This window comes from Eurypyga helias, unplaced genomic scaffold (assembly GCF_000690775.1).
Source record: "Eurypyga helias isolate BGI_N326 unplaced genomic scaffold, ASM69077v1 scaffold6440, whole genome shotgun sequence".
NCBI lineage: Eukaryota > Metazoa > Chordata > Aves > Eurypygiformes > Eurypygidae > Eurypyga > Eurypyga helias.
This window is the reverse complement of record NW_010226144.1, coordinates 1-63,239: the sequence shown is the minus strand read 5'-3', so window position 1 is coordinate 63,239 and position 63,239 is coordinate 1. Positions and strand designations below refer to the sequence as shown.

At 37.2% G+C, this 63,239-nt stretch overlaps 1 protein-coding gene across 1 annotated transcript; it reads right to left on the bottom strand.

Annotated features, from left to right (window-relative positions):
- Positions 1-15,609: 15,609 nt before the first annotated feature.
- TBC1D19 (TBC1 domain family, member 19) lies at positions 15,610-55,787 on the bottom strand (the record flags this gene model as incomplete). Its single annotated transcript, XM_010151759.1, has 21 exons — positions 15,610-15,986; positions 16,995-17,065; positions 18,046-18,161; positions 18,902-18,993; positions 20,239-20,348; positions 22,682-22,714; positions 23,927-23,971; positions 26,154-26,238; positions 30,116-30,178; positions 30,637-30,711; positions 38,647-38,759; positions 41,178-41,216; positions 42,043-42,115; positions 42,884-42,994; positions 45,001-45,047; positions 45,963-46,026; positions 47,027-47,101; positions 52,258-52,333; positions 54,240-54,285; positions 55,045-55,117; positions 55,704-55,787. Coding segments are annotated over 21 exons (1,566 nt in total), but the record flags the coding sequence as incomplete, so codon positions are not given.
- Positions 55,788-63,239: the final 7,452 nt, after the last annotated feature.

Genomic DNA, 63,239 nt, shown 5'->3' with positions numbered 1-63,239 from the left:
GCGGCCGGCGGCGGGAGGAGCGCGGGAGGGAGCGGGTCATGGTGGTGGTGGGACGCTGCCCTGGAGTGCTGGGGAAGGCTCGCTGGGCTGGGAGAGCTTGGAGGTTGTTAAGGTTTGTCCCGGTCACACCAACACTGCAGCAAACGCTGGCACCGGAGGAGAGCTTTCCAAAGGGAGGGAATGCATGGAAGCCGTGCATGCACGCACTGCAGCCCTTTCACACCAAACAAAACAGAACGGTACTTTAACTCTGATCCCATACCACTGAAATCGGGAAAACTGAGCCCCAGCAGTGATTAAACCCTGATTTCATTGTGTTTAGGGCCTCGACAAGAAAATCCCAAACCCAAAACACTTCTGCTTGAGATGTTTCCATCAAGCCACTGAACAGGAGTAAAACCTGTGTTGTGTTTTGTCCTGTCCAGCTCCGTGGGATTTTCAAACGGTCTGTTTTGAGACACTGAATGAGAACAACACAGCCTTGAAAGGCCAAATTCAACCAGAATTGTTGTATTGTACCAGATACACGATACACAAGAAAATAATGGATCAGGGATGACAAAAGCCACATAAACATTACATTCATTAACTATTGGAATTGCCTAAGAAATAGCAGAAGTGTTTTGAAAGGGTCTTGGGAAGAGCCTTTCCCTGCCTTGTAGACCCTACAAGAGACACAAGCGTAAAACGGGGTGGGATGAGCTGCTTCCACGGGTCAGCAGAATTGAGAAAGCTAACTCTGAAATTGTTACGGCACTGTTAAATGCAGCGGGAAATAATTTCTATACCAACATTGCTAACGTGCATACTCCATCCCAGCCCAAATGTACTTTTATGCAAAAAAAAAAATTCAAAAACCCAGAAAACTTTAAAGTCATCATATAGCATATGAAGATTTGGAAAATGTGTCTAAATCTAACCAATTCTGTTTGAGTTGTGAAGTGTGTGCATAACCTTATCATTTCTGTTGGCTGGATACCAACAGCTTTTAAAGACCAACAGTATCTGACCAGATCTTGTGCAAAGAGAACAATGAAATTCCTGCATCTTATGAAAGCTTGTTCAGTGTTGTTTAACTTCAGGGAGGGGAGCTGGAGCACAGTAAATTCCCCAGATGGAAACAAAGAAACCAGCTGTTAATTTAATTCATTAATTAATTTTAAAATACAAAGAGAGAGGTATTCATGAAGCGTTCATGAAAGAACCAAGTTCCCTGGATGGGTGTGAGCTCTTAACTGAGAGCCGCTGGAATCAAAGGATATGGACTGCATGAATCTTGTAGAGAAGTGCCATACATGAGGACAGCTGTGAGATGGGGACAGCAGCAGAGGGCACCTCAGTGAAAATGCTGTGGGCCTGAAGTAGAAAATGATCCTTGTTAAATATTCTCCTGCAAAGTCGGTTCATTTTCACCTCTTGCTTTCAAGTCCCCAAATCAGGAAGAATGGAATGGATGGTTTTCAAGCAATGTTCTGGGGGGAAGTCTTTGCTGGGCAGGGCACCTTAGGAGAAGATCTCACGGTGAGAAGCATATTAACTGGAAAGGCCACTTGATGCCCTGACACAGACTCAGCAGCATAAGCCCAGAACCAAGGAGGGTACAGACTCTGGGCCACAGCCTAACCTGTTAATTCACAGAAACCAAAGCGACTTGTGGTTTCATTATAAAGACACAAATACTCCTGAGTGTCTGCAAGGCTTGATCACAGAATAATTTATGACCTCTAGAAGTCATCTAGTCTACCCCCTGCTCAGCTTTGAGGACCACTACTCAGAAGCACATGCCAGGTTCAGTTTGGATGGTTGACCACTGCTTTTCGAGTAGAGTGATTCACACTCTTTTCCACCCACCTTGCCCACTTATGCAGTCCACACCTCCCCTACCAGACTACATCCTGCTGGATGCTGTGGCAAAAGCCTTGCTAAAATCAATGTGTGCTGCTCTTATCCCTACAGCCATAGAGCCAACCATCTCATCATAGAAGGCAGTCATGTTGGTAGAACTGTGCTGGGTTTCTCAAATGACCTTCTTGTCCTTCGTCATCCCAGAAATGGCTTGCAGAAAGATTTGCGTCATGATCTTCTTTGAGGCTGGGTAAGGATGACTCTTCCTGCACCTTGCTTTAATGACAGATGTGACATTTGGTTTTTTCCAGTAACTGGAAATCCCATCTGCTTGCCACAGCCTTTCAAAAGTGATAGGAATCAGCACAATGACAATAGCCAGCTTCCTCAGCACCTTCACAAGCACCTCTTGCCCAGCCCTAAGGACTTCTAAATATCTAAATTGCTAAAGTGGCCCTAATTCAACCTTCCTCTACAGTTGGTATTAACCACCTCCTCCAAACTTTGCCACTAGGCATAGTGATCTGTGTGGCCTGAGGGCTGACCTTGCCAGTAAATAACAAGGGAAGAGGGCTTTTTGTTCTACCTCTGGGTGTGGACAGCTGAAGAAAGGCTGGATTTGGTGTGAATAGAAAATAAATGGTGATGTCTGGGCGTGGGAGAAGTGAATGGAGCACACAGAAGCTGAAGGGCTCTCAGCATGGTATATGCTGATGGCACCCAAATTAGCAGGTCATCAAGACCCCAGCACATCTCTGTGCAGTTTCACAAGACACCCAGATTTGGAGAAAAAGAACAATGAAGGAATCCTGATGACTCACAGAGGTGGGACAGGATGGAGACACTGATCACTATCAGCCGCTCAAGGCTACAGAGAAGCATGTCCAAAATCTGTGCGTGGTTGCCAGCCTAAGAAGAACCCAGGAGAGATCCCAGTGGGACTTCACAGCTGGTGTCCCTTTGCCCCTGTGTCACCGCAATGGATGTCTGGATGTGGGCATCGCAGTGCTGGATGGGCAGCCTGATCACCACGGCCTTGGCACCCCATGGCTGTACAGACTTGCTGGACACACACACATCCTGGGGCTCCTGAGCATGACGACACGAGAGGGTGTGAGCAAGAGTTAGAGGTGTTTCATTCCAATTTCTGTTTTAAATAAAAACACCTTCCCCTGAGAAGGTCTGTCACTGGTATGTGCTACACTGTGGCTTAAAGTTAAAGCCATTTATGTTACTTTCAGTCATTAGTCCTGCTCTGCATTAATGGACTTGTACAGTCTTGGTCAAATTTTCTGAGTGTACTTTGCTGTAGGGATAACCTGAGATGCTTATTTTGAGTTCTGTCTTCCATCCTTTCATAGAAAGCTAATATTTTTTTATATCTATAATGTATATTTTACTGCTTGGGGTTACCATTTCTGTCAGCAATTACATCATCCACCTAGCCTTGTTGTGCACATTGATTTATCCAAACAGAAAAAGGGAGGGTAAATACTCAGTTGTTTCATACCCACAGTTCTTTCCAATACATACATTTATGCCAGTCCTAAACCTTTCTGGAAGCAGCTCTGAATGTAGCATGAGGGGAAAAAAAAACTTACTGCTATCTGGTGCAATTTACAGTCTCTCCAAACTACAAGGTGGGAATGGTAGATGTGAGAACTCAAGAGGAAAAATATTAACCAGTTACAGAAACAGGCTGATGGTAACACATGAGAAAGAAACCTGGTGGGCAAACCAGAAACAGAGCACAAAGTGAAAAAAAAATGCTGGAAGTTCACATAATGGAAGAGTTAACGTAAATTCAAATAAGCAATGACCACCAGATTATTGGTGCATTGTCCAAAAAGCATTTGATTCTACAAACGCTGTGAAAAGAAACAATCATTTTGAACAGGCTCGAGAATAAAATTCAAATATCTTGCCTTGATTCGGGTAGTTACTCATATCTGCACCCAAATTATTAAAAAATGTACTAATTCCAACCTTCTAGTTCTCTGATTTCATGTGTTGGTACAATCTCAAAGGAAGGTGGAATTTTACAGGCTTTATATTTGCCAGGGTGAGAGAATCAGTCTAGGAAACCTTTCTTGGTTGCTTCTGAGTTACTGAAGTTTCTGTTTTGAGGAGGGAAAGGCAGCTCAAGAGCTATGCTAAGTATTTTAAGTGGTCTTGTATTCCTAGTCCTTAATGGGCTAAGAAAGTATGGGCCATAGATGTTATCTGGGTCCAATAATGAAATTGGAACTGAAAGAATGGAAATGATTTAAACATTTTCCTTTTCTGATGAGATTACTAGCCCTTGTGATCTTCTTATCGATGACCAAGACTCTAGGTATCTCTCAAATGAGAAAATTGCCTGGTAATAGGCTAAAATGCTGCTAAAATGACAAAATCTCTTTCAAGCAGTGAAAAGGAGCAATGATTAACTGCAAACTAGGTATATAGATCTGCAAACAACTTTTTGATTATGTCTCTTAAGTTTAGATATTTTTTTCAATCAGTGTGGTCACTAGTATTGTAGATTTTTTTTCTGTAACACAAATGGTAAAGTACAAATACTAAAAAAGTCTTGAAAAATACAGAATGTTCAGCAAATGTTCATTGCAGCCAAGTCTGCCATTTGCATGGAAGCTTTGCTTATGCATTTTTCAATTTGTTGAGTTCTTTATGGGAACAAAGATGCCATTCCAGCTAGAAGATGTTGGCTAGGCAAACTGGTTGGACTGAGTTTATTTCAAAAATAAACAAAGACTCAATCTGTTTACACAAGATCTGGAGGCACATCCGGAGATACCAAATCTGAAGGAAAACAATGGCAGAGTGAGTGAATACAGTATTTCAGGCAGCACTTTGATTTCTGGAATCTGTAGTAGGAGCCAAACAGCTTGCCAGGACACAACCTTATGGTGGTGGAGGAGCGGGAGTCTTTGCTATCTGACTGAATATTATTTGCCACATCAGTTAGATTACAACAGTGATGGGTTGTTGTATGTTTTGACAGCTAAAGGACGTTCAAGAGTAACACAACAGCACTTGTGGAAATTAATACATTACAGACTATGGTCATCTTGGACATCATGATGCAACTGAGTCCCTCTCCTCATCCAATCTACTTAGAGCCTACCTCACTGTAATTTTTTTTTTTCCAAAATGGATTGCCAGACTGTAAAAGTTCAGATAATTTATTAAATTTTAAGAAGACTTTGATTGTGGCAATTGTGCATCCCCCAAAATGTCATATTCAGTTCATTTGTAGTTCAAACCATCTTTAAATGATCAATGTAACCATTCTTGATGTTGAATGAACAGCAGTATTACACAACCAATCCATACACTAAAAATAATTTGCTTGCCTCTTTCAGTTTTCATGCAATGTAAGAATTCAACCCATTTTAACACAGAAGTGGTAGCTATAGAGATGACTCACTGAAAAAACCTATCTCAGAGGGAAGGGAGTGCAGATATTTTCACTGCCATATGGAAAAAAAAAATAATCCCAATATGTACATAACCTTTCTTTCATCTTCTCTGAATCTCAGTAAATCTCTAATTCAACCCCTTACCTGGAGCAGAGACAGTCAGTGGTGTCTTATTTCCTCCCTTCCTGCTGGATGGCAAACAAGGAAAAAGCTTACAATCAGGAGGTGATGAGCGTGGCTACTGCATATGGCTATCCTTTATCTTGCAACAAGCATGCTGACCAACTGTGTGCAAGGAAAACAGAATAAAAGTCACATTAAAAAAAATCATTTGGACATAATTTAGCACATTCATGATCCCGGCAAGGGTTCAAGACTGCCTCCTGGGGCATGCTGGGGTATGATTACAGCGGGAGAAGAAGGTTCCTACTGTCATGGAACAGGAACTGTTCAGGATGTAGTCTGCCTGTCCAGGCTGCTAGAGGTGTCTGAGGGTTCAGCTCTGATCTTCTCAGTGGCTCCAAAGCAATTGTTGCACTAAAAATAATGTAAGTAGTAACTTGCAAGGTATATTGTTTTATGTCTAAATCAGGAGCTAAAGCCCTGGTCACTCCTAATGCTGCTCTTTACCTGAATGAGCATGGTCAGAAAAACGCTGTCAGATTAATTATTTATAATGGAAATAATTTTCCCCACAAGTAAATATTTGGGATAAGAACAAAGAATATTTATGACCTTATAAAGAAGCAAGAAGGAAGTTTCTAGAGCTTTTACTTTAGTGTGGTTCTGGTAGTTTTATCAGCTGTTGATTGAAAAGCGGAACAAGCACTCATTCAGAGGCCAGAGCTTAAGTGAGTGGCTATATTCTCATGATCTGTGACTAGCAGATAGTAATAAAAAGCCTAGTGACTGTGTGTATCATATGTAAATACAATTCTATTGTCAGATGGTTTGTGGTAGAGTGAAATGGCTGCTCTGAGGTCACAGCAAGCAGACTGTTTCCTGGAATTTCTGCAGGCGAGTTGCACATCCTGTAAACAGGAGCTCTCTAGATCCCTCGCAACTCTGTGGCATGTACTGCCAGGTACCATGAGTGACAAGACACCTAATAAATAAGATCATTCTGCAGAGGCAGAGACAGCTAGTTTCAAATCACGCAGAAAGTTGAAGGAAATATGGAAACTACTGCTCAGAAAATCAAATAACATGTATTTTGTCTTTGTATCCACTTTTATATGTTTTGGTTTGGGTGATTGATAGAAAAATAAGCATCATAGGCCTTATCCTCAACTACAAGGTCATTGGAAACAGACCATCTTCTTTCAAACACAGCCTTGGGCATTGCATTATGACTCACTACAAACAGCTGTATTGTTCGGGGCGGGGGCAAAAAAAAGTGAGAGCAAAATTTCATCTGTTGCTAACATATTCAGAAATAGTTTGTAAAGTTCATTTTTTTTCCTGCTTGCTGAGGAGAGGAGAGGAGAATCAACTAGAAAAAATCAAGTGATACTTTGTCTCTTATCCACTAGGGACCAAGCAGCAGGAAGTTGTCCTGATGTTTTCCCATATGCCAGGAACCTGAATAGCTCCTAGGCCTTACTGGAATGATACACCTAGAAAACATACATAACGGTGAATATTCAGAGCATGAAAGAGTTGGAACGCACATTCAGTAGCAACGAGTAAACTATTCCTAACGATTCAGAGAGTATCTTCAGAACCAATCTTGAAGAACTAAAGAGAGACTCAGAGAAGTATTTGTCTCCAAAGATGCATTCCCAGCGGGATTAGTTATGCTAACACCAGCGGTGTTCCCCTTCACCTGGAGCCAGGATTTATGATCCTAGAAAATGGAAAGTTTTTATATCACTCCAGGGCTGGTACCTGCTTCACAACCTTGCTATTTTTGTAATCTGAAAAAGAAAGACAGGCTCAAGAAACAGTTAGCTACAAGACCCAAAGTTAGCATGCTAATGCCTCCTGAATTACAGAGACTTGAGGTAGATGCGGTACCTGTCAATGCCTCCTGAATTACAGAGACTTGAGGTAGATGTGCACGGTTCCTGGAAAGAGATTGCAGCCGACCATGAACTATGGCAGTGAGTGTTGTTCCTTAAAGCAGGGTGGTTGCCTTGTCCTGGGAGTTTTATGCTGGAAAGAAGAGCATGGTGTACTACTTAAATTCTAACAACTCCCCCATTTTAGATCTAGCAGACGGCCTGTAAACTGAATTACAGAGACTTGAGGTAGATGTGCACGGTTCCTGGAAAGAGATTGCAGCCGACCATGAACTATGGCAGTGAGTGTTGTTCCTTAAAGCAGGGTGGTTGCCTTGTCCTGGGAGTTTTATGCTGGAAAGAAGAGCATGGTGTACTACTTAAATTCTAACAACTCCCCCATTTTAGATCTAGCAGACGGCCTGTAAACTCACACTGAAATAAGGGGGCTAGTGAAAATCTAAAATAAATGCTATGAAGGAAATAAAAAGCTGAAATGCCTAGCATTAATCCTCACTAAAATCTTAATACAGCATTGAGCCTTGAAAGAATGTCTGTCCCATAATAACCTGGCCTTTGAATGGCCCGGTCCCACCAAAAGCAGAGCGTGCAGCATCGACCTGTTTGCATTGGAACAATTTGCTGAGCAGTATCAGCAACCATCTCTCTGTTTAAATGTCTGGACCTAAGTCAGGAAAGAGAAATTTATCCTGCACTTGCCGTTTAATAATCTCACCGTGGTGTTTTCAAAAAAGGGGCAACATTTCAGTCTAGAGAAAACTGAAAAGCTGCCTTACATTTGCACTGAGAATGTACTCGTTTCAGTTGGGTTGTGTCCAGTTTTCTGAGAGATACACAGTAAATTGTACAAAAACAGAACAAAAAAAGGCCAGTTCAACTGCAAATATTCTTCATTAAACCATTCGGAACTTGTGAACAAAAAATCTGTATCCACAAAGGAATATTTCTTCTATAAGATAGAAAAAAAAGGGTGATCTTTTATAGAAGTACAGCAAACTGAACTGAGATTTTACAAAAATGTTTGGAATTTCTTGCCTATATTAGCCTTGAGATGAAAAAAATAAATGACTGTAAGAATTACAGTTCCTGCTCCTGAACTAGGAAAATACGAATATGTATTTATATAAATTCCTTTATTCAGTGGAAAAAATATCACATCTGAATAGGCAAAGGTGGACCTTATATGTCAGAAAGCACTTTAGTCTTTATATTAAAAAATAACCCTACAGTTTACTTATAAAAAACCAAGATTTTGATCAACCTCTAGGGAAGAATTTCACCATTTTGCAGAGATCAGGAAAGATCTGACAAACTAGAAAAAGTTGTAAAGCCCCTAACGTCACAAATTACTATTGCACATACCCCATAAGATGGTCTGTGTTTTTTTTCTTTGCCCAGAATTCACCATTCTCCATTTGTTCTCAGGAAACGATACTTTTATTTTTTCCTGTCCTTATGTTCTAGACTACTGTGTAAAGATCTAGTGTACGCAAAGCAAAGAATTTTATTTGTACAAACTACCACCTTGACTCCTCCCTCAACCAAAGTCTAGTGGTAGGGATGAGGTTTTTGTGTAGCATAGAATAACGGGAATATATTCCATTACCTGCTTGACAGTTAGCACAGATGCCACTGTGTGTGACTTCTTTCAAAGCCAAGGCACTCAATACAGTCTTAGAGAGTTTTTTTTCCAACTTTGAGTCAACACATAGGCTAATATCCAGCCCAAGAAAATTTGCGCTCATTATGGTGCCTTTAACTTCACTGCTTCTCTCTTATTATCTCCTTATAACTGAAATCCTGGGAGGATGCAGTGCACCCCTTCTCCACACAGTTTCTCCAGTGTTTGCATTCAGAACAGTGACGTAGGATGTTCAAGAAAACATCCTGGACATCAGTCCCCACTGTTTTGGGATGACTGCACTGATGGGAAGGTCTGTGATGGATTTGACTTTCTACTATTTCAAACCTCTATTTAGGTCTCAACCAACTTAGATTGTTGCAAAGCCCAAATATCTACTACTTCCATCTTTTAATTTGTGTGTTTTCAGGTCTGAATATTGACTACCTGCCTAAATAAATAATACCTGCTGTAAGCTGGTTCTCCACCATAATACTTACTCTCTATCCGTATCACCACCTAATGCAGGAAGGAACTGATACCACATCTTTAAACTTTTTCCAGGATTTCTTCGTAAGAGATTGGAAACATTATCTTTTTCAGGGAAAGATAAGGGCCCTAATCAGAAAGGCTTATATTTTCAGTAAGCTGTAAACTATAATTCACAAAGACAGGAAAACTAGATTACACAGAACTATGTAAGGATGTTGAACACTGCAAAAAGAGAAGAGAGCAGAAGATAAAGCTCTGGAACAGAAACATCTAGTGGCTAAAGTCTGAATTCCAAAATGTACACAAACATATCAAAAATACATTTTCTCTTTCATACAATTAACAAAACTCACTCAAGCTTTTAAAATAAAAAAATAATGAATTCAGAAACACCTTTTTACCTTTTAATTGACATACACGTCTTAATTGCTGAATAAAGATGCAATCTAAAGTCAGTATAAAAAAGCGTACTTTGTTAAATATCTAACCAGCAAATGATCCCTTTCTGCATTGCAGAGATCACAGTCTACAGAGTTTGAGCACATTATTCCCACAAGCTCCTTCTTTCACGAATCACTTTCCGCATAGCGGAAATGCATGTTGTGAGAGTGAGGCAGAGGGAGGAAACAGGCTCTCCTGCCTGCATGATAGTGGTGAGTGGTATTAATGCTGATAATACTGCTTTCCCATGTCTATCAGTTAACTGTAATGCCTTCAGAAACTCGTTATGGTTAGACTATCTCAAATGTATCACAAACTAAAATTAAATATCTAAATATGTCTTTGTGTTGGAAACTATGGAGAAAACTTCTTCACCACTAACACGAATGCTGAAAGCAACCCAAACTTCTTGACAAGCTGTAAAAATGCTAGTTTTCCACAGTCAGAACGTGATGCTAACATTAATGAACTGCGACTGGGCTTCAAAGCAATGCTTATGTTTTCGTAACCCAGAAGCATTTAAAAAAAAGAAAAAAAGGAGAAAAGGGAAAATGTTGTGTCACTAAACAGCAAATAAATTTAGATAATAAGTAATTCTGAAAAGATAGAAAATTAAATACATCACTTTTTACAACATCTATTTGTGCTGATTTACTATTTATAATTGGACTCATTAAGAGCATGACTATCCTAAATAGAACTTTTCAGAAAAACAAAATAATCACAGAATAAACCATTAATGGAACACACAGCTGTTGAATAAAATGAACTATCTAAACGTGCTATGTGGCTATAACATAATATTTTGCCTTTGACTATCAAATCCCAATTTGTCTCTTAGCAACATGATGCGGACCTTTTTGTTTAAAAGAAAGCACAGAAATTGATTGCATACTTTGCCTTGCACAAATTGTGAGCTTTAAGACCTTTGTTAAATATTCCATTTATTTTGGTCATAATCCCAAAAGAAACAATTTGTTCAAACTGTTCAGCCAAACACAATGTCATTTGGCACAGCACCACAGCTCTCCGTAAAGCCAATTCTCTGGAGATAATTGTTTGCACATCTCAGTAGTCCAACATCTAGAACACCACACTGATTTTGAAACATAGGCAAATTGAGGCCCTGCCTCATCCTCCTTCACAGACCCTGCAGTTCATCTTTGGCAACCAGCAATGTCTGAGAATACACAGAATCAGGTGAACCTCCTGGGGCTTAAAGGTATACTCAAACCCCATGGTTTGCCAAAAAGCAGTATTGCCACCCTGTAATTATTTTAAGGCTGATCCCCAGTCAGTATTTAGTGCAAGTACACCGCGTTACAATCGTTGATCTGTTGCAGTCTAACAAATCCTACTGAACCCGAGACAGCCTATTCTAACCGTGTGTTTGTTCGGTTCCCATGAAGATCTGCACTGTGCCTCCCGCAGAGAGACACTCAGAGTATCCTGAGGTGCTTCTCCAAAGGTAATCAGTCTGCGTGGCCACCATTTGGTAGCTAGACTATTAATTGCCTAATTAAAAAACATACTATGAGGAGACATTTGGACACTGTTTTAAAGCAGAGCACAACAGTTCCACTGGTGGATCAGAACAATCTTCCCTACATTACCAGTTTTGTTAAGGCATTGAAAAAGCAGAGCATGAAGTATGCAGGGAAAAAAATTCCTTTCTGTGATTTCAACTAGCAGCACAGCTTATTCAAGAGATTTGGGATTATTCTGTGATTATTTACTACAATACACGGTTCTCGTAGACGTGCTCACAGACATGCAGTTCCTCACAAAAAGTGTGGCCTTGGGCTAAAGGCCCAACACCTCCAGAAGGGATATGGCTTCCCTCCTGTCACAAAGCTGTAAAAAACCAAAAAAACCCCCCCCCCCCCCCCACCACAGTTGTCCTTCCGCACTTCTGAAACCCAGCATCCGTAACATGGCTGTCTGGAGGGGAAATTGCCCACAGGGTGGTTTACAGGAAGGCCTCGGCCTGGGCCCTGCCCTGGCGCACACCACGCAGGCCATGGGCCAGAGGCAGCCAGCCCTGGCTGGCTGTGGAAAACACAGCTCCGTTTTTCTCCAGCCAATGGCCCTTCCTGCAAGGGCTTCAGGGAGGAAAGCAGCTGGTGCAGCAGCATCTGCCAGCAGCCAGGCATGGACAGGAACAGGCCTCAGGAAAGGAGGGAAAAGGAAGCTCTCAGCAGCTCCCGCCACCCCTGATGCATCCTTCCCCTGCTTCCCCCGTTTCCTCACAAAAAATACCTGACAGAATATTTTACTGATTTTCTAAAATAGGTCAAAAGGCTCTTCCCCTTCCCTGCCGAAGATACAGCCCTGCAGTTCTGCAATGCATTTCAGTATCTTTTACATGAGTGCTTATTTAATGTTAATTAGTAGCTCCCTAAATTGCTTTTCCCTAACTGATCTTTATATAGCAATTTAATGAAGTTTAATGAAGTCATTCAGTCTTGTTGGGAGAATTTTATAAAATTCATTAGAAGACAGTAAGAAGCACGTGCTTGGGCATGTTTTCTTACTGGTTTCTGGTAACAAGTAGAACCGTGTCTTGAACTGGTGTCTCTTTCCAGCCTTTTCCCTTTGCTGGGATATCTGTTTTACAGTCTCCACACTCTCCATTTCTCATAATAAAATTTGTTACTATGACCAAAAAAAAAAATCCACTAAAAAGTAGAAACTGTTCTAGTTATTCGCTTGTTCCATTACCCAGCCATCAAGTTTCAATATATTTTTGGAAATACTGAACAAAGATAACTTGCATACAATTTTTAGACAAGCCTATTTACTTTGGCGTTTTTTAAACAGTCTATTTGACATTACAAGAAACTTCTGACAGACCACGGCCAGAATCCTAAGGTAAGCAGCAAAAAAATTGATCTTTATCATAAATATGGAGCCAATTGGTTCTTGTACTGAAATGTCTGTTTATAGTGATTTCATATAGGGAGGAACAGACCAAGAAAAATAATTTGCCTAAACTGAGACACTGAAGGTTCAGCCGAGCCTGTTTAAATCAATGTAATTATCATTTAGATATGATTCTACTATAAAAATCTGGCCATTACTTAAAAGAGCAAAAATGAAAAAGGAGTCTTAGGAATTTGGAAGTCAAATGATAGACTACAAATATCAGTAGGTTTGAACTGGTGCCGAAAGTTAATTAAGTAATTGATACTACCTACATATACAAGCAAAGTATCTAGATGTAAGATAGAAACCAGTCATTTTAACATTTAAAGAAAATATTCAAAATGAGTGTTACTTAAGAAAGGGAGATTAAAAATACAAATATCAGCCAGAATCTGAAAGACAATATTTTGTTGGAACTAAAATGAGAAGCTGAGGGGAACATGAAAACAATACCTCCTCAGTAAAAGCTAGTTTTTAAAACAGATTTAAAAGAAGATAACAGTATAGTTGACATCTAAGAAAAGGATCTGGTTCATTTTTCATGTCAATCTCATTTTTAAAGCAATTATACTCATTATTCCTGTATACATGTCTCTGTGTGCGTATGCATCTTTCTGTGTCTCAAAAAAGTCAACTTAAACATCTGACAAAAGGCAGCAGAGGTCCTCAAGAGGTTTGCTGCTACAGCTGGTCCGTACGGTACCTGACTGAAGAGCTGCATGAGCCCGTGAAGCCTGTGTCCAGCCCTGCGGTAAGAGGCAGAGCATCACCCCAGGAGCCTGGGCAATCAGCACGAGCCATCTAGCTGAAGATGTGTCGGCCCACACCAGCCACAGTATCAGGTCCCCTGTCCAGCCAACAGGAGAAACGCGGCTGGAGGTCAGGAAGAACAGTTTAAGTCCTCCAGTGGGGAAGGTGGAAGGGACACAAGGGAGATGGGAGGTTGTTAGGATACCAAGATAAGTCAGAAGACAACAGAGTATAATCTGTTAGTCACAGAACTGCTTGTTCCAACAAGAACACTACAGTCTCTATCTCTGCCTACTTCTAACATTTTTAAAACTATTTGAAATTAAAAAAAAAAAAGAGAAAAAAATACTGCTCAAAAATCCCAATATGGAATGGGTTAGGGTAACATTCATATTCTACACCATGTACTTGCACAGAGCCATGGGTCATCAGGCCTCTACGGAGTCTCCCTTGCTATTTAGTAAATGCTCTTAATTCCCTAAAAAGCTGTGGTAACCTTGTAATGACCTCACTGTGCCACAATCCTTATGACTGCTTTGTAACAATATAATTTCTAAACCGCTACCCAATTTTATGGATTTCAGAAACTGCAAAATGCTGCAGTTTTAGAGGCAGATGTGCATTATGTGGTGTTCTGAAGATGAAACAAGGTCTTGTGGCTAATACACAAACTGAGCATCCCAAAGTATAAACAGGAATTCAGGAGAGGAAAGACTGCTCACCCCTTTTAGGAATTTCTTCTGTAGTCTTTAGCAAACCACTTAACCTTTCTGTGCCTCCATTCCCCATATATAAAACAGGGTAATACTTGCTGTAAAGATAAAAGCTGTCACATATCGTCTTTTTAAGAACTAATGTCATAGGAAAGCCTCTAGTTAAACATTTAACACCATTTCTTGCAAATATTAAGGAAAACATCAAATTTCTTTGTTATCCAGAACAAAATTTCCCCAAATATTCTCATTCAACACATCCTATCTGTTAAGCAGTGTGGTTCTTTATATACGAAGTGATCATACTGAGTCCACAACTGTGCCTTTTTTAAAATTAGTCATAAATTTACTGGGAGACTGTAAAAGTTCAGTAAGTTTCTTCCTACACCACCCTGACAGAGACAAGAAGAATCACAGACAAAGCTCATAACCCTGTCTGAGGCTACAGCTTAGCTGACTTCTCAAACAACTTTTGAGCAAACTATGATGGATTCATGTTTCACTGTCATACATTCAGTGTGTATGACAAACGACAACTACTGTATGTAAATTAGGTGGAGATGGAAGTCCTGTGGCAAACGCAACATCTCCATTACCCATCCTGTTCTTTTGACTTTGACCCTTTTTCAGGTATTAAGATATGCTTAATCAAATCAGATTATTGATTCCAACTTTGGTTTTAAACAAATCAGTGGAAAAAGCCAGAAGACCTCACAAAAAGGTACGACCGCTCCCAGACGATGAGCCAGCCTGACAGTGTAGTGACAATCCGTCACACATCGATATGAGTTTGGATTCCGAACTGAAGCCTGAGCTGTTGAATCAGAGAGGCTGGAAAACTGGCAAAGGTGCAGCGCTGCTCTCCCAGAGAGGGTGTGGGGCACAGTGAAAGGACTCTTGGCATCGTTCACGGGGGAATATTTTGGCTCATGCGAGGACTGGCTCCAACAAGTTCTGAAGGAAGCTATGCTCAGGACTTCTCTGCAGGGGAACATATTTTACGACACGGGGCCTTTGATGGGACTCTGGGTGGGAGTTCAGAAGATGGCTGAGATAGCCGTACACCTAACTGAAGATGGATGGGGACTGCGTGACTACATCGCCCTATGGGAAAAGAATAAACAGAAGTAGCTGACATGAGAAAGAACATGGAGAAATTTCCATGAAGAGAATAAATAAGATTGAGATAACAGAACTGGTGTGCCATCCTATCTCTTCCCTAGAAAATGAGAAAAATTCTTGCAAGTTAAAGTATTTTTATTTTCTCAACTGACAGTATTTGAGATGATATCCTCTAAGCTCTAAGCTTGAAATAGTAATTTCATAGTAAAAGAGAGCTTTTACAACTCCGACATTAACATAACAAAATCCAGATCACAAATTACATTTACTTTATTTAACATTACATGCGTTTTAGACACTGATTCACATTGTTTATTTGCACAAGCAGTCATTCTCAATGCACACGTAATCATCTTTGCTGTTACGGAGAAATTCAGTAGCATGCACTGCACACACTCGTGTGCAAAGTTATTGTTTTCAGTTAGAAAATCGTAAGGTCATGATTTCTAAATGAATATTATACATACAGTTTAATTTTGGTTTTATGCAGACATTGCATAGTTGATGATGAGCTTTTCAAGAAAGACTGGAATCGTGGTACCAATATTGTTGAAGCAAATCAAGTGACAGTAGCAAACAAAAAGATTTGAAGAAGCGGCATAACTTTCAGGGTTGAAAGGTCAGCAAGTACAGCCTAGGATAAAAAACCAAAAAGGCTTGTTAAACTTGACATTTGAATCAAATTTCTTTAAAGCAAGTCAAGAAGTCGGAAAACAATTCAAATCCTGACTACAATACCAACAATAATTAGATTCTAACCTGGCTAGAAACAATTTACGCTGTTTTATGTTAGTGCTTTATTGTATTATTTTTCATTCTAACATTTCAAAGAAAAAGCATATGTTTACATATATAAACCAAGTAACTTTATTTTAGCCTTTAGCCTTACTTCAAATATACATGGCATCATGGGTGAATAAGGGGTCTAACATTTCAACTTGCTTCTAAAAATAATTGGGAATTAAGAATCCTTATCCTGTGGCTTGGCTAGTACTTGTGAAGTTAGTCCAATGTAATGACTCAAATAGTCAATGTCTTCTCATGAATGTATGGTAAAAAAAACAAGGAAGAAAGGGTCATCACAAGCTCTCAAAGTTTGCAAAAACTTATCACCAGATTTTTGGAAAAAAGTATATTTTAACAAATTACTGAAGATAAACAATAATCATCTTGATCTTAATGACCTGATTTTCTTCATTTCCCATGACAGTACTTGCAGTGAAATTTCAGATTCAATATTGACAAAAGAAATCTTGTAAAATCCTTCTAATATCAAAAAGCACAGAAGGGACTACATTAAAATGTATCCAGAAAAAAAGGTACAAACCTCTACAATATTTCAGAAACAATATATCCCACAAACACAGATTATATATTGAAATAGAAAAAAAAATCCCTAATAGTACAAAATAATCTGACAGCACTTCATTTTTGTAGCAAATATATTCTTTCATTTCCTTTTACTCCAGAAAAGCAGTATTATGTACTGCATGTTCACAGTTTCCTTAGTTTTTTATCTAAGGTAAGAATTCAGGCAGAAAGATTTGCACTATGTACCACGTGCCATGTGAAGCTTAAGTTACTCTTGTTGGCAAAGCATCAGAAACTATTTCAATCTCCCCTAACTGAAACTTATCCTTACTTCAGCTGCAGCCAGTGATGTCACCTCCATCAGGTTGACTGCTCGGAAAGCAAACACAGCAGCTGCCAGGACTGAAAGAAAATGCCCAACATTTGAGTTGCTGACCTGTCAATTAGTGGTTAGAATTAATCTTGATGTAAAATGGTGATTTTACAGAGAGTGTAATAATTTTGATTCTGAAGAATAACATACAACGGATGGTTGTGTTTGAGTTTCTTCAGCCACTCTTTACAACGGATAGGAAACACAACGTTCTTTCAGCAAAGTCTGAGTGAAAATGCTCGAGTTCAAGATGACTAGCTTTCAATTAAAAGGGACAAGGATTTACAATTAGCTAATTTCTCAGTCGATAATTTTGATTCATTCAAATAGTAACATTTCAGTTGTGAATATTATATAGCCTTAAAAAATGTTCATTATTTTGTACTATCTCATATAATTGTATCTCTCTACACAGTTGCTTTATACATACAAATGGAACCAAAACCAAACCAAACCAAAACCTTCTCTTCACCTACTTCATATTTAAAAACTGACCCAACTGAAGATATGTGTCTTCTTTAGAACCTCCATCTTAAACCGTGCAGAAATCTTAAGACATATTTCCTTTATAAAAAATAAGTACAAAACTTTCAAAGTCTTTTAAAAGATGTAACTTTGAAAGAAGAAATCCAGCAAAATCAGTTGCTGTAAGTACTGAAGAAGTACTTGCCATACATGAGCAACATGAATCTTGTGTTTTGTGAAAGACGATGAACTCCTTTATTGTTACCACTAAAGCTAGGAGAACATCCTATGTCCTGTTCAGAGAGTGCTTAGCATCTTTTGAGTGTTATCTTATTAAAAAAAAAAAATACCCTGCATATTTTTGTTAGACATGCAGTATTTATGCTATTCTGGTTTTCTAAAAGTCACACTCTTTGACATATATGTAATCTGCTTTCAGCAAAGAGCAACTACTTTCTCCTTGTCACAAAATACATTAAAGTTAACATATATTTGCCTTACATCCACCTGGACTTCACGTGTTTTGTAAGAATAATTCTATTACCAGCAAGAATTTCTAGGGAGTTGTATCCCAGGATTCTGTCCCACAGAAGCAAGAGCTGATCTGTAGCTAAATAACCGGAAAATGCTCGCACCATCCATTTAAATGAAATTCGTAGGCTACAAACAAATGATAAACAACAGTTAGTACGTTCCTGTCTCCTGTAATCATCACACAGATCCTCTATAAATTGAAAATTATCCAATTATACAATTAATTATTCTTCTGCCATTCTCTTCCAGGAAAAATAGCCATTTACTCTTGCTGCATGAATAATCGATATTTTCCTTTGCAACAGCCATCAGAAAACTATTTAGCATCTCATTTGTCAAAGTACTAGTATCATTAAAATATTCTGACCAAACAATCACATTAGAGGGATCCTCAGCTATTATCACCCCCAGTATTTCCTCCTTTCTGCTATTATCATGGATACCAATCATAACAGCAAGATTTTCAGGTTCTATTGCACTTGGTGCCGTGAGTACACTAGGGAATGGCAGCCTCTTGCCCTCTCTTCCCCTTCCAGTTGCTGTAACGTGTATCTGTCTCTTCTGTCCCCTAGGAAGTACAACACTTAGTTCCACCAGATCTGACATGAATAACTGAAACTCAGGTGAATAATGCAGCGTTTCTCACAGAGCAATTCTCCTCTCTTTTTCACAGAGCATACCCAAGAAATGCACAAAGCACATACACACTATAGTTTAGACTCCAACCGACTTTCAAGGAAAAATGACACAATGATGTTTGCACTTTTGAGTAATTTCCCATACCTTTTAAATTAAAATACTGCAGAACAGCATTTGCAGAACAATGAACCTGCAACATTTGTAGCAAGTCAGAAGGAAGTACTTACGGCTGAGCCCCAATTTCTCGAAGGTGATAAAAGAGCTGAGGCAGATGGGTTTGTAGAAGAGTCTCAAACAGCAAACACAATGATACGATGCCCTAATGAAACAAGATCGTATCTTGAATACTAACTCTCATCCTGTCACATCTGAGAAAACAGTTTTAGCATTTAAGTATGCATGAATTTTTAATTCAAGCAATGAAACACTATTAATGATATAATATGCAGCTCAGGTAAGCAGGGCACAAGCAGATCTAATGCCTTCAGTCACTAAAGCCTTGCTCCTACAATTCTGTATGTGTATTAGCAACATAGTATGTTGGGATAGTCCCTTTCAGCTCTAAGTTACTTATGGTATTTGTATGTCAGGGTCTGAGTACTTAGTGGGTTAATATAGCATGAGCTACTTGAAATATATCCATTTTGATGAAATAGATCTCAGTTGCACTAAAAAAGAGAGGATGTGAGAAATAGTATCTCTCCGATAACTAAAACCAAACAGCAATGGGGATAACTAAAAAAAAAAAAAAAAGTTAAATGTAAACAGATTTTGAAATTTCTTTTAAAATTGCCAAGAAAATTAACAGATTCCTATCTGATCCATTTCCCTGCTGTTAATGGTTGAAAGCACAATGCACAGACCTGAAATGGTATATCAAGGAAAGGATTTTCTTTTAACCAGGAAATGTTTTCAAAAAGTAATAGAACTATTCAGTGAATAGTGAAAGAGGAAAAAAAAGTGTATTTACTATGTTTTATTCTTCAAAAAGAGAAGATAAGCCAACTTCTACAATTGTCTTACATTCAAGAGAGCTGGTCCTGGTGATAAACATAACCAAATTATTTAAATTCATCTAGTAGTGTGAAAAAGCATGTGCTGTCACACAAAGATACTCAAGTTAAAGAAACAGGCATTAACTTGATCACACTGAAACAGTATCTGTATATATGACTATATTTTAGTCCCTCTACCCCAGAAAATACTCCAGCGTGCACTTACATGTCGCTAGTTAAAATGAAAGTGAGTATGCATTTATGTGATTTCTTGCACTGAGAAACCTGTTACATAAAAGATGACTCTCAGAAGTCCCCTACACCCTCACAAAATGAGAACTGCATTATTTTAACATACATGATATTCTATGGAAATGACTAACATTGATATACAGAAAACAAAAATATCCAAACTGGAGTTACCTATTAATTTTTCCAAGGTTGCCTGAAATATTTTATTATATTTAAAAGAATATAATTCAGTCACATAGAAAATCATGCCACGTATATTATTGTTCCATAGCAAGCAGAATATTAAGTGAGTGGGGTTTAATTCCTAATGAACTTACAGAGGGATGAGAAGAGATGGAATGGAGTCTGAAGAAAAAACGCACATACATCTCACGGAATATCTGATACAATTTGGAAGGTTCATGGTACAGAAAACAAAGTGGAGCAACTGAAAGCATAAAAGAATTATAATTGACTCAACACTGTAAACTGTTAAGAGTTCAATGATTAAGTGCATGAAATATGAAGAAAAACGAGTAATTTCTAGCAGTACGATTTACAAAACCAGCACTAAACCAATTATTTAGAAATAAGTATTTTACAACAGAATCTATCATTTGAAATAAGAAGTTAAGAAAGGAAGTACAATAGATTCTAGGTAATAGTTCTCTGTTTCAGAATCTAAACTAATTAGAACCTGCTTATTACAGTGCTGGCTTTTCAACAATAAGGAATACACTTTCAGGATAGTTTCTCTGGGGTGTAGGGCAACGATATGCTGACAGTGCATGCTTTCGATTCCACTGTCTGTAACATCCAATGTGCCCTTGGGGCAGTGACTATCTCTGAACAGGTTCCCCATTTGTAAGACCGGAGTAAGTTTACTGCTTGAAGATGGGTATTGTACAAATGAAAATATTAAAAAAATAGCTTTTGGTTGCCACAATAACATCACATAAGTCTGACAGACTTCTTTCTTATAAGATCAGAAACCCATGGACATTTGGTAGTTGAATGTTTAGAAACCATTTGAATACCTGATACAAAATAAGAGTTGGCTACATTTGTAAAGCTGCAGTCCTCAAACTCTTTTTTAACCAGCCTCTTTAATCTTTTTTTCCAAGTCTAACATATAGATAAACCTGCTGTATGTACATGCTGCACAAACATAATCAGTTGTTTATGATTGCTCTGGTTACTACTCCATTAATTCAATGCATGTTTCCCAGACCACTGTTGTACATGCATTTCTTTTTATCTGTCCACTCATCACATCTACTGCTTCTTCCCTTACAGATGACAGCTTACATTTTAACACACTCACATCTCTACATTCACCTTCCCTTCCACTTTTATTTACACAAAGCTGGAGATACAGATACATTTGTCTGCATACATATGTATACACATGCACATAGATACATGTACATTTATATATATATGGGTGCAGGCACGTGTGGATTCATTTTCTCATATATATATATAATCAGAGAAGGTGGCTTAATAGAAAATTGTGGCATATGCGTGTCAAGAGGTGGGGTGCTAAGGTCGGGTGAGATGTTCACAGATATTTGCGTAGGGGTAAGAAAAGCAGAGGCTGTTGCTCGTGTGTACGTTTTTAATGGCTGAAGATGGAGGCAGAAGACTTGGCAGCCCGCGTAGGAACATAAAGGGCTGGAGGATAACAGAACAGCGCCTGACAGTTGGCACCCTACAGTGTATGCATGCGAACATGCAAAAATGTATTGGATTTACATAAGGCCCCAGATACTTCCTCCTGCAGCAGCACTGCGCGGAATACACAGGATGCTCTGCTGGTTCCAAGCTTCCGTACCCACAGCCTGGAGTTACACTACTATGTTCCTGCTGCCTTGCTTTTCAGTCTCCCTCCTTCTCACAACCAACATATTCTGAGCCCTTGCAAAGAGAGAGGACAGGAGGGAGGGAAGGCGCTCACACCCACTTTGAGAGACGCTGTTCTCAAGGGCAGAGTCAAATCCAAACATTTTGAAAACCGGTTTCACGCAGAAGTGAAAGCCTCCTAGCGAGTACCTAAGGTTTGTAACCAAGCTGTTCCTTACTTCCAAGACTTACGATTCCCTACTGAGGTTCAAATTTGCACTTCATATTTAAATCGCATGATTTTAATGATCCTGTGATCATTAAACTTCATTATTAGCAAAACATAGCATTTTAAGTATAATCTTAAAATCTGCTTGCCCTGTGATGCCACAAAGGATAAATCAAATACTGAAAAGCTGTAACAAACAGTCTCGCATTGCTGGAGCATCTCTGCACTGGCTGCCTTGTTACATCTGAGACCTGAGGAGATTTTTCTGCTCCTTGCTTAGAAATCTTGTTGATATTGGAGCTTTCCTCTGTGCAGTAAAGTAGTAACCATACCATTATTTAATGCTCCTTTTAACACCTGTTCTAGGCAACTGGACACAGCATGGGCTTTTCACATAATTCATGTTTTCAAAGAACCCTTTTCACAGGTAACTTGGTTCACCCAGAAGTGAAACACAAGAAAAGGTCAACAAACATTATCCCTCAATTCATACATATTAAGATGCATAGCTCAGCTATTAGCTCTCAAACAAGGAACTCCCACAGTAGCAAGCTGTAACATAAGTAAATAGAAACAGCCTGGAATTTTTAAATTATATACAACAGTCTTCATACACACAAGGTTAAAAGTTGCAGAGAAGTACATAGAGCTTTCAACTGCAGTATGATAAAAAGCAATCCTGAGGTTTTAAGAGTTTGAGTCACACTTACCATACATAGAAAAGCCGTGAAAAGGAATTACACCTACAAAAGAAAAATGTTTCATTTTTGTTATTTTATATTTCTTTTTATCCATGTAAAAAAACTATTTTCTGCCCAAGTTTCTATATTATATTCTGCCTACCACAGGAATAACATATTTCCTTGTTATGGCACCTGCAGTCTTAGATCTCAGTCTTGTAAATATTGAAGTACAGGAATTGTATCACTCCAGTACAACCAACTATGTGCTTAAACACATGCTATAGTTCCTAGAAAGCCAAGTAAAGCTCCTTTTCCATGAAGTTATTACGTATAAGCTTTGCTGAAATCAGAACCTAATTAATTAATGACAACCTGTAAGTGTCATGCACTGACAAGGAAGGAGCAGGAATAAAGGAGGCCAAGACCTCTAGTAATTCATGTAGTACTCAGATAAAACATTTAGAGGACTTGGCAGTTGTATCGTTCTCTCCTCCTTTCCAGCTGGTCTTAGCTCCCATTCATTAATTTTCACACAGGACCAGTAAGAAGGAGCTGTTTTGGCTAAAGGTCATATGGACAATGCTTCATGTCTACAAGGCTGTAAAGAATTGCAGAGGCAAAAATGGAAGAGGGGGGAATAAAAGTATGTGCTACAACTGACACCACTGGAACGCAGAAGACATAAAAGACAAGGCCAGAGACACAGATTTAAGACTGGTGATGTAAGGCCTTGGAAGCAACAGCAAAGAGCATGAACTTAAAATACAAATGCAGCACAAAACCAGGGAAACTTCAATAGACAGGGATTGAAATAATCAAAATAAGAGATGAAAAGAAAAATCAAGTAACAACAACTGCAATTATATTAACTTAAAATTATATATTAGTTATGTCTGAATTTTTAAAATGTGCACCAGTTTTGAAAGGAAACGACTTTAAGGTGTGGTTTGTTGAGTACTGAAAAGCTGAGGGTCAGACAGTTTCATCATGTATTGTTCAGATCTTCTAAGTGGTGATACAAGAATGGAATAGAAGCTGTAGCACCAGAAGTTCTTTTCTTCTCCTTCCCACACACATAGACAAACTCCATATGTGACTAACACCAGGCTGAATGTGGTTTTGGAGCAGCTTCAGTCCAACTTACTCCTTTAAATTAATGAATTTTGCAGAATAACAGCTAAACATAATTGGTAATAGAAGTTACATATTTGAGAAAAAAAATCCTGTATCTTTCCAATCTACCACTAGAGGAGGCAATAGTATAATTCTTACCATTTGGAGGATAGAAAACAGCATATTCTTCCATTCCTAGTTTTCCTGTGAATCATTAAACCACAATTAGAACGTGATTGAACTGTTAAAAGGTCTAAAGATTTAAATTTAAAGGTAGTTCATAAGTTACAATTATAAAAATCACAGCTAATTATGTTACTGACTTTGATACTGTCTAAAACAAGCAAGCATTACAATAGGACAGGTACAGTGTCAGATGTAAAACTAAAATGCAGCACCAATAAGGGAAGATGACAAACAGCACAAAGGAGGAAGATTTCAGCAATTCTATCCCACAGAGATTTTATCTGGGTCTGTTTTAGGAGCTCTAAAGGTGTTTGCTGCAGACATTGAAGACAGAGAAGCTCTATGAGGTGATAAGTTTAAGGGGGACCAAGAGACAGGAAAAGCATTAAAAAAAGATACAGGAACAGATCAAAAGTATTCCAGGCTTCATTAAGCCTGTGACAGTGAGGAAGATGGACGGTATAGTTTTCATATAATTAAAAAAATTATCTGTTAAATACAAAAGATTAATCAAGTGAAGACAACCACTGATAGTATAGACTGACCATACTACCATTGTCCATATAACTTTTTATCTTCCTTGTAAAATTAACATGTTATATTAATCATATTCTAATTATAGTACTTAATAATGTAAAATCCACTATTAAAAAATAAGCAATTTATTTAGCAATATGAAAGTGTTTTAAAGCATTATTACAACTAATTAAAAGCTGTAATTATTTTAGTTTTAAAATGAGAAAGTTCATCTAGAAAATGTAATTACGCACATGAAACTTTATAGAATATTCAGAGATGCTTTCGTAGATCTCTGTGTACTTTGTTCACACAGAAGACTTCAGCACAAGCAACTTTTGTCAGGTTCAATGGAATCTGGACTTAGATATTTTTCTGTAGCATGAATTGACTGAATTAAATTCAAAACTGCCCTGCAAAGCTCTTGCCTTCTACCCCATGAAAATAAAATCCAGTTATTTCAGAAGTTTGCTTGCTGTGCAGCAGGGAGTGTGATCTGGAAGAAGAGTATTTTTAGCGTAAAGCACATCTCTTGGAAAATTGGCCAAAAATAGGACCTACAAGCCTTTTGGATTTAGCAGAGATTTAGATTTCAGCAACTTCATTCCCCAGGTTTGCCTAGGAGTAAGTAGGGCGTTCCCTGTAGCTGTGTTTCTGGGCTGCCACGGCTCTGTGCCTGACACGAGACCTGGGATCCCACTGCTGTTCTGCTCTCAGGTGGGCCCTTTACTTGTTCCAAGAAGTAGGTAAAGAAAACTCCCTAATTCAGCTAAAGAGAGAGAAAAGACCTACAAAGCAATAAAGGAGGAATTAAAAAAATCAGAAAAAGAACCCATTGCCTTTAGTGACATAAGAAGCAGCAAGAGGAAAACTGTCATTGGAGGTCCTGTTCGAAAAAATACTTGATACGGGGATTGCATTTGGCTAAATACACTGTCACGTGACACCAAGGAAGAAAATAGGAATGCAGAAGGTAAAAGCACATGGAAAAAACTTGACTGGATGGCTGAATGATTGAAGAAGGAAGACAAAATTAGGAACCCCTGTGTAAAGCCAAGGCAAGTGAGGATCTAAGAAGCAAGGAAACAGAGTCCAGAGGTGTGGCATTAGAAGTTGGCGGAGAAGGGAAGTGGACTGAATCAATAAATTTAACATTGTTAAGAAAAATAAGACTTACAGAGAACTTAAGTCAAAAAACCAAAGATACAAAAGCAAGCCAATACCCTGGAGGATGCCATGCTTTGAAAAAAATCAGTACGAGTCTGCCTGCAACGTGTTCTGCTCCTGCCTGCGAATATCTGCAAAACTCACTGCTTTGAGAAGATATCCTACACCCCTTCCACTTGCAAAACATACGGAAGTTGCAGAGGAAAATGTTGTATTTAAATTTCTAGCTAATGAAGACAGATGTTGTCAAGATTTTACCATATTGTCACAGGTGTGTTTGATTTATTTTGAGAATGGTACACAGAAAAGTACAGTGAAAGAACAACACCGCAATGTGATCAGCTTCTGAACTGCCATAGTAGAATCTGCGCAGATGTCGAACGGATACGTGAAGTTTTGATTAACGTTCTTTTCCGTGCAGCCTACTGGCTGTAATGAACATAAAGGAAATTCACATACTGTATTACTGCAGCAGTCAACAAAAACCTATGCACTTTTTAAAAACAACTCCTTTTACCTTGTATGTATGATTTGGGTGGGGTGGCACTACTGTAAGTGAAGTGCTCCAATACAGATGTGTCTCGGGAAAAACAGAGTAATACCTGTAGAAAAGGCAGCATATAAATATCAGCTGACTTACTGGATCAACAAAGCAATGTCAGAAAGATTTAAGCACCTGCTTTAATTAGCACCTATTAGATGCTACAGAAGTGAGCTAATACAGTTGAAAGCTCCTGACCAACTTAATTTGCTTTCCTGTTCAAATTTCCTGGCCCATTTTGAACTTGTTACGATTTTACCTTCACATTTGTTGTCAGTAAAATATCCACATTCCCCAACCCTCCTCTTTGCCTCTCAGCATGGGTTTATGCCCTTCTGTCACATCATTAGTGACTGTGCATGCAACTGGATGCTTTGATGTCCATTAGGTTATTTTTTCTATTCAGTTACTATGACCCGGGGAAGTGCTAGTAAGTGAGAAAGCAAAGGAGCCATCTACACTTTCACATGTGTGCGGTTCCAGAAGACTGATCCTTACACTCGCTTTTGTTTGCAGGAACTTTACACAGTGCTTGCACAATATTCAGTTTTTCAAAAAGTACAGATTATAAAGTTCACCTTGTATCCATAAGTTCCAAAATGAATACTGTATTTTGTGAAATATATTTGTATTTTTATTCTTTATATAAATGAAAAGTCTAGTATTTACAGCAATTAAGTATAGCATTAAATAGTAAAAGCATTCCTAGAAAAAAATTAACAATAAGGAATGTCATCCTATATGCAGTTGTAAAAAATGCAATAATTATTATTGTACTTGCCATGTTTCCATACAATGAAATGCTGCACTATCAAGAATGTACACTAGAGGGCAGAAGTAAGAGACACTTCGCTGACTTTGTGTGTGTGGACCTCAAACCCTCTCTGCTCCTGCAGGTTTAAAGTGTTTGTTGGTTTTAACTCTAGCTAAGGTGTAAAAGGTAGAAATGTTCTAGATAGTGTTTCACTACATAATTTATTGTGAATAAAAATGAATGGATTTTTTTCTTCAACTAATTATTCCAACATTTTCCAGATATCAGCATTTGTCAAGAGGAAACATGCAAAACATCTGGACATCATTGCCTTTTTTCTTTTTTTTTTTTTTTTATGGAAACCAGGTCATATTTTGAGACTTTTTCCTCTTTTGAACATCAAAACTATTTCTCAGATACAAGCCTCTTTTAAAAAATAAATAGTTTCTTTATCTCAAACAGTTTAAGCTAAATATTATTTTTGCACAATACACAATCATTTTCATAGCTGCCAAAATATAGCTGACAATAACAATACACAGGCAAATGTAATTCTCTGTATATGTTAACTGAGGTGAAAAAAAGGAAACTAATCTAAAAAGGACATAAATTATGTTCTCTCATAGGGGAAAGAATGTAACCTTGATTTGAGGCCCCCATTTTTAGGAATACAGTGTCCAGTACCAGTATCTGGAAGTCTTTAAATTAAGACTATGCATCTTTATGAGGGAGAGAGACGCTAGCTCAAACCTAAGTTATGACTCTACCTAAAAACCACTGGGTGAGGTTCTCTGCATGTATTCTTTATGTAGGATGTCAGACTGAAGCATTCAAATTGAACCTCTGGCTTGAGGTTCACAAAAATGGTAATGCTACAAACAATGACAAAAACCCGGTGTCATTTTTAAGTAGAGAAATGTTTGGCAAACCATTGGATATTTATAATCAGTTGAACCTCTGGCTTGAGGTTCACAAAAATGGTAACGCTACAAACAATGACACAAACCCGGTGTCATTTTTAACTAGAGAAATGTTTGGCAAACTATTGGATATTTATAATCAAAACTGGAAAGAAAACCACTGAATTCAATGGACTGAGAGAAAGAAAAATAAACAAAGCCAAAACGTTTATCAAAAAGAAATTACTAAATTAAAAGTAGGCTTGAGGTTCACAAAAATGGTAACGCTACAAACAATGACACAAACCCGGTGTCATTTTTAACTAGAGAAATGTTTGGCAAACTATTGGATATTTATAATCAAAACTGGAAAGAAAACCACTGAATTCAATGGACTGAGAGAAAGAAAAATAAACAAAGCCAAAACGTTTATCAAAAAGAAATTACTAAATTAAAAGTAACTGTGTTCTGTTTCAACAGTTATAAAGCAGTAATAAAACACATGTAAACTTGGGGATGAAGAAGGAAAAGATATTAAAGGAATTAAATTGCATCATCTCACAGTGTTCTTCCCAAACTTCATGCTACTAAAAAGGTACCAATAAGCCAACCAAATATCCTCATTATTATTTTAGGCCTAATTTTTTCCTGTGTTTTATGTATGCTTTATCTGTTTGAGTAATACACAGACAAATGGCACACTCTCTTAATGACCTGGAAAACTCGGAGGCAGTAGCTAGTCATGAAAAAAAAAAAAACCATAAAACCTGTCAAACAGAAATAATTTATTTGGTTTCAACTAAAATTTTCATTACTTATTTTATTGAGCCAATATTTAATTCCAGTTATCATATGAAATCAATAAATGATATTCCATATCAGGATCATTCATACTGCAAATTCTTCCAGGGGCCACAGAGCAAAATCATAGAGCAGCGATGCAGTTGCCAATTAGGTTGGAAGAGAAAATTATCACAGATAATGGATAATTTTCTTCTAGAAAAAGAGTCTGAAGAATACCACAAAGTACCAAATAAAACTAGAGCAAACAATAATTAGAAATTTGAGATTGGAACTGCCAGTTAATTAATTAATATGCCTTAGTAGTCTATATAATGAATGAAGCAGAAATGAGACTTTCACATCCCATGATGAAGAGAGAATGTTACAGTAATGAAGATCATCTTTAACCCTCAAATCAAAAAAAAACTTCTCCATGTATAAATTTTAGTGAACAAGTATCAATGTTTGAGTTGTAATTACAAAGTCGCTTATCAAATTCAGATAAAGATCTTAATATTGGAACTATTTTCAAATAAAAAAGCCTATAATTTAATGAGGATATAATTTTAAGGTATTAATGTTTAAATGCTTATTACACTAAAATATTATATGTAGGCACGATTGAATAATATGCTTAAATAGTGACACATATTTTCATACTATTATGGACTAAGCAGTATTAAGGACAGTTTTTTAGTTAAACTACTAGCAGTTTTACATATTACCATAAAAGAAGAAATCATTTAGTTTCACATAGCTCTGAAACAAAAAATTAAGCAAGTCTAACCTAACAGATGTGACTAATGAAACTGAAAGCACTGTGGAAACACTAAGTTTGCTGCATGACATTTATGTTGACACTGCAATCAACTACACATTAGGAAATTCATAAATGTAATCTCCTTCTATTTAAGGGCTTTTGACAGGCAGCAACGAAGCTAATTCTCTATAAATTAGCTGGGTTCCCCATTGCTAGAAGCAGCTTTGGAATGGGAGCAATCCTAAAAGCAGCCATACATATCACTACTCTATTCAGAATCAATGTCTTCAATTTAAATATATGTCAATACAATATCTTTTATGCTTATTGCAGTAGGTCACTGTAAGCAATTTATTTTATTTTTAACTGGAACCCTGAATACACTTCTCAAGTCTTAATTCCTCTGTATGCTACAGCTGTTAATCATTTTATTATTGCAAAGCTGAAAAGGGGAAGTATATGGCTGACTTTGTATTTTCTGGCTTACTGCATTGGAAAGACATTGTGTAGGGTCCTTCAGTGTGGGGGCTTTAGAAGCCTGTACTGCTTAATCTCTTTAAATGCAGGAGATTATTCTACAGTACTGTTATTCAGATGGCAAAGTATATGTAATGAAGCAAACTGATGCTGTCTAGGGTCCCACTGTAGTCTGCCTACACATGAAACAGTCCTTACTCTGAAGATGACACAATCCCTCAGGAGTATACTTTTAACTTTTCTAAGAAAAAAAATAGCTACATACCTGATATAAATAATCCTCAAACACAAAATAGTAGTCATCGTTGCTTGCTGTCAGCTTCACATCCTGTAATCAAAATATACAGCAGTTTGAAGCCGAAAGACGTCTTTTCAGAATCCCATAGGAGCTAAACTTAACACATTGGTTTCACCATTCAATCATGCAAAAGCTGTAGTGAAACATGTACTCACATTTAAGAATAAAAAAATGCTGTATTAACTGGATGACTAAAATATTCAGAACTGAAACTTGAAATGGAATTGCTTGGAACCCAGTGCTTTCTTCCTCACAAAACCAGTAATTCCTTCAAATGAAGTTACCATTTCTTAACGGCCCAACTCAAAACAAATGTCTTACACAAGAGCCAACACAGGCACAAGGGCAGACTTTACAATAATAAATTCACACTAATTATTCTTACACTCATTAAAACTAAACCATCTAGCATTTTCTTTGTTAAAAAACAGGATACCGGTGTGATGAGTATATCAAATCACTCCATGACTGCTTAGCGAATCACTTACTTTGTAAATCAGGCTATCCACCAAAAGGTCGTGCTGAATCACATTCGACTTAAGCTGTTCATAATATAAGATATCCTAAAATCAAAAATATTATCATCATCAGTTTGAGACACAACTTCAATTTATATTTAAACTAATGAAGCCAAGTTTTAATAATAATTTTTTTAAAAAAACAAGAAAAATCATAAGCATGTATATAGCTGAAAACCCACTGCATCATTTCTGAAGCATTCTATCATTGTTTATTCTAGCTCAAGCCCTAAGAAATAAAGCAGATATTTGAGACTTTATAAAGTGACCTCCCCTTTCGATAATTAATAAAATGCGAATGAAGGAACTAATTCAGACCAAAGATCCATACTTTCCAGACTTTGGGTCTCTACAGCTAAAACCTGTTCAATGCTCAAAATGATCATTTTTTTTGGTTACTCTCTATTTTAACACACCTCTCCCTTAAGTTCTGTCATATCTTCTGGCATTAGCGAGTTGCTGCAAATATTTGATATTAACCTATGAATGATCAGTATAAGTTTGTGAAAAGATGAAATGATAAATATATTAAAAAAATCTTGTGGAGGGTACAAAGAACTCAGACCTTTTTTACAACTCAAATTATTTCCTGAATGTCTGCAAAACATACACAAGGGTGAAACGATTGGGAAGTATCACAACAAACACTTCTCTGCTTTTGCTTATTGTATCCCTTTCTTCTTTGAAAGAGCTTGTAAAGGAAACAAAAAATTAAATATCACACTGTCATCACGTAATTCTTAAATCCCATAATAGCTCTCTGTGATTATGCAAGCAATTAAGTAATACAGGTTCAGACTGAATACAACAGTTTCAAATGGATTTGGAATGAATTTATAAACTAAATCAGCAGTCCCAAAGCTCCTTCCTATTTCCCAAAACTATTTTGATTTCAGTGTGTCCCTACAGGCACCACACAAATGTTTGTATATTCCAAGTTTTACATGACGTTTAGTGCCAATTTTGTTGCTAAAAAAAGGTAAGTTTAGAGTAAGGATTTAAAGAGTGTCCCTACAGGCACCACACAAATGCTTGTAAATTCCAAGTTTTACATAATATTTACTGCCAATTTCTTTGCTAAAAAAATGGTAAGTTTAGAGTAAAGATTTAAAGGACAAATGAGAAGTAGGATGAAATTTTTAGAGGGAGATAAAGCAAAAAAGGGAAGAGAAGGTTGGGGAACATTGTAACTTTCTATCAATCCAAAACTGGGAAGTGGTAAATATGATACACTTCAAAATTATTAGAATTAATACATTATTAGACTGTTAAGTTGAAAAAAGGACAAAAGACATATTTATTAAGTACTGATAACTGCCACAGGCAAAATATTTACATTATTAAGTACTGATAACTGCCACAGGGAAAATATTTACATTTTTCTTTCTGAGAAATAAAAAAGGGGGGTATAAATAGTACAATGTTTCTTTACGAGGGATCAGACAAATACTTACTGAATATAAATTATTTGCAGTGTGAATGTAGTATTCTATTCTTAAAATATATAGAGAACTACTCTAATATTCAAGTCATGATTTTAAAGCATCAATACTGTAATCTAATTAAGTGTAACACTGCCAATTGAATAATTTTTTTTCCATCTCATATGACTGTATATAGTAGGACAGTAGGAGCTAATAAAAAACAAACCCAAACCTTCTTTTTCATGCAAAACAGGTCACATGATTTACTGTTTCTGTTGAACATGCAACTATTCCTGCATAGGAACTATTGCAATGAAACTCATGGCTACAAGAGTACTAGATAATGCAACTACTGTAACTCGGGAGAGAGATTCTAATAACCTCACGGTTTCCTGTTATCATATCCCAGTTAAAGGCAGTTCTAGAGAACTAAAATCAGTTGCTAAAGGCTGTTTGGAGGTAGGAGATGAAAGTGGTGTGAAGGAAGAGAGTAGTCTGCTACACACATATGAAGCATACTTTAAATTTATGTGCAGAAATAAGTTCTCTTCTTAAAATACCTTTATCTGAGGTCACACAGAGGCTTCAAACCACAAGTTAGCTGTATCACTAGTCCCGTGTTTTGTGTTAACCTTCTCCTTCCTGAATTAAAAAATCCATTCAAGTATGTTTCACATTCGCTTACAAAAGTCCATAAGTTTCCCTGTTATTTTAAAATTATTGTAAAGCCACAACTAAGACATAATCAGTTACGTAAACGGTCCATTCATCTTAACAGTCAGAATAACTTGGTATTAAGTTTAATTGCTGCTGCTTTATTCATGCTTAGAATAGACTTAGTGATTTGGCACAGAAGGAATGACTTTACCTAATGTATGAAGAACAGGTTTCTGTACAAGGAAAAAAAATATTCATAAATGATGCTCTACTGTACTGATATCATGAGTTTAGAGTGCTAGTTTAAGTGCAGTTTTGTTTATGGCATCATACTGAATTATGACTGTTATGTTATTAATTTCTTAAAATGTTTATCAGCTTTATCAGCTTCCTATTCAATTGCATTATTAATTGAAATATAAAGCAAGTTAATTGAAACTATGCATAAATTACAGTTTATGCTAATAGCCAGAGAACAGTATCCTCCACACTGGAAAACCAGAAAACAGCTGAAAGAAATTTAAACAGGTCCAATCCAAACAGAACATTTGCTGTTTGCTGATCAAGAATGACGTGTATTTAAGCAATTTTGTACAATTATTGTTGTTTTAGCAGAGCTAAAATGTAGAAACTTTTCATTTCCCAACCTGCAGACTTGTGTACTGATTTTCTAAAACAATCCACTTCTTAGCATACAGGGCAAGTACTGTCTGAGTTAGTACAGAGATTTGAATTACTTAACCTTAACCAATAGGATGTACAATTTCTGGAACATATATCCAACCCAATTTTCCCCCTTAATTTTTTTTTAGTTCGGGTAAGTATTTCAAGCAATTAAAAAGGTGGCAAAAATAAGCAACCTGATGTTTAGGGCACTGTCTTAAAAGAGAGAACAACTGGGCTTAGATTCTTCATAACTCACAGAAACTGAATGCAAGTTCTTTGTAATTTAGTTGAATACTTTTTTCAATATGATTTTAAATGAAAAGGGTCAGTAGTTTATCACGTTTTCTTTTTTCATAAATAATAGTTTAGAAAAATCCACTAACTGGGTCATTACACAGAAAAAAATCAAACACTCCTGGCTGTTGCTGTTATAATTCCAGCAGGAACTAACATTTCAAACACAACTCAAAACTATATCCTGAAAAAAAAAGAATAGCAAATTTACATAGCAAATATTAGCAGAGTAGAACTGTAGCTAAATATTTTAACAGTTCAATAATTTAGTAAAAAGTTCAGAAGGGCAATCATAGAACTAGAACACATAAGAATGTCTGGGAAACAAACCAAAAATTATTAAAAAGGAACTTGCAATGCAAAACCAATGATAACCATTCTAGGAATAAAGGTTTTAAGTCATTACTTGTCATACATTTTCTCTTAAACTGAGATTGTTGTGATGCAAAATAAAGTCTGGGGTTGGGAATCATGCCAGTTTTGCAGCTGCAACTTGACTATAAGTGGATCTTGCCCATGCCTCTTTGTAAGACAAGAGGCTTGTGATTCATGTTGTGTTAAATTTATTCCTTGTATCTGAATCATAAACAAGACTAGTCACAGATTTACTTTCAAGCCACATGACCCTCTTGCTCAGTGATCAGTTTTTCTCACTTAGTAAAAAATATTCTTAAGAGCCTCACTCAGGTTTCAAAAATGATTCAAGATTCTCATTTTGCTATTTCATTGGCTGCATTTCTTCCTCCAGACAAGACAACGGACTACTAACAAGTTTCAGGAATGTCCAAAGAACGTGGTACATTTCTTAGCCGAAAATGTTTCAATTATAAAACCAAAATCTTACCATTTTCATCTGATCCAACCTTTCTCTCTGTCTGCCAAAATCTTAACGTAAACTTGATTTGTAAACATTTTCCTTTTTAAAGATGTGTTGCATTTTTATAGAGATACTTGTTTTTCTCAAAATTATATATTTTTTTATAGCACACCTTCAAGCACACTCATTTTTCCAAGTGGAAACAAAGTACTTTTTGGGATTGCAGTGCACAGCCCTCTTGACCTTACAAAGCCACATACCAAAATTTCCACCCAAAAACCTCATGCTGTATCCACCTGGAAGCGTAAGGAAAAAAGAGCTCTGAAAGTAGCAGACAGGCAAGAGAACAGCCTCCCTCAGTAGTACGCAGCAAAGCTAGGCTAAGGAGAGTCTGGTGACTCCCCTTCTTTGAAATTAAGGTTTCGATTACTTGGCAGCGTTTGTGCAGGCACAATGCACATGGGGCCTGTCACAAAATCCCTGGCACAGGAGTTGCCCTCTTGCTGCTCAACTGTAGGCACCTCACGATTCATTTTTAGGTTACCATCGTCATTTGATTGTACTATCTATACTTGCCTCTCAAATCTAACACAAGAAATGGGTGGGTGAAGAATAGAACTAGGAATATGAAGGAAGACTGGCATTGGGGAGTCTAAAAAGGAGACATTAAGATTTGTGGGAACTGGATGAAGCCTAAAGAATAGCAACCAGCATTAAGTAGGTGGCCTGTAGATTTTGGATCAGAAGTACCAGAAAGAAGTACAAAATGAAAAGCTAAACAGATTACATAAAGAGACAATGGACAAAAGAGCTAAAGAAAGTCTATCCTGGCAAATCCTGGAAGAGGATCAAAAACTTATTCTCCTCTAACCAGATAATTATGTAATCTACTTGTAAAGCACATTCTTCTCCAGTCTAAAATGATGGTAGTCCATTACTGCTACTGGCTTCTCAGCTGTGTGAATGGTGTATTGGGCACCTTCAGCTACTGATCCTAATCTAAATAACCTAATAATCTAAATAATCTAAAATAAGGCACAGAGTTACATCACCTCCATTATCAATTTAGCACCTCACCTACTTACTTAGTAAATGAAAAACTTACAAATGAAAACTAATAAACAATTTATTGTCAGGAAATGTGTTTACGCACTTCTAAATAATCCTGCATGTAGAGCTTACAGTTCATCGTTTTTACGATTACGAAGCTAGATTGCCAGTATCATCCCTTGCTTGGCTGTATATTAGCTTTATACAAAGGCTGAGCTTTACTGAATAAAATCTTCCAAACAACAACATTGGATGCGAACACACACAATGCTGCCCGTACCATACCCTCAGTAATGTTTTACATTAAAGAAGGGAAATTCACAGTCCTCATGAGTTACCGATCCAGACAGCGATAATTGCAAGAGAGCCTAAACTGCACATCAGAAATATTACAGCAAGTAATCTCTGCAACCACACGATTCAACTTCAGCAGAGAAACAGTAAACAAGAGGTAGAGAAAAGAGGTGTTTGATAAACTAACGAAAGCTATATGGCATACAGCAGAATATACTGCTTTGCTATACTTTACAAAAAATAAAGCAGTATATTGAGTACATGCAAGAAGAACGTCCCAAGGTGTTAGCATTCTGGCAGTAGTTAAAGCTTTATTTCTGTGAAACAGTAGTAACTGCAATCCTTAGAATGAACTTTGGACATAACACAGCTATAGCAACGGGTGTGGTATCCTACCTGATCTGGGGGCAGTCTGACAGGTCACAGTCAGAAAGCCTACCCCTTTAGTGCATTTATATTTTTAGTACTCAAAGTCCATAAAACAACTGTAACGTAGAGTCCAGGATAACAAATACTGTACCATGCTATGCAAAACTAGTCTTGCAAAATAAGAAAAAAGGCTCCAATAGCTGTTACATTATAAGATATAATTTCAGTTTAGCATGACAGAAAACACATTAATATGCACTTACATCACCAGCTTAGATGATTTTCTCCAACACAGTATATCTTGTCCCCAGACCTAATAATGTCTGTTCTTTGCAGGGAAGGAGGGTGGATTTTGTATTTTACTGTTTTCCAGTCCTTTATTTCAACAATCTCAATGTGGTGACAAATTTGCAGTCTGCATCCCTTCATCCACCCTTACTTAACCACTCCTTCTTGCTGCTATCAATACCATTTTCTAGCCACTTACCATCTTTCTCAAGTTCTCTCAGCATCATCACAACATACTCTCTCACCCGTAATTCCCTGCACACTACTCAGTTCAGTCTTAAGGCTCTGGTCCCTGCAGAATGTCTCCTAAAGGAGAAGATCTGCTGCCTTGGATCTCAGAATACTGTATGTGTACACTTTCTTTTTCTTTGTCATCCACAGTTGACAAACATCATTTGCTAAGCGCATGGAACGGTATCTCAAGGTTAAATGTTATGTCAACGAGAACATATTCGCTGCCCTGACGTCAGTGCCCATGTGCACCCCTGCTGTAAGCTGCAGCTGAATTACCATTTATTACCTAGTAAAGGCACATACATGAGCACTTGTGATCAAACAGCTGATGTCCTGTTCTCTACCTTACCTAGCAGTAAATTGAATTAATAGCCTCACAGCAGAGACTGACCTTTGAGAATGTCTAAAATACTCACACTTCATGCCTAGTATAAACACATATGAAAATTATAAACTACAGTTAACTTTCAAAGGACCTAACAGTGTGGCTAACAAATATATTAATATACAGACACAGCTTGTTCCTCTTTAAAAAAGGTAACTGTTGAAAATTGTCCATGTGAATTTAGGGAAACAGATTTTAATACATCTATTTCTGTAACAACTCATGCTTTACATGAACATAAAATGAAATATTTTATCATTTTTCTGATTATTATCTTGACTTTCAGTCATCAAATCTGAATAACTGGCTTTTTTATTCAATTATCTCATTTTCCACATGAAGATAAAAATGCTCTTGGAGCATACCACATTTAATAGAATATAAACAGATGCAATGTAAGCAAGAATATTAATTTCACATCTCTGATATTCCTGCTCTCATAAACAAAAAGACTTCTAAAACTCAAGCTGTCCTGATAATTTAAAATAACTTAAATCTAGTGTTCAGCATCTTAAGTAAGATGTAAAATATTTCATTATTATTTCAACAGCTTTCTTCTACAGAAGATTCAATCTTTTATTTACTAGAAATAAAAGCCTATTTTATTTTTCAAAAAGGAATAAACAAAAGAATTCTAATAGCAGATCAAATAACTTCAACTCCTTAGGGTAGCTGTCAATGAAGAAGATTCTTATTTAAGGGCAAGCTCTTATGATTGTGTTATGTAGTTACCAATAAATACCCCAGTATTATAAGAAAATGGCTACATCCCCAAAGGACATGAAATACTGTAAAATTCTCACATTTATCAGCAAATTTACAAGTATGCATGTTATTTTTTATTGCAGTAAGAGCCTTGCATCAAAGTATTCACAATTCCGCAAAGATTTCAATAGGGTTTTAACTTTTTACGGTATACTAGATATACTGACTATAGCCTGTCTTCAGATACTGCGAAAGATTTCATTGTTGAGGACATAAGTCAAATATAAGGTACTGTACTGGTGCTGTACAAGGGAGTGTGAAAACAATCCATATCTTAATAGTTCCTCTTTCCGTCTTTTTCACTGTACATATGTACAGTATATAGAGTAATATATAAAACAACTTGCAAGCTATGTATATGAATATGATGACAGGTTCAAATAGCCAGGAAAAAGTATAGCACATCTTTTAGAAAAGGTGAGAGATGTTTAGTGTTCTTTCCATCACTTTTTTCTTTCCCGCTTCTGGAAAATTCAGCACCCTATAGGAGAACCTCAGGAGCTAGCCAGATCAATTGAATAGTTTGTTCTACAGTAAAATTAGGGAAGAGCCTAATAGACTTCCCCACAGCATGGTGTTTTTTACAGGCACATGTATCTTTCTCACAAAATGTTTATCAGTTTCTGTGACAACTCAGTAGAGCATTTCTATTTTGGAAAAAGATCATTAGAAGGTATGTGCTTGCACTTTTGTGTTTTCATCTAGTCTTTGTAGTTTACTCTCACTTTGCTCCTTACCTCTGGCTGATTAGAAATATTGAGAATCAGGGCCCACAGATCAGCTCGGAGTGCTGTTGGACAGCCCTGACGAACATATTGTTGAGCTGCAGCACTATCTTGCTCTGCTAAAACTGGAAGAAACAAAGCAGGTAATGAATCAATGTAGTTTAAGACTTCTAAAGTTTATCAAATGATGAAGTACTTTAATTTTTAACTTTACAAACTGGTTTACCATGCTGTAAGCATTAGCTAATGGGAAAATGTCTAAAAGGTCTGGTTTCTGCAATGCAATTTTGAAGTAGTTTCCTGGGAAACGAGGCACTTGATATTAATAAGCAAGGCTGTATTACCTTCTGTCACAAAATAGCACTTAGTACGTATCCTCTTAGTATGTATCTATGCCTATATCAAGGCTAGTTGCAGCTAGTAGGCTGGCATCAAGCGGAACAAGCAGCCATATAGAGCCATGAAATACCACTGTTTAACGATGAGTGGTATCTCAGTTCAAATAGGAGATTACCAATCATTCTGGGTTTTTTTCCTGTCACCCCTATTTTTATGTTAACTATATAAATATGTTCACAGATAACTGTGAGGCAAAAGTTTTCCACTTCAGAGTGTGCCGTCATGTTCTCATACTATCAGTCTACATACTCCAGAGGATAAAGACTTTCTTTTTCTCAAAAGATTTTGTTTTTCCTTCAGGTTGACATAAAACAAATACTCTACTGTTGACAGGTTTGCCTAGACGCATCATTGTTGTGAAGCTTTAGGTTACGCTGTCACAAGGGCCTCATCCTGGATACAGTACTGTACGTACCCTAGAGCAGATTATCTTGTTCCTTAGTTAAATGCCTAAACTTTAAAGACAACAATCTTTAGGTATCCTGATGTGATAGAAGTGTTGTTTCACATCAAGGTTATGTGATGAACTGTACCCTCGTACCTGAAATGTCTTTCACAACAGAGAGAAAGTTGGGAGAATATTTCTGTGATATTATCTAGACATTAGACAGGTGTTGTGCTGGTAATCAGAAGTTTCCAAATCCACACCTTCTGATTTTTCTGAAGTCTCTGAGAAACAACTTGCTTTTCTAAATGTCACTAAATTGGATATTCACAATATATGCCTCAGATGACCTAGAAGGATGTGGTTTGGAATTAAATATCTATTTAATTGACTCCTCTCTTCTTAAATACTGAATAGACCAGTCTGCCAATTTTCTGTTTAGCCTGCAGAGCTCTAACACAGGTGGTGTGTGAACTTTTTTTCCTGAACAAAGAGGGCAAAAAGAAAAAACATTGCCACATTCCCCACAAGACTTTAGAAAACACTGTGATTCACCTCAGTGTGAACCTTATTGTTTCTTACTGAGACAGAAAATATTAAAAAGTGATTTTACTAAATACAATAAAGAAAATTCATCACACTTGGCAATATACCTAGTATAAAATCAAAAACAATTCATCAATGCAACCAAAATCATAACCAACACTCAATAGAACATGCAGCAGGATTCCCACTGAATGAACTGAGATTTCAGTTTATGGTCAAGACTCTTCACTTACGTTTTTACAGAATTTTGTGTCTTTGCATACAGGAAAAGCTAAGACAATCTCTGTAACAGAGGCTGCTCTACACAGACAAGAGACAAGGAGTAAGAATTACAATGTGGTGTCAAATGATGACTGGCTCAGGAAGTCTGGAGATTGACAGAACCCTAATGAGTTGCTCTTGGATCAGAAAACAGATAATGAGGGATAGAAGGAGGACAACTGAAGAAGTATGAAAGGTAGGTCACTGTTTTGATACTGGAATAGAAAAACAAAAGGATGGAGGACTTCTGGGATGGTATCCGCTCTATCTTTTTCTTTGACGGCGATAATATGTAGCAGGAATCACTAGACACAGTAAGGAGAAGGTATGATGGATTTTAAATATTCCATAGACATTTCTTCTATAAGCAAACTTGAGCTAATAAATTATTTTCTTTTATCTTTCTCTTTCTTTTGTAGATTATTTCTTAACCTACAAAAAAACATGGAACTTCTTCAGAAAAAGCAGTAAACAGAGACAAATGAGTGACTTTTCCATGGTGGCTAAGCATTGCAATACTTAGGAAGTTCTGCAATTGCAAATAACAACTACAAAGACTGTTCTGACGCACAGGCGTAAACCCCATTACACTAATGAGAACTGTGTGTGCCGAGTAGGGAGTCCAGAGATTTTTGATTTTAAAATGAAATTCAGTAGTGGCATAAGTTATCACCAGAAAGTTATGTCTCTATGCTTCCTATTTTGTTTTAATGAAATATCTGTGGAGCTATTTATCTGGTAGCTACTGGGAGACTGCAAATGCTTGCTTTTCTGTCTCGGTTTAAATTACGGGAGCATTACTGACTGTCTCTGTCTAAATTGCAATGGTATTACTGACTCTGCTTTGCGTTAGTCTGTTAAAAGTCTAAAAGGTATATGTCATTGAGACAGAAATTTACTAAATGTATTCCTAACTACTCACAGTTCATTACAGATAAAAACAAATCCATACCTTTCTGTCCGACACGTACATGTTCATTTTCAAAGAACTCTAGAAAATAAAGAAATAGAAAAGAATGGCAAAAATTAAATTAAAAAAAAGATACTCCAGCTAGTAATGTATTTTGTATTTTTACTACACACCATTACATTCAGCTGATTTTTACCGTTAACGTCACTAAAAATTAACCTGCATCAGGATCAAAGTTTGTTTTCAAAAACAAAGTAATAACACTAAAGAATTTTTCCGTGTCTGAAGGACTCAAATACCCAAGTAGTGGTATGCTGCACAAACCTAAACTTTCAATTAGGTAAGTTTAAATGTAAAAAGAAAAATCACCTGATACTATAATGTTTTCCATTTTTATATGGAAAGATCATTTAAATACCTGTTTCAACAGGTATAAATGCATACATGGACAATCAACAGAAATTATACACTATTTAAGCTACTGAATATTAATATCTGGATATTATCTGGATATTTTCTGAAATATTTTCTTAAAGACAGTCATACATACAAACATCTCTGAAATAACTATTTGTTAGCTGGCCTAACATTTATTGATATTTTCTGTATTTTGGGAAACAGGCAATTTTGTTTTCTAGAACCTGAAGTGTTCAAACACACTGAAATTAAATTTAAGATTAATTTTTCAACTTAAATCATGATTTTAAATCTTCTCCAAATCTGACCCTTCATATTTGCAATGTTTCCTATTATTAGCTATATTTTACTACGAAAATCACTACAATCATAGTTACAGAACAAATATTTATGGTTTATTATGGAAAAGATATAAAAATTACTTGACAATTGCATAGTATTCTACTCATTACTGTTCTATTTAAATGATTGAAGCACAGCATTAGCTAACCAGGAGGCACTTGTGCTGAATCATCAATACCCAGCTGCCCTATGTTTAAGCCAAGTTCACTGAAGTCTTCTTTCTGAAAAGGAAGAAAAACAATAAAACAGTAATTAAAAACATTTAATTCTTTAAATCACTATAGATTTATTCCAAAAGGCTTAATATGAACATTTTCTCAACCAAATGTAGTTCCTTTAAATGGATATTTAATGAGGAGGAGGAGGGCCACGAAGATGCTCAGAGAGCTGGAGCACCTCTGCTATGGGGACAGGCTGAGAGAGTTGGGCTTGTTCAGCCTGGAGAAGAGAAGGCTCCAGGGAGACCTTATTGCAGCCTTCCAGTACCTGAAGGGGCTACAAGGAAGCTGGGGGGGAGCTTTTTACAAGGGCCTGTAGTGACAGGACCAGGGGTAATGGGTTTAAATTGAAAGTGGGGAGGTTTAGATTAGATATCAGGAAGAAGTTCTTCATGGAGAGGGTGGTGAGGCACTGGCACAGGTTGCCCAGAGAAGCTGTGGATTCCCCATCCCTGGAAGTGTTCAAGGCCAGGCTGGATGAGGCTTTGAGCAACCTGGTCTAGTGGAAGGTGTCCCTGCCCATGGCAGGGGGGGTGGGACTAGATGGTCTTTAAGGTCCCCTCCAACCCTAACCATTCTGTGATATTAAAAAAAAAAAAAAAGTTTTATATTAAAACACACAGTGTTTTAGCTACACATTTAGATTGATTTTCACTTTCAAAAGGAGAAACTTGTCACGATGTTAATATTCTTCCTTATTGTTTAGAATCTTTTCATTAGCAAGGCAACACAATTCTTTCAGAAACCTCTTGTAAGAAAAAATATACTTACCAATTCTGCAATGTCTTTCACTTTTAGAGGAACCTGAATGAGCCCCAGATGATTTCTGAAACTAGGCTGTTCTCCATTTTCATAATTTGGGTTTCGAAGATTCATCAGTACCTTAAAAATGGTAGCTCTGTCATTCCTCACATTCAGAAATTTACATTCAAGATTCTTCTTAACATCATCAGTATTACAACAGTACAGACAGCATTAAACCATTTCCTGCAACTATCGCATGTATAGGCTCAAATTATCAAACATATATCTCAGCACTTTCAAAAGTAAAAAGGACCCAAATTTTTAAGGAAGCAAAGATATTCTACTTTGAAAAGTAACCTCAAATTATAAAATAAAAAACCAGAAATAATTCTGGACATATGGAGTTAAGTGCTGGCTACATAGTAATGTCTTGACTAAAATTCACTTCCTCATCAAAGCCATTCGAGCACCAAGAGTATATTTCTGATGGCTACGATATCCAGGATATTCTTCAGTATTACTTTTTTCTGAAAGAATTTTTATCCATATTCTTACACTGGCAATCCTATGTAGCTTTCAATCAAAGTGCTATATAAGTCGCTACTAAAAGAATTTCTTTCTAAATAACAAGACACTAAAATCATCTTCTTACATTTAAGAAAAAAAAAGTAATACAGAGTTGAAAACCTAGATTAAGGATAAAATTTAAGAGACAAGGAATCATAATGTCAAGTAACTTTGACCTATAAACAAATCTACAGTCTCTTACATTCTGTTATTCCATGGGTATAGATTTTGATATTATAATGTTAACCTGGCAAGGATTCTTTCTAAAATGAGTTGCCAGCTCTTACGAAATTCTTCCACAACATCTACCTCTGTAATTCTGAGTCTTTTAAGTATTCTAATACCATATAAACTCACTGTCAGACTTGTAAATTAAAAGATTAATGTAAGAAACTGCAAACTCTGGTAAGAAAACTATAAAAGAGAAAAAAAAAAAAAGAGTGACCCTGAGAGTCACTGGATAAGGCTAAAATGAAGATGGATTTGTTTACAGAGTCAAGATTAAATACACAACTTGGCTGTTGGTACAGTGATGGAAAACAGAACAAATAAAATCTTCCAATATTATTATCCCTAACTGAAGAGCTCTTTAGAAATGTAATAAAATGTATAGAAAGTTTATTGTTGGATTCAGAAATGCATTTTTAATTCATAACCATGAAACAATTCACACTTAAGTCAGAAATACTGTAAGTCTCCTTTACCACAACAAAAGACATTCCACTAAACTTGCACTGAATCACACTGAAATATTAATACATTAATTCTGAGAATTCAGTATTAGACTTCTAAGTTTTATTCTGCAAATTAGGAGGCCATCTTAACTCTATAACTCTACACTGTCATGTTCTAGATGATTTGTTGCCTGTATAGCTCACAGGATATGAAGACATCGATTTTTTATATTTTATTTCCAGTCACATTTTAATCCAAAATCTTCTGTGTCTCCGTTAAGTTCACTGTCACCAACAGTGTTCACTCTCCACCATTGCGCCTATTCCAGGCGCAGCTGGCAATGCAAGTTGTTTTACTAAGATGTTCTGTGCTTGAACCATACAAAACGATGAGTAATACTGTCATTTCTGACTTTAAAGATTTAGCAGTCACCCTTTTTAATGGTTTAGTTTGATTACAGACAAAAGCCTCTGAATTCCACGGTTCTGTTTCACGTTTGATTTTTCACAGCCTTCACAGATAAACTACAATACAGCACACAGGCCTACTGTCTACCACCAAATAGTCTATCAGCTTCACATACTGCAATTTATCAGCTTAACGTATTGAAATTCAAAATGTAAAATGATGTACAACATCAAGTGGAGAATTGCTGTCAGAGGAAAAAAGTTAGCTCCAAACTGATTGTTCTTTGGAGAAAAAAAAGTTTATCACAAGTACAATTTAAAAATTAAGTTAAAGAAAAGAGACAATAGCATCTTGTTTTGTAAACAAAAAGGGAGCAATAAAAACATGTCAAATTTTAATTGTCTGAAATACACTTAATTATTTTCCCCACTTCCCATAAAAGACTACAATGGATGCAAGTCAATGGCTGAATCATTGTTTCGTTAAGTGCTTACCTCAAGGAAGTCTTTAGGTGCATAAACAGGCCGGAAGAGACTTAGATCTGAAATAAGATTTCAGTGATGCTGTATCAAAACCAAGAGATGAAAAACACATGCAATTTTCCCACAGCTGTAACACAATCTAGCAGTTTCATACCTACTAGCATTTCATAACATATTGGAGCAAAGATTAAAATAATGTTATCACAGATATCATGGATACAAGTACTACATATTCCGCAGGATTATGCTGTTAGTGACTTAATTTTGTAAACCCCAAGTAAGTGAACAGTAGTCACATGAAGCTTTTTTACCTATTCCACGTAAGTCTTTAGTTTGAACCATTCTTAGACATGGCAGAGATATGGTATTCAAAAGAGGTGGGTTTTTTTAACAGCATAGATTGTTGAATTAAAAGCATTACTGTAAAATAAAAAAAATATGGACTAGTCATTAACAATCCATGAAAAGTATTTACCATTGCAGAGGTGGTACTGCGATATAAACTAGTACCTTTGCTAGAAAAGTACTTTCTGGAACTTGGACATGAACTGAGGCAGTTAGCCGTGCTCTCCTAAAGGATAATATGACTGATTATTCTGTGCAAGTGTTATTTTTATCTTCTGTTAACAAAACGTCTGAGCTTCATTATCCACAGTTCTGAGCATTTTCTTTCTCTTAGCCTAAGCTTACACTAAGAGGAGCTGTGCTCTCACTGCATACATCCCTAAAGCACTGAAATGAGGAATATTATACCATAACCCCTCAGTGATGATTCAAAGTTAGTACAATAACTTGAAACAAAATAACAATGAAATAAATATTTATTTATGCATAGGGACACAATACACAGTGAGAAAAGGTCGAAATCAGTTTACCATGAAGTGATTACACTAATCGCTTTGACTGATAAATAAGATACAGAAGCCTTTTTTCTATATACAAATTTCAATGCACATAGATCTAGTTGACCTTACCTGGCTCATCAGTTCCCATTTCGTTCCATTTATTAAGCAGTTCTTTCTGTTCACTTACAGGCCTCTGAAAGGCATAAGAAAGTAACTCTTAATTTTTAACAGAATGAGTATAGAATCATATCTATTTCAAACACATAGAATACTGTAACACTTTAAAAAATAGATTGCACTAGCAACACAAACTTCTTTTGATTACAAATTATGCTTAGCCTGAAAGTATATTCTACTGTAGAAAGTTCCAAGTTCCAGTTCAAGGAAAAAAGGAACTCATTAAATAGTTTAATGTGTTTACTAATGAATTTCAGGCTATTTAGTAGTCAGGTTCATATTACTGAAGATGTACTGCTCATTCCATAGAGCTGTTGGACTACATCATTTAATTCCTGTCCCTGGCAGTCAAGAAAAGCAAACACAGCTGCATCCTTTATCCCCCATGATGAACCATAGAGGTTCTGCTACATAACACAGATACACAACAGGAGAAAGATAAAGACAAAACATTCTACCATTATTCCCCAATTCCATTTTTAAAATGGACGTATTCTACCATTATTCCCCAATTCCATGATCTTTAAAACTAACGCCTCTAAATTAATGAAAAACAAAACAGAGCAGAATGAATGACAAACAAAATGAGCAATGGACCAGTATATCTCTCCCTCCTAAAGTACCAGTTCAACTGTAGCTTTCTTCAGGACACAAAGTGTACCTGGGCTGTGGGCAGGCTATGCAGCTACAAGTTACACAGCTGAGTCAGCACACAGAAGTGCTCTATTAAGAGCAATAAAAGCAGCAATTAGCTTTCCAACATGCTGCTCCCTCAAGAGGTTAATTACCGCAACGGCAAGGAGGAAGATCTACCTATAGACTTCATCTTCTCCCAGTTTGAGCTGATGCGTACACTGCCACTATCCCTGAAAATTATTCTGTATGAAAATTATTTGGATACCAGCCTTGCATCTCTTGATAACCATGTGTAAATTGAACATTACATTACAAGTGTGCAAGACAAGGCTTAATTTCCAAAAAATGTCAGTTTGGCAACAGAAAGTTAACAACATTACCTTCTGTGCTAGTGGGATGTTGAGTTCTGTGCACATGCTGTTTAGACTTTTTAGAATTCGCTTCTCCCAGCTTCCCTAAAACACACAGAAAGATTGCATTACATGGAATTTCTTTTTCCTCCAACTGCATTTATCTGTAATAAAAAGCAGCTTTTTTAAAGTTGTATACAAGAAAGGATAGCAAGAGTCACTGACTGACATCTGCAAAAACATTACGGGGAAAATTTACATGCTTGTTTAAATAGAAACAATGCAGCCAACAAGATTTCATCATTTACATCACAATAAAGAACCAGAAAAATGAGTTGTTCTCATTTCAGATCTCCAAAAGGCATGTATTTCACAATTACTGATTTTTGACATATGTGTAATGATCAAGCTTCCTTTTATACCAACATTTAACAAATTTTTCAAATTATTATAAGCAGGGCAATCGATGGTGTACAGATAATGCCTTCTACACTTTGTGACCTGAAGAGAGTGCAAAAGGTATCTCCACAAAAGGTATCTTAGATGTTCTCGGAAGTTAAAGTAGAAATTTGGTATTCTGCAATGCTCAAAAAATAGTTTATCTAAAATAATGCTCAGGAAATAGTTCCCTAATCAAACAGAAAGCCAGAAGTAGACAATACTGCAGTAGCAAGTGGACAGCTTAAAGAGCAATCAGATTCTTCTGACTACTGCATTAGACTTCAAACTTACCATATGGTGCCTAATCCGTGGATAATTCCTCTGAAGTTAATGCCAACTAGTATTGACTTCCTAGTCAACTGACTTGGGATTTTGTTTCCGTGATTACAGCAGCACTGATGCGTTTTATATTTAATTTAGTTTTCTGTGGTCATGAGTCAGGCCCCAATCAAACGAACGCAAAGACTCTTCTTGATGTCATTTAGCTCTATTTATTATTTATAATTTGCTCTAGACACAAATTCTACAACAGTTAGTTACAGTCTAACCCCATGTTCCTCAAACTTAAAAGAAAGAAGCTGCAGTGTATTAGACAGGAAGCAAATGAAGGAAAGTGCAGATGTTCAAATGGTCTGCTAAAAAATTTATCTATAATTGTTTCTTTTTAGCTTATATTTACAAGATCCTCTTATAATTTTTCCATCTAACTAAATAGCTATCTTTCACCAGAAATTTATTGTCACAATCAAGCCATCCCTTCATCTTCTCTTACATAAAAAAAATAGATCAGTGTTAACTATAAGGAATGTTTTCCAAATTGTGGTATTTTTTATAATATTCTGTATAATATTATTATTTAACGGTATTATCCTACTCAAATGACTTCCAAATGCTGCAGTTACACACCACCATGCCAAAACTTGGTTATCCTCTCACGAAGGGATGGTGCAGAGCATTTACAGTACCCTATTTTGCCAAAAAGTGTGCTTTTGTTGCTGTAAGAAATGAGAAGTGAGAGAGCACAACTACTAAGCCATAGCAGATAAGAAAGTGGAAACAAAGAGAGAATACAGAGGTGTTAGTAGCAGTTGAAAAAACAAAGTGAAATTATCAAGACGAAAATTAAGGAAAAAGAAAAAAAAAACCAAGCACACAGATGTGCTCCAAGATATAAAAGCTACAGAAGAAACACCGAGGAAGCAGATGGCAGCTTTGCAAGACCGAGAACCAGCTCATCCCAAGAAGGTCGACGGTCCTGGTGTGACTGATAACTGCCAGACTTGACATTAACCCCCTTATTGCACAGGGGATGTAACATGTTAGTAATAAATCACTTCTGGTACTCATAAACTGCACCAGCATTCAACCTTCAGGACACCACCCAGTAAAAGACGTTCAGTTAAAAGCAACCAACTCACAACAAAAGTGAGGGTTACACAGCCTCTCCAAGGAAGACACCCTCCCCTCTCCGCAGGACAGCAGAGTTACCTGCAGCGAGCAGAAACTCTACGCAGTATCCCAGACTGAAATGCAAGCCCGAGGCAGAGTTCATAAAGGCACTTCATTGCTGGGAACAATAAATTTTCCAAGATGATTCCTCTAATTTTATGAAGAAATTTAACATTAGAAAGCACATTGCTGGGATTGCTATGGTTACAACGGCACCCTTCAGTAAAATAGCTGAAGCTGAGGAAGGCAGTAGTGCAATTTGGTAACAAACGTGCCTATTACAAAACAGATTTATCCTCTAGCAGAGTCATTTATAAACTTTCACTGCAGGTAAATGAAACTGGGTGGACAACAAATAAAATAAACAGAAATATGTCAAAACTTTATAAACTAGCCAGGATTAGTTACAGTTTTTTCCACAACAATGAAGCCTAAAATTCTTTCTTCTAGAAGACTAGGCTAAAATGTGGTTCTTTCAGAGCGTACCTAATAAGACCTACTCTGCAGGTAGAATTGAAGGTGTCTGGACACAAATTTCATTTGGTACATTTTCTCCAATCTAAACCTCTAAATTTCAAAAAGAAGATAAATATAGAAACTATGTTGGTACTGGTCTCTTTCTGGTGCTCATGAACGTTTTGTTTGGGCTCTGACAAGAGGCATAACTTAATTTGGGACACAAGAAACCAAATCAATACATGACCTAAAACAGATCTGAATATGCCCTACTCCAACCTCTGTAACTAGAAATAGAAATTCTTTTAGGAGTAATGAAAATGTTATCAAATTACTTTTGACTTTAATACTTTTCAAAGAAAACATTTTTCTTTATCAACTATTCAACAAGCACTCAAGTCTATTTTCTCAGAGAGATTTAGAAACTAGGAAAGGGGAATTGACTATTGAAGGAAGACATTTTAAGCAGATCTTCAGGATACAGATAGGAACATGTCTATTATTATTTATCAAGTTCCTAGTACCCACACTCCTATTGAAATCAACTATAATGCTACTGAAATTTCAGATAGGACTGGGGAGTGCTCTAGCCCATAACTACAAACTTACAGGTCACATTGCTTTTTTGATTGTGTGTCTGTATAGCATGTACATCATGGGGAATCTGGTCTTAGCTGGGCAAAAATATCAACAGCAAATATAGCAATGTACTTCAAGGTAATTTTCTAATAGCCTGTTGTTTATGCATCAACTTTCTTCAAAATGCAAGATCAAACATCAACAAAGGAAAACTCAAGTACTGGGAGGGAAAGATTTGCTTTAGCAAAGCTCCACTTCAGTAAGATCTTCACAGATTTGGCTAGAAACATGGAGGTAAAGAATCTAATGAAGCAAGGGACAAAAAAATTAAAACACAGACATTAAGCTCTTCTATCTTCTGGGAATTCTAAAGTGCAGCCCACCAGAGAACAATTTATTGCTTCAGGTCCCTCTATTTTCAGATAACCAACTGATGCTACTGAAGTAGAAAACACTGAATTACCCTTAAGATTTCTTGTAGTAGTACATCAGAATTCTCATTTTTGTGAATACACTCCAGTACCCAGAGTTATGTTTCTGACTGCACAAATTTCAGATAAACCTATCTTCTTTGGAGACAAATCTAGAAATAATGGAACTGATTTTGGCTGGGACAGAGTTAATTTTCTTCATAGTAGCTGGTATGGGGCTGGGTTTTGGATTTGTGACCAGCACGGTGCTGATAACACACCAATGTTTTAGCTATTGTGGGAAAGTATACACATAGCATCAAGGTCTTTTCTGCCCCTCACCTCACCCCACCAGCGAGTGGGCTGGGGGTGCACAAGGAGTTGGGAGGGGACACAGCTGGGACAGCTGACCCCAACTGGACAAAGGGATATTCCATACCATTTGACATCATGTTCTGAATAAAACAGCTGGGACAAAGAAGGAGGACGGGAAGACTTTCTGAGTTATGGTGTTTGTCTTCCCACATAACTGTGAGGCATGACAGAGCCCTGCTTTCCTGGGAATGACTCAACACCTGCCTGCCCATGGGAAGTGGTGAATGCATTCCTTGTGTTGCTTTGCCTGTGTGCTCAGCTTTTGCTTTACCTATCAAACTGTCTTTATCTGGTTTTATCACAAGGTTTCTCACTTTTTCCCTTCTGATTCTCTCTCCTATTCTGCTGGGGGACGAGTGAGCAGCTGAGCTGCCTACCAGGGTTAACTCAGCCCAGAGGATACGGATGCACAGTACTCTTTGATATAGGGCTAGGAAACTTTGAAACTAGTAAAGATAGAACTTCTACAGTTCCTAAACTGTTAGAAAAACAGTTCTTTTCACACAGAGCTAACAATTTCGGTTACCATAAGTATTATATACACATTTAAAAATAATAATAACCAATAAAACTGGTGTAGACAAACACACACATAGATACACCTCTGTGGTTTTTGCATTAGTAAACTGGTAAGAGTGATTATTTTCAGGCAGTAAATTGTGGCATTACATTTCACACCACAGAAGAAAAATTGTTTAATGCAATCTTTGTCCCCAGATGCTAAAGACTGAAAGCCAGGACAGCAAAATAAGACTTACTGGAATAAGCAATGGTATGACTGAACAAGTAACACAATTTGTTGAATACCTTGTAAAAGAATACTGCAATATATTTCTAGACACGGCCAAGATAAATGCAATTTTATCCTTACCTAAGATATTCTGGTTAGGTCATGTTCTTGAAGTATTGTTTTTACATTTTCATGTGGATTTTAAAAATTTATTTCAAATGGCATATACTGGTGAAAAAAAATAAAACCAACAAAGCAATTCTTTTTTTCCTGACACCAAAAATCCTCATTTAATCTTTTATAGTCCAGTTTCTCTTATTCTCCTTCATTATGCCTTAAGCTCCTTAACTCTATACTTTTCATATTCCTTTCACATTTCTAAGTGCTAAATGTATCTCTTCCTTCTGAGGATCTCGCTATCTCTGCAGCCTGTTGTCTTTCACTGTGAAACTGCCTGCCTGTGTCTCTTCAAAGCAATATTGTTGAAACTAGAAGTGAAATGACCTACAACTACACATTTTCTTCTACACTTTTTTCTTCTAAAATCAAATTCTCCTCCTTGACATATTTCTCATTGTCTCTATTCTACAATATTCACCTACCTGCCAATATACCCTACTTCCTTCATGGCTGGAGAATTACTTGAGCATTTTTAATGTATGTAAAGACTCACATATACAACATTATTATTATTAACTTCAACGCAGTTATTAGTTTGTGTTTGTCCAAAGGTATAAAACCTAGAAATTGTACAAGAACATTTTACAGAGTAAGTCTTAAATAGTTTAATCAAAGATCTGTTAAAATAGATAACAACTAACCTGTGCTTTCCTCATATAAGCTAATGGTTCTTTCATATGCTCAGGTGGTGCTGCAGGATGACAGGGCGAAGGAAACCTTAAAGAAAGTAGAGTATATTTTAATTGTGCAGATTTTTATTTTGCTTAATTACTCCTGTATTTGAAAACCTAAACATAACTTCTTTCATGACAGCACTAGTAAAACCACTGTGTATGTTGACTGAAACTAAAATAAGCATTGTTTTAGAAGTATTTCTTCCTCATCCTTTCCTATGGACACAAACAAGATAAAGATCTGTAAATATTAATAACATTTCAACATGAGTTCTTTTGGTATTAAAAATAATATTTCCTCATATTTTCACATATTTTAAATAAAACAATTCTATGAATGAATCAGGTGTTTCAGAAGTGTATTCTCTTCACATCATGTCATCTTTATGACTCCCTGGAACTTTTACTATTCAGGATATTTTTTTTTTAAGAGACCATAATTTTTGGAGGATTTCCTTTTAAAAATCAATTGTGAACGTGTCCAAGCCAAAGCACATAGAATTTTGTGGTGTTGACCTAAGCAAAGTTGAATATACATTCATAAACTGCATTATGCCAAAATATAAAAGCTGGAACAAACCTAAAAAAAACCCAAACCAAAACACTATTTTGTCTTCCAGTAGTGCTGATTATTTCCAATGAGTTATTGCCAAACATTTCATCCATCTTAATTTTAACTGGCTCAAATGCCTTTCAGGAAACAAAATTTACACAAAGTTTCTCTTACAGTTAGCTTGAATTTTAATTTGTTTAAATGTATTCAATCAGTTCCTATCACATGATTTTGGGAAACCCTCCTCAAATTTATTCAAATTTTTAACTGGTAGTCTCTTGTACCTGCGACTAATATGTTCTGGACAACAAGGGGATCTTCTCAATGCTTATAAATCTCTAAAGGGCGGGTGGCAAGAGGAGGGTGTCAGACTCTTTCAGCGGTGCCCAGCAACAAGAGAAGGGGCAATGGGCACAAACTGGAATGCAGGAGGTTCCATCTCAACATGAGGAAAAACTTCTTTACACTGAGGGTGCCAAAGCACGGGAACAGGCTGCACAGAGAGGTTGTGGTGTCTCCTTCTATGGAGACATTCAAACCCGCCTGCATGCGTTCTTGCCCAACGTGCTCTAGGGGATCCTGCTTTGGCAGGAGGGTTGGGCCAGATGACTACTGAAGGTCCCTTCCAAACCCTAGCACACCGTGATTCTGTGAACTCTGTGCCTATGTGTAAACTAAAATCGGTACTAACAGATTTCAGCAGTGCGGTTTCTTGGCTTTTCCACAATGCTCATGAAATCATGGCATCAGTTAATTTCAATTTTCCAGGGCTAATTTCATTGTTGTTTGATGCTTATTTTCATGAACTCAAAGAAACCATAAGCATTAGTCCAAACAATAGGTAAATATTTTTCCTGTGGAAGATGAATCCTGACTAACAGATACATTTACAAGTATTGGACAATAATAATATGGGAATTTCACACTATTCAGTATGTTTATAACCATACCCCAAGCATGATGATAACTAATCTGGTAAGTATAGAGATCCAATATCTTAAAGATTTTTTAGAAATAATTAATAGAATACATATGTGCAATGATGTTATAAACATCTGAAAATAATTAAAATTCATTTGCAGTCATTACCTCAGTGACACAAGATTTATATTATGACTATTGGTACCTCTGGAAGTAAAACAACAAAGAAACTACTAAAATACCAAGAAATCTGGTGATATTTGTTTCACTCATTCTTTAAAATGTACTTGAGTCCAATATTTTCACTTGGATGAAAAAGAAATAATGGCAGTTTAAAAACAGAAATTAAGCAGGCACCCTTGGTATGACAGATCTTGCAGATAATAGTAACACATTGTACACCTATATATACAAATGAATCAGAAGTAGGACTCATGGGAGTAGAACTTATTAAAAAAACACTAAATAAACTCACACATTGAGTTCACTGTAAACAGCATTCTGAAGCTTCTTTTCCCAACCTGTTGAAATAAAAAAATACCCAGAAGACACTTTAGGAATTAACACTAACGGAACACAAATCAGAGGTTGCTTTGCAGTCACTAGAGTTTCCTGTCCTGTCTCTACCAGACAGACAGGAAGAGAAAAAATCTTAACCTAATGAAGATCGGAAAAACTGCAAGTTGAGACCTGTATAAAGACGGAATATCCTTTATTTCCATCTACTGCCCAACTAATTACAACATGGTTTTGGTTAAATAATTATATGCTATATTTTTCAAAGCCATCATATTATTAGAGCAACTATAAATATTAATAGACCAGTATTCCTGATTATTCTAAATCTTTTATGACTTACCATCAAATCATCTTATCATCTTACCATTAGAGTCACAAGGCCTACAATTCCAATGGAAATTGGAAGTTTAACTAAGGGTAAAATTTTTAAGAGTACCTCCATCAATACTAATTTCCATTTTCAGAAGTGACTGAACTCATGTATCATTCATAACTTTCAAAAAAAACCCAGTAATGCATAAAATGATAATATCACTTCTTTGCATAGTATAGTTTTCAAAATGCAGCTGGAATCCAAGAAATTTTTCCTTTTTAATTTTCTCTATCTCATTTAATAATCTGGCATCCCTGAATACCTGCTTCTGGCTACAGTCAGCAACAAGATCCTGAGCTGCAGAAACTACTGTTTCCATCATGTGTGTCACCTATGTCCTTATGGATATGTATACTAATCACAAATGTATCAATGCAGTATTACAAACCTGATGTCTTCAGAAAATCCTTAATATCTTCTTTTAGTGATTCCAGCTTAATTTCTGGGTTGTGTAAACTAACCTAATATGAAAAATAAATAAATAAGTAAATACGCATCAAGCCACCACTAAGAAGAAAGTAAACTGCGTATTTCAATTTAGAAAATAAGAAACGTACATGCTTAAGGTTCCACACAAAGCAAACTGCTTCCTACTAACATGACAGTGGGAACTGCAGCTAAAAAAAATCGGCCACCTTTTCCCTAACTCGGTCTTTGCTTTTACATCAGTGCTAAAAGCTGTACGTGCAGAAGGAGAGAGAAGGGAGAGGACTATGAAGTGACATATAAGCTTAGTATTCTGAGCAAGTACCCCACATATTTAGCATAAATGTTAGACTCTACACATCAGAAGACACAAGGTACACAAGTAAATAACTAGAAGCTATTCACTGTATTCTGCATGAAAGAATCAAACTGAAAATATTCCATAACTCCTCACTTAACATCCCATAGTTCACCTCTTTCAGATAAGAAATGCCACCTTCAAATAAAAACTGTGGACCGAACGTCCCCCACTGCAGCTGTGACTACCGGGCATGTACAGCCTCTTGTCATGAAACGCACTCAACACAGACAATTAGGCACCAACCAGCTTTACAACCCTACCATGACACTACCACGCAGATGTTGCTGCAGATATTCCAGCAACAGCAGGAGCAGCTGCCATAGCATCCCATCCTTCTTCTGTAGCTAGACCAGGAGGAGAAAATCACAAAATAAACCACAAAGCTCAAAAAAGACAACAATCAAACTCAGGAGATTCTGTGAACTGTACTGACCATACATATTTTCCTACATGTGGAGTGTGGCAATAGCTGATCAACACCAGAGGATAAAGCTAGGTGTTTAGAAAAGAATAGCAACCCTGGCTGCTACCTCAAAAGCAACACTGGGAGATCTCTGTGCAACTCTCAGAGAGCCCAAGGCATATGTTAGAAGCGTATGGCCACATCATCCACCTAGAAACACACGGTATCTCTTACCAAAAGCTACTCAGCAATACGCTGTCGGTGAACCAGCGGCTGATTCGATTGCAGTAAGTTATGCTGCTATTAAAAATAAACTTTCACCAGCTTGCGCAGTTTGCCAGCCCTAACAGCACTGTTGACAGCACGGAATGCTTTGGGTCCATCTCCACAATCCTACCATTCGCCTCACAGAAAAGGGGATTTGCTGCGCTGCACAGCTGGCTGGGAGAGTTGATCTACAAACTGGGCAGACTGTACCTTACCATCCCTCACAGGTTTTTGCAAATGCTCAACTTTCTCTTCTGTGCATAAATATGGCCAATTTTAATCCCGAGGTCCATGGGTTGTTTACCTGGAGAGCCTGGTACACATGCTGCACAATCCTTTTCAGATATGCAATAAAACCCTCACAAATACAACTCACTGACAGATGATGAATTGGTTTACAGCCTACTCAAAAGTGAGTTCATTGTCCCGACACTGTAAATGGTGCAAGAAGTGACAAAAGTGCAATGCAGCAGGAGAACAGTATTTTAATTCTCACTGATCACACATCTGTAAAATCTGTGAGCTTTTGGCTCATTAAAGAAGGTCTGACACTCATATCAACCCCTCATTTATTTGGGTTTCCTGGAAATTCTGGAAATTAATAGAGCATATTGCATTAGAGGGGATAAAGGAGTTCAGTCCACACAGACAACTTTCCATTTTTCCTCTCAGGCCCAAAGATACAACAGAGGACATTCTTGCAAACTTCTGTTCCCAACAGAGCCTGTTTCCCAGCTGCAGAACACAAAAACAGTGACCCTTTTGTATGCAGCAGCGTGGCAGTCGGAAAGGAAGCGGGACAGCACTATGGGGAAAACGTTCTCCAAGGATTACGGGCGTGCATCAATCTCCATCAGTGACCTTCACCTCTTCATGGCCATTTATTCAGTCAAGATCTATTTCACTATTCCTAGGCCTGCTGCAGCAAATATTCCTATGCTAATCTTTAACTTATAAAAACTTTTATGAAAGTTTTAGCCTGTTTCCTCTGTGCTTTTCCTTCTCTTGACTGCAAAATGTCCATATGAGATAAATTCTCATATGAGAGACATGAAAATTCCCACTCTGCCACCCCACATTATGAGGACACTTCTGTCTCCATTCTTGCAATTTCAGGATGCACTTGCCAAAGCCACCTCCCATTTCCACTCTTCCTTTTGCTTATTTCTGGATTATGATCGACACATTTGACAGTGCTATGCAGAGCTAGAGAGCCACAGAAACTGTTCTTGAGAAGGACTCGTTGCGTACTGCACTGCCGATCAGTTTTCAAATCGGAAATTAGATACGTGAAAGGGCAGAACCTGGCAGGCGGTCCAGCGAGCAGCTGCAGCCAGTTCCACCACAGAAGAACGTATCCTAGCTCTCTGCAATATAACCAAAGAAGAAAACGCTTCTTTGGTTGGTGAAAGGAAACCCCTTCAGAATTGCTTTGCCATGTCTTAACAGATGAAAGGCTGAGAGAGTTGGGCTTGTTCAGCCTGGAGAAGAGAAGGCTCCAGGTAGACCTTATAGCACCTTCCAGTACCTGAAGGGGCTACAAGGAAGCTGGGGGGGACTTTTTACAAGGGCCTGTAGTGACAGGGCAAGGGGGAATGGGTTTAAATTGAAAACAGGGAGGTTTAGATTAGATATCAGGAAGAAATTCTTCACAGAGAGGGTGGTGAGGCACTGGAACAGGTTGCCCAGAGAAGCTGGGGATGCCCCATCCCTGGAAGTGTTCAAGGCCAGGCTGGATGAGGCTTTGAGCCACCTGGTCTAGTGGAAGGGGGCCCTGCCCATGGCAGGGGGGGTGGAACTAGATGGTCTTTAAGGTCCCTTCCAATCCAAACCATTCTGTGATTCTGTGAATGGTACCTCTTTGGAATTTACACAGTGTTTATGGAGATTGAGGAGCGAAGGAGACTCAGCAGAGCTGATGTTCCAAAGTTACTAGACCAGGTCTCCCGTATGCTTTTATTTTCCCTTTGAACTAACTGGTCTAACTTATTTCTGTGTTGCACTATGTTGCAAAAAACATTCAGGTATTTTGGTAGGGTTGCTTGGTTGTGACTTGCTTGATACAATGTACTTCTAAGTATCATTTGCATTTTCATACACTGTGGGGTTTTTTTGGTAGAATGAAAAACATGTTGACAAAACTTTATTTATCTGAAAAGCATTACTATGATTTACACTGATAAAAAAGCCTGGCTAAGGTTTATTGGGGAAAAAAACACCTTCATGAAATTTGTACTGATGAACTGAATTAATTTCCTGCATGATCAAAATGCAGCATATACCCAGGTGGAACTACAGACCCTCCAATTTCCATATGCACATCTTGATGAACAAGCATCTTCCTTTTTTAACAAATAATCTGGTACTATCAGGAGGCTATCGCAAGCAGGGTAAAGGAGAGTGAGCAATACCAGGGAACAATCTCTGAAGGCAGAGTGACAGCCAGACCAGGGAAGAAACCATGCTATTCAGAGGCTCAGTCAGGCCAAGACAGTCCTGAAAGGAGACAGGGAGGAATGCAGTGTAATTCAGCAAGGAACAACAAATGGTTTTTAATGAAAGTTAACGCCTACCAGTTTCTCTTCCAGTATAACTGTCATCATGCATATTTTTATGGATAAGCCATGGGGGTTCAGGAACTGGGTGTCCACGTTTATCTAGAGTCTTGGTCGGCTTCTTGCAAATCAAGAAGCAACTGGCTGTTAGACATTCCTTCACAAAACAAGCTATCACTACAGCATTTGTTGGCACCCTCTTGTCCTTCAGCGGTGCAGAAGAGGAAAGGTAACTGGGGGAACTTTCAAAATTTTGCCAAACCTGCTGAAAGGCGGCTAAAGTACCACTAGCAATCCTTTGTATTTATGTCCTGTGCACATCTTCTTTGCCTTTGATTTTGGTGAGGTATCCTGAGATCTGGGCAGTCACCATCATAAGTAATACTCTAAATGGGTTACACTTTCTGTACCTGGATGCCAAGTAAATGGCAGATGGCAGAAAATTCAGGCTCTCCACATTGATCTGGCAGAAAGCAAGATGAAGGGCAGCGTAGGGCTAGTTGGATAAAGCTGGTGGGTGCAGTAAATCAATTTGTAGAGCAAGTGAACAGAAAGAGACAAATCTATTTGTAAAGTAGCATCTACATTTGGAAATGGCATTCAGTCATCATGACTGGAGCAGCTTTGATCAGGCAAGAGGACGGGTGAGCGAGCTGTTAAGGCACAGCACTCGAAGAAGTACAGGAAAATAGCTAGAGGACCTGCAACCTACTACAAAGAGGAGGCTTGACAAAACAAAGTGTTCCAGCGTAACTCCAGTGTTAAACTACTTCTTTTCTCAACAAGAATAAACACTGCAGAGAAGTGATCCAACTCTGCTGAAATGTGGAACTGCACCAGGTGAACACATATTTTTATTCTTCTGCAAACAGTTCTGCAAATAACCTTACACAATCTAAATATTTTTACAGGCTATCCACCATAATTTCTCTTCAAAGCCTTTTTGGTTTAGACAAGTATGTACACTTTCATAGCATCTATTATTGTTCATTATGATTTTGCACAAGTGCACAATGGTTTTAGCTTTTATTGCTGTTATTTCCCAAATTACAATAAAGCACACTACCCCAAATATAGTCCAACTTTAGCAGACATAAACTCAATGAAAGCTAATAAATAATCACCTTTTCTCACATGCCTCATTCTGCCGTAACTAGATTTTATCAGGATCAAGCCAACTTATTAAAAACTACTTCAAGTACAACCACAACAATTCCAATGTAAACAATCTAAACATTTAAAATCCGATTGATTTAAGGAAGTGATTTTGGGTTTGGCTTATATGTTTCTGTAACAGAAAGAGGAGTCATTCTGGGCATAGCTAAAGAAACTTCAGTAAGTATAAAACCCTGATTACATTGACAATTTTCCAACCTTTCTCCATTTCTACAGTAATTACACTAAGGGAAAAAGTATTGTGAACTTTGTTTCAACTGTTAGGTTATTTTTACTTGTATGCTTCAATTAGCTTCACAGAGGCATAAACAGCTTCTAATGTTATGTTCTCCCACGAGATATGCAGGATAATTTTTAATAATATAATTTTGATGTTTTAATAAATTTTCTATGTTTTATTTGAATATAAAATTAGTGCTGCAAACAAAATGCACATACACAAGGTAAAACATATAATCTACATCACTAAAAAATATCTGGGAATCAAGTTTGCATTGCTTCTGTACTCCATAATCTGTTCAACACATTCACACTGCAATTTAAAATGCTTTACACTGCAGATCTTACTGCTGAACTGTTTAAACCAAAGTACAAGCTCTGTCAGGAGGCGATAGTAAGCCTTTTGTTAAATACAATGCACGAAACCAAACCATTAATTATCTGTGATGACTCATGAGCCTACGCTTATTTGCTAAGTTTTATTAAATAAATGCTACATTTCACAGAAACATTCTCCTTCTTAATTTAATCTCTTACTTAAGTAGGAATCAGTATCAATATTTTTAACTATTGGAGAAAAATGTAATGAAAATAATATCCTCAGCTGTCTCACAAACCACTCCACATACGTTATTCTGAGATGTTTACGTGTACTCCCTTTGGAAGCACACAATCAGGCAATACCCCAGCTGCAATGTTCCTAGTGCCCCCAAAGCAAGCTCCTCTCCTTTATTTCCCCATGTGAAGTCTTGTGAAGACCCTTCCCTCTCACTCTGATTATTTTCTTTAAACTTTTATGCCCTAGTCATAGGTTTGTTCAAAGAGTGCTGACAGAGTCCTCTCCTCTGGACGATCATTCTGATCACGACATATTCTAGCATATCCCCTCTACACACCTCGTTCATACCTTCAGGTACCACCTAAAATCTTTTCTCACTCCCAGTGTTAATTCTCAATTGTCGGAGTGGAGGTGGTATGAGGAGGAGGGTGGGGGGTGTCAGGGCTGATTCTTACACTCAAGTTCCCACTTTCAGCCTACTTTGACAGCCATTATCCTGGTTTTCTACAAGTTCTCTTTCAAGTTGTCCCACTATAGCCATACCTACAAATCCGAGAGATCTATCCAGAAAACAGCCAGAGGGATTCCTTGTATTGTGAGTCTTTCTTGATTAAAACCTCTACCTCTCATTTTTACCTCCTATTTTAGGAAAGATCTTTAGGAATAAACTACTGAAGCTCTTGTTTGGTTGGTTTTGTTTGGGTTTTTTTAAACTTTACCTGTTATTTGACACTGGCCACTAAAGGTTCTGGGCAACTCAGAGTCCAATTGATTTCCATTAGAGGTTTGCAGAGGACAAAAATCAAGATTCATCTTAATTAATAAAGCCTGGCTTCCTTTAGAGATGATGAAAACCAAAGTTTCTCAATTGTCTGCAAATGAAAATCTGTTAAAAAGGTAACACTTTTTTCACATCTGGGAACGGTTCCATTTTTATTGTCAGTTCACTGATGAAGATTTTCCCTAAAACAAAATTTTAGCAAGATTTCACAAAAAAAAAGGTTTTCAAACTACATTTTGTAATCGAAGATGTCCATGTCTCAGTTTTTCTAGCCACCTCTAATTTTGACTTTAGAAATATTTACCTTTCAGAAAGGGAAGAGAAAAATTAAGACAAAAGCAAAAAAGTTTGGTTACAAACTCACACAGCAAAAGTGGTGCCTGAGAAACTGAGATGACACTCCTCCAATACCCCAATAACCACAGCAGCAATTCTACCTGTTGAAAAGCTACTATCTAATATTTTTACTCTTTGTTACCCTTTCCTTTCAAACACACTACAAAATATGCTCAGAAGAAAATCCAAAGCAAATGACAGGCACATTTACACTCTCTCCTGCATTAATCTCTTTGTATTAACTGCAGGCACATCATGAACATACCAAAACTCAACTAACAAAATCCACCTCACATTTATTTTCCAACTGGTCATTAACAAGCATATGACCCTATGTCTACTTCAGTCTTTAGGACAAACCACAATTATCTTGGTATCCACAGAGCTAAAGCTGTGACAGCAAATCATTTGGCCCCCACAACAAACTGATTCCAACGAGACTGTGTATCACAGCCTTTGACATTAGCTCAGGCTGTTAGTGACAGCCAAGCATAGCGCTGGTGTGATCTGCTCATAGCCACAGGCCTACTCTCTCAGCTCTCACAAATAACGACAGGATATTGTGTTTTCCCCACAATTCTCTTAACTGGTGAAAGAAACTGTTCACTCTGAGCAATCCTTCCTGGACATTAAAGGAAGAGATGAATTTACAAAACAGAGTTTTTTTAAGAGTTAAAATACTGTTTGTGAGACGACATGACCTCTCAAAAATTTCAGGCAATATTGTAATGGGCCTTAGCATGCCATATTTTCTGAGACAGTAAATATTTGTGAGGAAGAAGCATCAGCAATTTCCGTTTCTACACCAACAGATAAACAGTCATATCTGTAAAGGTAAAATATAATTGTAATATAAATAATCAAAGCAATAAGTTTTTTTTCCTGATGCACTGCCTCAACAGATTTCTCAAAATACAGTATGCTTCCCCCAATACAGCTTAAAAATCATATAAAAAGGGACCAGCTATAGATCAATACTGCAACCGGTGCAGACTAGGCATTGTTCAGAAACTGACTTAACCAGCAGACGAAAAACCCACCATGGCCTATCCATAAACTGGAGTCCTGGTATGATGTATAGCAATACCAAAGATTTCATATTTAATAATGCAACTTCTGAAATACCCCATGTAAAGGGACAGAAATCAAGCATTAATTTAATACAGAGACTAGCAAAATTCAGGAACTTTCAGAATTCTGGGCAGCTGCTAAAGGCTAGACAAAGATAAGGAACTCACAGACAGGGCCTTTGCAACTCCACGGTAGAGCAATAATATGACTACACAAGCATTATAAATAAAACAAGTCTATACTGTACATGAAAGAACACAAATGCATGCAAGGCCAATAAGAAAGAAATTCAAGATCAAGGAGAACATATAGATTCCTGACAAATTGGTTTTAGATTTGGGCCTATTAATTTAAACTACAAGCTCCAAAAGATGACTCTCTACGTTGAGAAATCCTCCAGCTGATGTATCCCAAGCACAAGGACAGGCT